The sequence below is a fragment of the Schistocerca cancellata genome, chromosome 7, assembly GCF_023864275.1.
Source record: "Schistocerca cancellata isolate TAMUIC-IGC-003103 chromosome 7, iqSchCanc2.1, whole genome shotgun sequence".
NCBI lineage: Eukaryota > Metazoa > Arthropoda > Insecta > Orthoptera > Acrididae > Schistocerca > Schistocerca cancellata.
The window spans coordinates 68,927,999-69,000,087 of record NC_064632.1 but is presented as its reverse complement, the minus strand read 5'-3'; positions in this window follow the sequence as shown (position 1 = coordinate 69,000,087).

Here is a 72,089-nt window from a genome sequence, read left to right as displayed (position 1 = left end):
AGGCAAGTATTGGAAAGCAACGCCGATTTCAACTGGCGAAAGGCGCGTTCGCATTCCGTCGACCAGACGAACGGAACACCTTTACGCCGTAAGCGATGAAGCGGAGCTGAAATGGAAGAGGCATGGCGCACATATCTGTTATAGTAATTGAGTTTTCCCAGCACACTCTGTAGCTGCTTCAAATTCTGCGGCGAAGGCAAGTCTTGTATGGCACGGAGGTGCTCTGGACTGGGATGTATGCCATGGGCATTGATTACATGTCCCAGATATGGCAAATCACGAGCAAAAAACACACATTTGTCCTTCCGCAAGCGAAGACCATTTTGTCGCAAGACCTGAAATAATGTTCTGAAGTTGGCTAAGTGTTCTTCTTCCGTCTTTCCGAAGATCACAATATCGTCCAGACAGTTTGCTGCGGTAGGGACCGACGCACAAACAGTTTGTAAATATTGCTGAAACAATGCAGGGGCGGATGCACACCCGAATGGCAGTCGTTTGAATCGGTACAGACCAAGATGCGTGTTAACGACCAATACTCGCTGGGATTCTTCGTCCACCGGTATTTGCAAGTACGCATCTGCTAGGTCCAACTTCGAAAAATATTTACCCGGTCACAGTTTGTCAAAAAGATCTTCCGGGAGGGGTAAAGGAAAAGTTGCAGTCACTAGTTGTGGATTCACTGTTGCCTTGAAGTCCACGCAAAGTCTCAATTTTCCGGAAGGTTTGTGCAAAATTACTGAGGGTGATGCCCAGAGAGAAGCCTGCACACGTTCAATTACACATTGTGATTCCAAATCGTGTAATGTTCTTGCGACCTCATCACGCAATGCGTGGGGAACATTGCGCGCTCTCAAAAATTTCGGTTGCGCGTTGACTTTCAGTTCCAAGTGTGCTTTATAGTTCTTAGCGCAACCAAGGCCCGGTGCAAAAATGTCTGCAAATTCTTCACATAGACGAGAAACACTGGCAGAAGGCACAGTCTGGTTCACTGATAGGACCTGATTTACTATAGACAAGTTAAACAACTGAAATAAATCTAAACCAAACAAGTTCACTGCAGAAGGAGAACGAAGGACGTAAAATGACACAAGTTTTGTTAGTCCCTTGTATGTTGCAAGAAGGCTGCACTGTACTAACACAGGGATAGCTTGTCCTGAATAACTATTTAACTTAACATTTGCGGCACGCAACGGAGGTTTGCCCAGCTGTTTGTACGTGTCGTGATTGAGTAGTGAAACTGCAGCTCCGGTATCAAGCTGGGATGGTATCACTTTGCCGTTAATGTCCAAGTCTACAAAAAGTTTATTGTCCTGCTGACGACAAGAGCGACTGTCTCGTGCAATGTGAACAGACACTGGTACAGAATCACTTGCGACGTGACGGGATTTCCGTCGACGTTGACACACACTTTGTGTGGGACGAACACAGTTACTATTAGAGAGAGTAGCACTGGGCGGAGTGGCATGAACTACATGAATTTCCATGGGCGAAGGTTCACAAGCCTGAGTATTCTTGGTTCGATTCCGGCGCAAAGCAAAGGGCCTGGAATGGTTGTGAGTGTCCATTCTGAGCTTTTTCTGGCAAACACTTTGAACATGGCCTTTTTTATTACAGAAAAAGCAAATAGCTTGGCGTGACGGGCAATTCTCACGCAAATGTCTAGTTGCACACCGCGGACATGATTTTAGCACTGCATTTGCTTGCTTGCGCGGCACACGTAGCGGAGATTTTGGCGGCAGCTGCGCTGACAGGCGCGAGGGCTGTTTACTGTTCCGTGCAGCTCGCCCGGCGGGCCGGTGAATGTGACACACAGGTGGCGAAGGTTCAAATGATTCCTGAGCAAAGTTAAGTGTGTCCTGCCGATCCAATATGTCGATCACTTGTTGAAGGGAGGGATTGACTAGTTTCAAAATTTGTTCCCGTATATGAACATCAGAAACGTTCTGTGGAATTGCATCACGTACCATGGTATCTGAATAAGGGAGTCCACATTCACACTCAAAAGCACAATCCCTAGTAAGGTCTTGCAAAGTTGCAACCCACTCCCGATTAGTTTGACCGGCCGTACGTTTTGTACGAAAGAAGGTATACCTTTTTGCAACTACATTGACTGATTCTTTGAAATATGCATCTAATGCAGACAAAAGTTCGTCGTAGGACAGAGTAGCGACGTCGCGTCGGGGAAACAATTTCACTATCACATGGTAGGTGGACACACCTACACAAGAAAGCAAAATAGGCTGCCGCTCAATACCTTGAATTCTGTAGGCGGCGAGATGAAATCCAAATTGGCGTGACCACTCCGTCCAGCTTTCCAGTGCCGCATCAAAAGGACGAAAAGGTGGTGCAACAGCATGTTGTGGCTGCGGTAGCGGTGGAGCGGCGGCCGCCGCATCGTTTTGCAGTGCACGTTGACCCTGGACGAGCCGTCCAAGGGCATCCAATAAGGCCTGCGTCTGCTGATTCTGCAAGCGATAAAATTCGGACAATACATCTGGAGATTGTGGCGAAGCCATGACACAAGTAAATTAGTGCATCAGTTGGTACAAACGCGATTTAGCTCGTCGCCAATGTTGTGAATTGGCAGGTGCCAATTCACGGAGTTTGGAGAAAGCCGAAAGGCACGCGTTTAAGCTCACGCAGGCTGGCGTGAGGTCTGGAAAATGACAAGGAATTATAGTAGCCAAAAATAGTACATAGCTTCTGGAATACTTAACTTTAATCCATAATTGGTGTACATCGCTCTTGACGGTACATGTTTTACAATCTCAATATAAACTGGTAATGGCGCCTTGCCAGGTCGTAGCAAATGACGTAGCTGAAGGCTATGCTAACTATCGTCTCGGCAAATGAGAGCGTATTTGTCAGTGAACCATTGCTCGCTAAGTCGGCTGTACAACTGGGGCGAGTGCTAGGACGTCTCTCTAGACCTGCCGTGTGGCGGCGCTCGGTCTGCAATCACTGACAGTGGCGACACGCGGGTCCGACGTATACTAACGGACCGCGGCCGATTTAAAGGCTACCACCTAGCAAGTGTGGTGTCTGGCGGTGACACCACATGGAGTATGTCGCTCTTCTTTTCAAACATTCACATTCCCACTTCTTCTTTCCTTATTGTCTTTTGGGCATGCGGTTTTAGTAATTAAAGTAGGCAGAAATGCAGTGATAAAAAGAAATGATTAGCGCACATTCACATTCTCTTTACATCGTTCCTTTCTTGTTTCTCCCATGCCGATGGACTGTTTCTATCGCGATGAGTAAGCGTGAAAGGAAGCTACCGTACAGACAGAGGGATCTATAGTTATACCTGGCGGAACTAATTACATACTGACATAATCATCGGTATTCCTTTCGTTTCCCAAAAGATATAAATATTTCGATTTAGAAAAAGAATCTCTGTATTTCGCCAAGATATCGAAGAAGAAGGTTCCTTACGTACTGGTTGCATCGAGTAAGATGTGGAGACAGCTGTTCGAAAGCGGACAGCAGAAGTATGAGGAAAGGCGTCCCTTACCTGAGGGATCGCTACTCAAGCTACCTGACGAAGGGGCAAGCGTGGCAAATGTCCGGCGTGGCAGATGTCCGGCATTCGAGCCGCTACGCTCATACTTCTCACTCTGCAGAGGTATCTGCGGGCTCACTGCACATTCCGTGGCGGAGGGAAAACTGTTCGTTGCAGGGATACATCTAGAGGACGTCTCAGGATATGACAGGTTCGATGATTCTAAGCAAAAAATTCGAATAAACGTGGGCACTAAAATGCGTACCGTAACACCGATGACCTCTTGTTCAGTCGAATAGGTGTGTTTCACATGAACAAGTGCTCACAGCTCTTAACGCAGTAGTCGTCAAGCTGCTGCCCGCGGTTTGCAGGCGCCCCGAATTAAGTATTCCTGCAGCCTCCAAAAATGGTTCAAATGGCTCTGAGCACTATGGGACTTAACATCTGAGGTCATCAGTCCTCTAGAACTTAGAACTACTTAAAACTACCTAACCTAAGGACATCACACACATCCATGTCCGAGGCAGAATTCGAGCCTGCGAGCGTAGCGGTCGCGCGGTTCCAGACTGAAGCGCCTACAACCGCTTGGCCACACAGGCCGGCCCTGCAGCCTCCGGTTCTGAGTTGTGTTTTATTATAACAAGCAGTCGAATCCAAAAACGTCAACTATCGTTACGAACTTCTGAAGAGTATGGCTTTTTTTCCTTAGTAGCAAACAGAAATACTTACAGAGACACTATGATTTTATGTTCTGCTTAATTTTAATCGACAGTGAATTCGGTAGTGAGCTGAATCTGACCGCTTTGTTCGTACCGACCAGCTGCTACGGTATAAATTTTGACATGGAAGTAACATGGATTCATGAATGCGCATTACGGAGTTGCTCCTCGTAAAATGCTGTACATATTTGTAACTAGGAGAATGAGATTAAGACACTGAGGAATATCAAAAACGTCGTCGTTATAAGTCCTTCTTCAGTTTAGATTATAGGCTACCGGTTTCGGCGATATAACTCGCCATCATCAGGCTGAATTTTCCAAAGACAAAATATATTTATATGAAAAATAACCAGTCTCAGGACCAGCTTTTGTACGCACGACTTAATCACACGTCGATAGCTAGCACAATGAGTTGAGCTCTAGCTGTTGAAATGTGCTTAAATCGTGCGTACATAGACTGCCGCGAAGACTGGTTTTCATAAATGACGTACATACATTTTTTCATGGAAAAATCCAGCCACTATCTAGAATAGAGGGCCTGACAGTGGCGTATTATATCGCCGAAACCGGTAGGCTATAAAATAAATTTTAGATGAACTTAAAGCTGATAGCTTTTTTTTATTTGTATTACGTACAAGTCGATTGCTCTCCGACCATCTAACATAGCAAGAATGAAAGCACCTAAGTGAAATTAAGGTTGTTCTAACATAACGCGATGATTAGAAGAAAAGCGACGTACAAAATGGTTCAAATGGCTCTGAGCACTATGGGAGTTAACATCTGAGGTCATCAGTCCCTTAGAACTTAAAACTACTTAAACCTAACTAACCTAAGGACATCACACACATCCATGCCTGAGGCAGGATTCGAAACTGCGACCGTAGAGGTCGCGCAGTTCCAGACTGACGCGCCTAGAACCGCTCGGCCACACCGGCCGGCTAATGACGTACAAAACATCTATTAAACTTTTATGATTGTGTTTCGTATTGCATAATGCATTTAAGTACTATTATTGTTATTAATCGGTTAATCATCCGCTCACAAAGACAACACAACAACACTCCGTCAGGCAGTCGACTCGAAGTGTTCCGAATTGTGCCGATTTTTAACAATCAGAACTGGGGGGACCGGTGGGTAATTTATCGCGCCCTTACTGTAGATGGATTACCGGGGCTCACATATTAACGTATGTGGGCTACCAATCAATAAGATCGGTATGCATGAGGACCGACGTGCTTTTCGACAATGTCACTATTAGTTTGAGGACCATTGTCGTAAGGTACGTACTTTAGAGCCCATATTTACTGGATATTTTTCTTGTTTTGGTCCGTACTACCAACTTCCAAAACATGGAAAGCAACGAGCTTGCAGTAGAAGAGATTTGTTTCACAGTATCGAAGATGAAGAATTTCGAACAGCTCATAAGCTATGGAGTTTAGAACCCTTTGTTTACCAGACTTTTTTGCTTCAAATGATCGTTTCTGTCATATGCCTGACTACTGACCATTCTTCCTGCGACACCCTGTCCATCAGAACTATGCGAATCATTCAGAAGTTGAGATGATGTATTTTCACTCCACCACATCTCGTCACTGATATGAGTAACGAAAGAGGCCAAGAGCCATTTATTTGTCAATGTACAATATTTAACTACGCATTGTAGTGATGTATTTTGACGATTTGCAAGGAGAAATAAATCCAGCGCCACTGACGCGCCTAAGAAACTATAGACTAATTCAACGCGCATGTAAAAACATCGATATTAAAGACAGATCTTGAAGACGTTTGAATATTACAAAAAACAAGCACACAACACATCGTCCACTGCCGGACGATATTACTCTCTTTTTATCTCCTGTATAATGCGGACGCACCATTACATAGGCGTCATTATTGGACTTGTAATTTGTTAAACTCTACAGATAAAGATTGTCATTTTGTTGCATGTGAGACTATTCTGTGCGAAAAACACAGAGTGGTTAATGAATGCACATTTCTACGTGATTTATAAACTTTTATGGACATAACAAACCACTCAGGCTCTGTCATTGTTGTTCACGTAAGTGTTAACATGTTACATGTGTTTCAAATCCAAGCTCGTAATTGTTGTTGTTGTTGTGGTCTTCAGAATCTGCTTAGTGTATTCATCTCTTGGTCTCCCTCCACGATTTTTACCCTCCACGATGCCCTCCAATATTAAATTGGTGATCCCTTGATGAATCAGAAAATGTCTTACCAACCGATCCCTTCTTATAGTCAAGTTGTGCCACAAACTTCTCTTCTCCCCAATCCTATTCAATACCTCCTCATTAGTTATGTGATTTACCCATCTAATCTTCAGCATTCTTATGTAGCACCACATTTCGAAAGCTTCTATTCTCTTCTTGTCTAAACTGTTCATCGTCCATGTTTCACTTCCATACATGGCTACCCTCCATACAAATACTTTCAGAAACGACTTCCTAACACTTAAATCTATACTCGATGTTAACAAATTTCTCTTCTTCAGAAACGCTTTCCTTGCCATTGCCAGTCTACATTTTATATCCTCTCTACTTCGACCATCATCAGTTATTTTGCTCCCCAAATAGCAAAACTCCTTTATTACTTTAAGTGTCTCATTTCCTAATCTAATTCCCTCAGCATCACCCAACTTAATTCGACTATATTCCATTATCCTAGTTTTGCTTTTGTTGATGTTCATCTTATACCCTCCTTTCAAGACACTGTCCATTCCGTTCAACTGCTCTTCCAAGTCCTTTGCTGTCTCTGACAGAATTACAATGCCATCGGCGAACCTCAAAGTTTTCATTTCTTCTCCGTGGATTTTAATGCCTACTCCGAACTTTTCTTTTGTTTCCTATATTGCTTGCTCAATATACAGATTGAATAACATCGGGGAGAGTCTACAACCCTGTCTCACTCCCTTCCCAACCACTGCTTCCCTTTCATGTCCCTCGACTCTTATAACTGCCATCTGCTTTCTGTACAAATTGTAAATAGCCTTTCGCTCCCTGTATTTTACCCCTACCACCTTCAGAATTTGAAAGAGAGTATTCCAATCAACATTGTCAAAAGCTTTTCTAAGTCTACAAATGCTAGAAACGTAGGTTTGCTTTTCCTTAATCTTTCTTCTAAGATAATTCGTAGGGTCAGTATTGTCTCACGTGTTCCAATATTTCTATGGAATCCAAACTGATGTTCCCCGAGGTCGGCTTCTATCAGTTTTTCCATTCGTCTCTAAGAATTCGCGTTAGTATTTTGCAGCTGTGACTTATTAAACTGCTAGTTCGGTAATTTTCACATCTGTCAAGACCTGCTTTCTTTGGAATTGCAATTATTATATTCTTCTTGAAGTCTGAGGGTATTTCGCCTGTCTCATACATCTTGCTCACCAGATGGTAGAGTTTTGTCAGGACTGCCTCTCCCAAGGCTGTCAGTAGTTCTAATGGAATGTTGTCTACTCCGGGGGCCTTGTTTCGACTTAGGTCTGTCAGTGCTCTGTCAAACTCTTCACGCAGTATCGTATCTCCCATTTCATCTTCATCTACATCCTCTTCCATTTCCATAATATTGTCCTCGAGTACATCGCCCTTATATAGACCCTCTACATACTCCTTCCACCTTTCTGCTTTCCCTTCTTTGCTTAGAACTGGGTTTCCATCAAAGCTCTTGATATTCATGCAAGTGGTTCGCCTTTCTCCAAAGGTCTCTTTAATTTTCCTATACGCAGTATCTATCTTACCCCTAGTGAGATAAGCCTCTACATCCTTACATTTGTCCTCTAGCCATCCCTGCTTAGCCATTTTGCACTTCCTGTCGATCTCATTTTTGAGACGTTTGTATTCCTTTTTGCCTGTTTCATTTACTGCATTTTTATATTTTCTCCTTACATCAATTAAATTCAATATTTCATCTGTTATCCAAGGGGTTCTAGTAGCTCTCGTCTTTTTACCTATTTGATCCTCTGCTGCCTTCACTATTTCATCCCTCAAAGTTACCCATTCTTCTTCTACTGTATTTCTTTCCCCCATTCCTGTCAGTTGTTCCGTTATGCTCTCCCTGAACTCTGTGCAACCTCTAGTTGTTTTAGTTTATCCAGGTCCCATCTCCTTAAATTCCCACGTTTTTGCAGTTTCTTCAGTTTTAATCTACAGTTCATAACCAATAGATTGTGGTCAGAGTCAACATCTTTCCCTGGAAATGTCTTACAATTTAAAACCTGGTTCCTAAATCTCTATCTTACAATTATATTATCTATCTGAAACCTTTTAGTATCTCCAGGGTTCTTCCATGTGTACAACCTTCTTTCATTATTCTTAATTATAGTGTCAGTTACTCTAAATTTGTGTTTGCTTTAGTTGTTGGACAACTTTAATCATTTACTTTTTATGTGCCAAGGTTTTTCACAGAGCCAACCGTGTCCGACGTGTCATTGTGTGGACAGAACAGTCGAGGCTGACGTTAACATACTACTTTTATTTCCCCCCTTGTAATATTCTTCAAACTCTGTTGTAAACTGGCCCTTGGGTGCATTTTCAGTGCGAGTGACGTCTGGGAATTTCTTAGCAAACTTTACTTCTCCAACCGCACATCGCTCGCACAAAGCCTCACTGTTCCACAATGTTACGCGGCACTTTCTAAACGGGAAAGGGAGCCCTCTCAATCTGATGCTTAATACTAATAATAATAATATTACCTTACATCAGAAATTGCTTGGCAGAGGGCACTTCGTATGGTACCATTCCATTAGTCTGCGAATCGCTGTGACGAGCGTGGTAGATGGTACTTCATACCGTACCATGCTAAGGAAATCGCTAACATCGAATACAAATTTAAGTGTTAGGAAGTCTTTTCTGAAGGTATTTATTTGCAATGCAGCAGGGTACGGGGGTGAAACGTTGACAGAAAACGATTCAGACGAGAAGGTACTAAAAGCTGTTGAAATGTGGAGCTACGGAAGAATATTGAAGATAATATGGGCAGACCTAACAAATAATAAGGATGTACTCAACCTAACTGGGGATAAAAGAAACTTATGGTACTACCCGACTAAAAGAAGGAATCGATTGATAGAACACATCTCGAAACATCAAGAAATCATCAATTTTGTACACAGATGAAGAGGTTGCATCAAAAGAGTCTTTGGAATGAAGACCACAACAACAGTTGCAACCAGAACTATCACGGAAGAAGGGGTGCAAGTGTGACTAATCATTATAAACCACTATGCGAGCTGCTATTTGCCTAATTTTAGTGTGATACTAAACTCTGAATCAACCACATACAATTACCAATGAAGCAGCCGCAAGATGACAACTTACTTCTCGAAACACGTCAATCCATTTGTAATTTGTTAGTAATTACATAACAGCAAACCTCGCAGCACCGGAAGAAGACGTCTGGGTCGGTCGGGGAAATATTGTGCATAACATGGAAACAACAACTCGAGAGAATATCGGGAAGCACACTATGAAATGTACGTGATTGTAGCAAAGTTTGCGACGAGTAGATGCAAAGTTTTAATTATTACGGCGCCACAGTATCGTAGCATTCTACTAGAGGATTCAAAATAAAATGGGTAGCCACTTCATTTAATGGAGATGCGATTCTCCGTTTTATGATTGGCTACGGTACTGTGTACACCTCCTTTTATAATGGAAAAAATCTGAATTGCCTATTTTTATCTACGGATACGTAGTACGATGCTGAAAATGTAGCTTCTCTCAAAGAAGCTCCTTAAAACATTCTAAAAAGGTTGTCCCTACATGGGCCGCGTCTTCCTTCTACTGTTGAGATTTTCCGAAATGGATATTAGACTACCCTTCGTGGCGAGTCAGACGATCATGTGACCATTCGCGACGCTCTTCTCCGTGTGCGCTCGAAAAAATGGTTCAAATGACTCTGAGCACTATGGGACTTAACTTCTGAAGTCATCAGTCCCCTAGAACTACTTAAACCTAACTAACCTAAGGACATCACATACATCCAAGCCCGAGGCAGGATTCGAACCTGAGACCGTAGCGGTCGCGCGGTTCCAGACTGTAGCGTCTAGAACCGCTAGACCACTCCAGCCAGCTCTGCGCTCGATGTTCCCTCTTAATTTGTCCTGTCATGTGTGAACCTTCCCCTTAGAAAAATTAATGAATTACTGTGCTTAAACTGACATACAATATTTTTAGCGCAACGCAATCTGACTTTCAATAATCCCTACAAAAGAATGGCCCTGACTAACATTAACCTATACCTTTCACAAATAACTTACCTCACAAAAATCTTCGTTACTCGAACTACTGCGCCGGCCGCGGTGGCCGTGCGGTTCTGGCGCTGCAGTCCGAACCGCGGGGCTGCTACGGTCGCAGGTTCGAATCCTGCCTCGGGCATGGGTGTGTGTGATGTCCTTAGGTTAGTTAGGTTTAAGTAGTTCTAAGTTCTAGGGGCCTTATGACCTAAGATGTTGAGTCCCATAGTGCTCAGAGCCATTTTCTTTAACTACTGTAATACAGCGAGCGCCACTACTGCCAGCTAAATAAAAGATTCAAACTACTGAAGGCACTAACTACAATAGGCATGGTTAGCAAATGAAAGATTTTGATAGAGAACAAACAATGTATTTACCTTAATAGTGTTCAAAAGTTATAATATATACACTCCTGGAAATGGAAAAAAGAACACATTGACACCGGTGTGTCAGACCCACCATACTTCCTCCGGACACTGCGAGAGGGCTGTACAAGCAATGATCACACGCACGGCACAGCGGACACACCAGGAACCGCGGTGTTGGCCGTCGAATGGCGTTAGCTGCGCAGCATTTGTGCACCGCCGCCGTCAGTGTCAGCCAGTTTGCCGTGGCATACGGAGCTCCATCGCAGTCTTTAACACTGGTAGCATGCTGCGACAGCGTGGACGTGAACCGTATGTGCAGTTGACGGACTTTGAGCGAGGGCGTATAGTGGGCATGCGGGAGGCCGGGTGGACGTACCGCCGAATTGCTCAACACGTGGGGCGTGAGGTCTCCACAGTACATCGATGTTGTCGCCAGTGGTCGGCGGAAGGTGCACGTGCCCGTCGACCTGCGACCGGACCGCAGCGACGCACGGATGCACGCCAAGACCGTAGGATCCTACGCAGTGCCGTAGGGGACCGCACCGCCACTTCCCAGCAAATTAGGGACACTGTTGCTCCTGGGGTATCGGCGAGGACCATTCGCAACCGTCTCCATGAAGCTGGGCTACGGTCCCGCACACCGTTAGGCCGTCTTCCGCTCACGCCCCAACATCGTGCAGCCCGCCTCCAGTGGTGTCGCGACAGGCGTGAATGGAGGGACGAATGGAGACGTGTCGTCTTCAGCGATGAGAGTCGCTTCTGCCTTGGTGCCAATGATGGTCGTATGCGTGTTTGGCGCCGTGCAGGTGAGCGCCACAATCAGGACTGCATACGACCGAGGCACACAGAGCCAACACCCGGCATCATGGTGTGGGGAGCGATCTCCTACACTGGCCGTACACCACTGGTGATCGTCGAGGGGACACTGAATAGTGCACGGTACATCCAAACCGTCATCGAACCCATCGTTCTACCATTCCTAGACCGGCAAGGGAACTTGCTGTTCCAACAGGACAATACACGTCCGCATGTATCCCGTGCCACCCAACGTGCTCTAGAAGGTATAAGTCAACTACCCTGGCCAGCAAGATCTCCGGATCTGTCCCCCATTGAGCATGTTTGGGACTGGATAAAGCGTCGTCTCACGCGGTCTGCACGTCCAGCACGAACGCTGGTCCAACTGAGGCGCCAGGTGGAAATGGCATGGCAAGCCGTTCCACAGGACTACATCCAGCATCTCTACGATCGTCTCCGTGGGAGAATAGCAGCCTGCATTGCTGCGAAAGGTGGATATACACTGTACTAGTGCCGACATTGTGCATGCTCTGTTGCCTGTGTCTATGTGCCTGTGGTTCTGTCAGTGTGATCATGTGATGTATCTGACCCCAGGAATGTGTCAATAAAGTTTCCCCTTCCTGGGACAATGAATTCACGGTGTTCTTATTTCAATTTCCAGGAGTGTGTATATCAGTTCATGACATCCAGTCCAACAAATTTACTGTCTCTGATGGACACAAGTCCAGATCATCCGCTATCAAAACTGCGCCATTTCTCTCCCCACATCCACCACTGCTGGCGGCTCACCTCCAACTGCGCAACGTTACGCGCTGTTAACAGCCAACTGCCCAACACTACAATAGCAATACTGCAACAACGCAGACCAGCCTCCGACTGCACACAGTACAGTCAGTGATTTTCATACAGAGCGCTACGTGGCGTTACCAATATAAAAACATAAACAGCCTACTAACATGCGTACCGTACACCTCTGCACTGTACAAGAATGACCCGTACAAATGTTTTGTATACAGAGTCTCTCCTAGTCTAACTGCATCTTCCCGGTATTCTACCGCTGAATAGTCCATGCGCCCGTTCCGACTCTTCATGTTGTTACTCCCACATATTTATGCGACGTGTCCGACTCATGAATCGTGTAGTTAAAAGATGCTACGCTTTTAATTGTCTTAAAATGTACAGAGTTCTGTACATTAAAGGCTATTTGCCAGCCTTTGCACGGGAAAGGAAGTCGGCCGTGCGCTTTCAAAGGAACCATCCCGGCATTTGCCTGGAGCGATTTAGGGAAATCACGGAAAACCTAAATCAGGATGGCCGGACGCGGGATTGAACCGTCGTCCTCCCGCATGCGAGTCCAGTGTCCTAACCACTGCACCATCTCGCTCGGTGACATTTTACAGAGTTCTAACTGAGTTAATGTACCAACAATGCACTTGAACAAGCCTCGTGGGACGACCGCCCCGAACAAATACAACGAACATTAACAAACAAAATGAAATCAACCATAAGTAAAGAATGCTGTGCAAAGGGGCCCGGGTTCGATTCTCGGCTGGGTCGGAGATTTCCTCCGCTCAGGGACTGGGTGTTGTGTTGTCTTCATCATCATCTCATCCTCATCGACAAGGAAGTCGCCGAAGTGGATTCACCTAAAAAGACTTGCACCAGGCGACCGGTATACCCGACGGGAGGCCCTAGCCACACGACATTTCATTTTTTTTCATTTTTAACATAGAACTTTCTCTCCTTAGGTATCGAGGTATCGTACCGAGCGAGGTGGCGCAGTGGTTAGCACACTGGACTCGCATTCGGGAGGACGACGGTTCAATCCCGTCTCCGGCCATCCTGATTTAGGTTTTCCGTGATTTCCCTAACTCGCTTCAGGCAAATGCCGGGATGGTTCCTTTGAAAGGGCACGGCCGATTTCCTCCCCATCCTTCCCTCACCCGAGCTTGCGCTCCGTCTCTAATGACCTCGTTGTCGACGGGACGTTAAACACTAATCTCCTCCTCCTCCTCCTCCTCCTCGAGGTATCGTCAGACAGGTAACGGGCGGAAGTGTGGGGCATTAAATTTTAGAGGAATAGCGAGAGTCGACTGCAGCAATCGGATTCGAATGATTGTAGGTTGTAGTAGTCATGCGTAGATGTAGAGACTAGCACAGGCTAAACTGATGTGAGGACCGGCATCTAACTGGTCTTGCGACTGAGGACTACAGCATAACATAAGAGATTCTCGAAGGCAGCAACGTCATCTTCGAGAAACTGGAATTGTAACTAATACTACCAGCTAAATAATTACTGCATAAAATGAACAGCAGCGGTCGTACTACACTCCCTCTGGGGCACGCCAGACATTACTTCATTGCCTGTAGACAACTCACCACTCAGGATAACATGCATATTCCTTGTCAGAAGAATTTTTGACGTTAATAAAGCTATTAATATTGTCACATAGGCGAAGGTGTAACTAGATGAATGACGAACACTAACTTCACGTAACAAAGGTTTATTTAGCACTTGCACATAGAAGAGCGGGGAGCGAACTGCGTCCGGCCAGAACATATACTGTATATTGAGAGGCACCCACATGCCTTGCTCATACTGTGGCATCAAGCAGTCAGGCCTGCAAGATGAGTGGTCTGCCAAGCGAGTGGATTCATTCTTAGTTATCGAGTAATATTAGCTCTAGTACTCTCACTTAAGTTACAAGTTATCCTCCTATATGATTACTACGCAACGAAAACGCATATCTGACTATCAGTGATTTACAGAACTCTGACTGTACACTACGCACTGGCAGTACCACATTTTCTTTTTTGTCTTTTATTTGACGGCTTTTATTAACACGTGGCCATCCCACTGAATATGAATGGCGCACACATTATAAATTCGGGACATTATGACAACATACAATTTGAAGGAATAGTCTACCAATCTCTTTCTTTTCACTATCTGATTTATTCCGATAAATTCCCTAACCTAAACACACAAATTCTATAACCTACAACAATAACATATGAGAAATTCCGCCCAGTGGGCATGGCTTTACATTAGTGAATCTCTATATTATGGTCTCGTAATTTATTTAACGCTACAGTGCACTTTCTGGATAGGTTGGTGGATCTTTTATTATACCTCACACTTCGACTCTCACAATCATCATCACGAAACTTTCCTCCAGACCGAGCGGTACAGAAGGAACAAGCATAACCCACTAATCTTTTGAAACTACTTCGCTACACACCCATGGAAACCACACATACCCAAATTACATGACATACACCATACAACAATATGAAATACTACACAGAGAATGGTTACAACATTATCACTTTCAGCTTTCCCACTTCAATTAATATTGATCCCAGTTTCACACGACACTGCCCCACTTTGTAATTCTACTTTCCTACTGTGAACTCTGGAGGTAAATGCACGTCTTCCTGTGCAATGCAAGCCATGTGGCGTTGCTGGATAGACGGCCGACTCACCTTGCTCCTCTCTCAGAGTTTGAATCTAGCGTCACACGCATAGTAATATTAATGTATTCATCACACACGCGAGTCCTCAACTGATGCCATGGACGAGTACTTCTCTTTATCCTTTGTCTCATACACAGATTGAGACTCACACAGTACTCACCACGTGGAAGTACTCGTCTCTTATTTCAAGTCCTGCACACGCCATTTCTTAAATATTTCAACTTATGGTACACACGCTATTTCTTAAATATTTCAACTTATTGTACACACGCTAGTAATTCAACTTAACTTAAGCACACGGAAGTATTTCAACTTATTGCTACACGTGGTTTCTTTGTGACCGTTGGTCACTTCCGAAGATTACTACAATCCCATTAATATTACCTGCCTGACCTTTAATTCTCCCCACAAAAGTTCCTGAAATAGAGAAATTATTATTTCAAACTACTCTTAAATATTCCACATGCATACCATGCCTCCACTCTTTCGTCATTACGGAGCACATCTAAAACAGGTGTTAACAGCACAGGATCCAGCGGCAGAGTGCTGAAACATGGCCGTTTTCGAGGTCCTCTCCACCCCTGCTGAAGTGGGGGAGCACCTTACTACCCTATTGGCCAGCTACATTTCAGGCGCTCAAAGCTCTGGTAAATTTCATCTCTTTGGTTCCACCAAAGGTGGCCAAAGGATCGACTCAAAGATGATCATATATTCACATTCACTATCTGCGGTTAGCAGACGACCATACATTCATTCATTTCAAAAGATCTCACCAAACTGGATGTAGGGACTTATTTTGTGGGAGTGCACATATGATAAATTAAATAAATAAATTGTCATTCATTCCTACACTGGTATCCGGCTTCGCTGTATTAATTGAAATTGAGTTATTTTACAAAAAAAATGTGTTGTTTTGACAAAAATAATGAAGTATGTTGTACCTATATTCAATGTCGGGCGGTACTGTACCCTTTCAATATATACAGCTACAGTACATCCCAGTAAAATGAAACTTAACATTTGTGGATACTTCTAGAATGTACTCGAACCAAATATAGAAATTAAAGTTGTACACTGTAAGTGAGTCTCGAACTCACGACACTTCATGCCACAGTTTAGAATCATAGCCACTACACCACAGAGCTACTCAGCGTCTGGTATTACGATATATTTTCTCACATTTTACTCCTATTTGATCAGCCCTTTGGGCAGATAAAGTAGGCAATGAATACGTTGTATTCAGGGTAGCTAACAATTGTGTATTCTTCTAATTATATCACAAGTTGAACAATATACGAAAATAATAACAAACAATATACAAAACAGAGAAAGAAGAGAAAACAGTTAAAAGAAGTTTTATGGCCATATCGGATAACAGCTGCCAAAATTTGGCCAATATTGCGCTGTGTGATCTTAGAATGTAGGCTGCATCAATTCCCACCAGCTTAAATACATATCTATCAACAATCTTCTGTAATATTAGCCTAACAAGTACTACCTACCTAAAGAACCATGCCACACGACATACGCAACTCATGAGTGCAACTTTCAGCTCATGTATTGGGTAAGTATCACTGATTCAATGGGATTTATATCAGTATTCATTGTAAAAACTCAGACATCCAGGTGTGCTCCATTAACTGTATTGTGGAGGTTCCCAAGCTGTGGAGGAGCAATGGTCATCATTCAAGAAATATATTAACTAGTAAATAATAGCTTTCAGCTATCAGTCGTCCTTTTTAAATTTTATTGGCAGATTTAGATTTCAATACAGTTAAACAAATGATGAATACACTAGCCTTTGATTTTTTTATGGTGGAAGGCTATTAAAAGGAAAGCTAAGCAATGACATTAATCATCGAAATTTGAATGAGTATTATCGCATGATTAAAATTTAATATTTCGAGTAATCGTAGTATTTGCAGCAGTTTTGAAATTTTGTATTAAATGAGAAACTGGATCTAAGAGTATTTTAAGGCAATAAAATATTTTAATATTGCGTTTATTAAATTTTAAAAGTAAAATCCCTCCAGAAATCCTTGATATAAAGTTATCTTGTCTTTTGGTAATCGTCTCAAATAATGGGTTGCCGGCCATATTTAAGGGGTGGTGACGATGTGATTGGGCCATGGTTCTTATACCGACCCCCGTCACACGAAGGTGTCTGTGGCCATTACTGTGGTTCGGTGGTCCCGCACATCGTCTTCCAAGCTGGTGGTCCCGCAGCAGCCAAGACAGAATCTCCACTGTAGTCTTCAAGATTACTGAACCTACTGCAAATGAAAGTTTCAATAAATGATATTCAGCTCAACCTCGTCAGTTAATAAAACCCAGCTCTCCACTCCCAACCACGAAAAACTCGGTTCACGTTTAGTGAATCGTCTACCACATTCTCCATAAGCAGCAGCAGCATGTTTATTTCAAAGCCTGTACAGAAACACTATGTCGACGTACTCAGAATTTGCAAATACATATGGCATGATTAAGCGATACAACAGAACAGGCCAACGTATCACAATCTTGGTCGAAAAATTCAGTTATGTAAACTCAAGCACAATCGGCATTTCTCATGTTTTCCGTCGTTCCTCAATTGCTTCTATATTGTTGGTATGAGGTTCGTCTAATCGACCTAACCTAAAAACTGTTTTCCTTGCCCCACACTCGTTTCACTACATTTCATGTGTGAAGCATCTTCAGTGGCCTGTGATATAGTATGTTTTTGTATAAAATATTTATGTTTCATAATAATTAAATATTTATGACTACATTACAGTTTTTGGTTATTCTTCTGATATCCAGTGAGGAACAACTTTTTGTAGCACAAGTTTCACAAAGTAAAATTAATATTTGTTTCTACTTACGCTTCATGACGTTATTAGTTAGTGCATATGCGCTGTCCTAGAGCTGTGCTTACATAGTTTGTGTGTCCAGGATGTCCGATTTCCGGATTTTTAGGTAAACATTTTGTCTACACCTCACTTATATTAATCACTGTGTTTTGGTTTGGTTCCTTTACTGTGTGTAATGTTGCCAATTGTCACTGTGAGTTGTTTCTCGTCCGTCTTTTGTTGTGTTGTGGTTCCTGTGTGTGGCTTAATACTCTTTTGTGTGTGTGTGTGTGTGTGTGTGTGTGTGTGTGTGGATGGATGGATGGATGAATTACTTTGTCTGGATATCATATGTTATGCACTTCAGTTTATTGTTGTTTAGTGCCTTCATGATCAGTGAGTTGTTGGTTATATTGATTTGGTTGTTTATTACTTTCTTACTCTTTACAAGGGCTTATTGTAAGTGAAAGTTCTCTTCCAATGTTAGGAGGTTTCTGTTGTGATTGTTCATACTAACAATTTTCAAGTCCTATTCCACAAAGGCTTTATAAGGTGCTCAGGAGAGATAGAATGGCTATTTTCATATTTCCAGCTTCTTATGTCTTCTTTGTATCTAGTTTTGAAATTTATGCACCTCGTTCCCATATATACCGATCTGTAGTCTTTACATTTTACGTGGTATTCTCCAGCTCCTTGATATTTGTCTTGTTTTCCTATTGGTATTCATAAATGTGACTTGAGTGTGTTTCTTGTTGTAAGTGCCAGGTGCAATCCTTGTTTATTCAGTATATTTGCTACTCTGTGTTTATTTGTGTTTGTATGTTGAAGTAACCCTTTTGTTTTGTTTGTTGCGTCATGGGTGGTCTTGTTCTGAGTGTTTGTAAGTAGTGTAGCGTCAGAGTTATTTCTGGAATTTTATGGTGTTTCTGTTCTATTTTATTTTCATTTCCGTTTCGTTTTCTTTTAATTTTGCAGTTTAATTTTTGGATTATGTCTGTGTTATATCCACTGTTTTTTCGCTGTAAGTTGTATTGTTTCTAGCCTTTTTCATAGTTTTCTCTACTGAGTGAGATTTTATTCAAGCTGCGTATTCAGAATGAGATTTTCACTCTGCAGCGGAGTGTGCGATGATATGAAGCTCCCTGGCAGATTAAAACTGTGTGCCGGACCGAGACTCGAACTCGGGACCTTTGCCTTTCGCGGGCAAGTGCTATACCAACTGAGCTACCCAAGCACGACTCACGCCCCGTCCTCACAGTTTTACTGGTGGAAGTAAAATGATTGAGACTAGACCATGAATCAATAACGACGTGTCGCCTGTTCGAATGAATCACGTTTCTTGTTACATCAAGTCTATGGACGTATCTGGATGTGCTGCCATCTAGATGAGCGGCTGCTCGAAATATGCCATGCAGTAAGGACGCAGGCTGGCGGGAGCAGCATTATGCTATGGGGGACCTTCACCTTGGCTTCCAGGGTGCCTGTGGTAGTAATCGAAGCCACAATAACAGCTATAGACTTGGTGAATATCACTGAGGAATTTACGCTTGTATCGTGCTTGGTATCGTCCATGACGACGTTGGCATCTTCCAGCTGGATAAGGGTCCACCTCACAAGGCCTGAAACGCATACAGTGGTATGATGAGCGTGATAGTGAACTCAGATCAATATCTTAGCTGCCACATTCGCATGAGGTGAAATATCGTGAAACTCATCTGAGAAGCTACCGGGTGTCAGCTCCTCTCCTACAAACGAAAGGGAACTGCGTAACCTGTGTGTAAGCGTCTGGTGGCACGTAATTCTGGAAACCTATCAAGAGCTTGTCGAACCCATTCCACGCTGAGCCACTGTATATTCCGTTCCAAATGTGGACCAACACACAATTACAGGGAATAAGTGACGTCTCCATGGCATAATTCGGCCAGCTAAGTAAAGTACTAAGCGGTCTACGGAAAACTCCTGCTGATGACGACGTAGGAAGTCATCGAAAGTCTAAGAGTAACTACAAATATTACTTGTCAAGAACTCCATAAAGCATTTATTCTAGAGAGTCACTGTGGAAAACTACCTATTCATATATTAACCCAAGTTGTGTATGCCTATAAAATCTTCCACGTATTGTACATCTACGCCTACATGGCTGCTCTGCAAATCACACTTAATTGTCTGGCAGAGGATTCAGCAAACCGCCTTCATACTAATTCTCTATCATTCCACTCTCGAACAGCGTGCGGAAAAAACGAACACCGATAACATACCGTGCGAGCTCTGATTTCAGTTACACTACTGGCCATTAAAATTGCTACACCACGAAGATGACGTGCTACAGACGCGAAATATAACCGACAGGAAGAAGATGCTGTGATATGCAAATGATTGGCTTTTCAGAGCATTCACACAAGGTTGGCGCCGGTGACGACACCTACAACGTGCTGACCTAAGGAACGTTTTCAAAAGGTTTCTCATACACAAACAGCAGTTGACCGGCTTTGCCTGGTGAAACGTTGTTGTGATGCCTCGTGAAAGGAGGAGAAATGCGTACCATCATGTTTCCGACTTTGATAAAGTTCGGATTGTAACCTATTGCAGCTCGCGTTGGTCAATATCCAATGACTGATAGCAGAATATGGAATTGGTCGGTTCAGGAGGGTAATACGAAACACCGTGCTGGATCCCAACCGCATCGCATCACTAACAGTCGAGATGACAGGCATCTTATCCGCACGGCTCTAACGGATCGTGCAGCCACGTCTCGATCCCTGAGTCAACAGGTGGGGACGTTTGTAAGACAACAACCATCTGCACGAACAGTTCTACGACGCTTGCAGCAGCAGCATGGACTATCAGCTCGGAGACCATGGCTCCGGTTACCCTTGACGCTGCATCACAGACAGCAGCGCGTGCAATGGTGTACTCAACGACGAACCTGGGTGCACGAATGGCAAAACGACATTTTTCCGGATGAATCCAGGTTCTGTTTACAGAATCATGATGGTCGCATCCGTGTTTGGCGACAACGCGGTGAACTCACATTGGAAACGTGTATTCGTCATCGCCATACTGGCGTATCAGTAGGCGTGATGGTATGGGGTGCCATTGGTTACATGTCTCGGTCATCTCTTGTTCGCATTGACGGCACTTTCAACAGTGGACGTTACATTTCAGATGTGTTACGACCCGTGGCTCCAACCCTCATTCGATCCCTAAATTTCAGCAGGATAATGCACGACCGGATGTTCCAGGTCCTGTACAGGCCTTTCTGGGTACAGAAAATGTTCGACTGCTGCCCTGGCCAGCACATTCTCCAGGTCTCTCACCGATTGAAAACGTCTGCTCAATGGTGGCCGAGCAACTGGCTCGTCACAATACGCCGCTCACTACCTGTGATGAACTGTGGTATCGTGTTGAAGCTGCATGGGCAGCTGTACCTGTATACGCCATCCAAGCTCTGTTTGACTCAATGCCCAGGCGTATCAAGGCCGTTATTACGGCCAGAGTTGGTTGTTCTGGGTACTGATTTCTCAGGATCTATGTACCCAAATTGCATGAAAATGTAATCACATGTCAGTTCTAGTATAATATATTTGTCAATGAATACCCGTTTATCATCTGCATTTCTTCTTGGTGTAGCAATTTTAATGACCAGTAGTGTATTTCAATCTGATGAATGTTTCTCTCTATGTATGTCGGAGTCAACAAAATATTTTCGCATTCAGAGGAGAAAGTTTGTTATTGAAATTTCGTGAGAAGATCCCGCCGCAACGAAAAGCGCCTTTGTATTTATGATTTCCATCCCACATCCTGTATTATACCCGTGACACTCTCTCGCCTATTTCTCGATAATACAAAATGTGCTGCCTTTCTTTGAACTTTCTCAGTGTACTCCGTTAATCCTCTCTGATAAGGACCTCACACCGTGCAGCACTACTCCAAAACATGACGGGCAGGCGTAACGTGGGCAGTCTCTTCAGTAGATCTGTTGCATCTTCTAAGTGTTCTGCCAATAAAACGCAGTGCTAGCTTCACCTTCCCCAAAATATATTCTATGTGGTGTTTCCAATTTAAGTTGTTCGTAACTGTAATTTCTAGGTATGTAGTTGAATTTAAGGCCTTTAGATTTGACTGATTTATCGTGTAACCGAGGTTTAACGGATTCCTTTTAGCACTCATGTGGATGGTGACACTTTTTCATTATTTAGGGTCAATTGCCAATTTTCGCACCATTTTCTAGATCTTTTGCAATTGGTTTTAATCTTCCGATGACTCTACACATTGTCTGCTAAGTCGTTTGTGTACATAAATAAGGAACAGCAAAGGATCTGTAACACTACCTTGTGGATCACCAGAAACACTTTTGTTTTACTCGATAACTTTGCGTCAGTTATTACGAACTATGAACTATTTGACAAGAAATTACAAATCTAGTCCCATAACTGAGATGATATTCCATAAGCACGCAATTTTACCACAAGCCGCTTGTGAGGTACGGTGTCAAAATCCTTCTGGAAATCTCTAAATATGAACTTATTTTGAAATTCCTTGTCGACAGCACTCAGAGCTTCGTGTGGGTAAAGGGCTAGCTGCGTTATACAGGAACAATGTTTTCTAAATCCGTGTTGACTCTGTCTCAATAGACCGTTCTCTTCGAGGTAATTCATAATATCTGAGCACAATATCTGTTCCAAAGACCTGGTGCAAATCGACGTTAATGATTTGAGCCTGTAGTATAGTGGATTATTCCTATTGCCTTTCTCGAATATTGGTGTGAATATTGGTTCGTAATATCCGAACACAATATCTGTTGCAAAGTCCTGCTGCATATCGACGTTAATGATATGAACCTGTAGTTTATTGGATTATTCCTATTGCCTTTCCCGAATGTCGGTGTGACCTGTGCAACTTTCCAGTCTCTGGATACGACTCTTTCGTCCAGCAAGCGGATGTATGTGATCGTTAGGTATGGAGCTGTTACATCAGCACAATCTAAAGAAACTAATTGGTGTACAGTCTGCACCGGAAGACTTGCTTTTATTAAACGATTTAAGTTACTTCACCACTTCGAGGCCGGCCGGTGTGGCCGAGCGGTTCTAGGCGCTTCAGTCTGGAACCACGCGACAGGTTCGAATCCTATAAATATTAGCATTTGTGCCATTACCTGTTTAACAAAGGGATGCCGTGGCCGTGTTATTTAAAACTGAAATAATGACAGAATAATTGGAAGGAATCGGACTTTGGATGGTTCAAATGGCTCTGAGCACTATGGGACTTAACATCTGAGGTCATCAGTCCCCTAGAACTTAGAACTACTTAAACCTAACTAACCTAAGGACATCACACACACCCATGCCCGAGGCAGGATTCGAACCTGCGACCGTAGTGGTCGCGCGGTTCCAGACTGAAGCGCCTAGAACCGCTCGGCCACCACTGCCGGCCGGACTTTGGAATCACCGAACTAGACGTTAGGGAAGACTAGGTTCTTAGAAATTTTAACCGTGCAATTTGCACCAACAGCATTGACACCTTCTGCTGGCCAAATTCATTTCTTTGTTACCGGCATATGGCGACACTCCCACAAACAATCTAAAGCTGTAATTAGAAACATGGATAATTATTTAATAGTGGTGATAAAGGCTAATTACATTAGTGGAACAACTAATTAAAGTAACTTAAATGTCTTTTACTATATTTACGTAAGTGTTACAACTTAAATGTCTTTTACTATATTTACGTAAATGTTACACATTACAAAACAATTACAACACCTGTAACGGAAAAGGCGTCTGGTCGTAACTAGAGGTAAAACCGAAGCGTGTCTCCTTCGCGGCAGCGAGGGAGACGTGAAACAAGCATTCATTTATTTAAACAAAATGCATCACAGAGTGTAGTTAAAGGTTCTTAAACGCAGTTCATCGCTGCTTTATCGATATGGGGTTATTAGATGTTTTTTGTTTCTGCAACAGTATTCTGACCGGTTCTGTGTACCTTGGCGGAATGGCTCCATCGTTTGTTAATGTATTTGATTTAAATATCTCGATTCCTGTCGATACTACTTCTTTGAATTTAAACCACATCTGGTCTTTTCATACACTCTTAATTTGGAATAAGTGTAGATTGTCTCTCAGCAAGGCGTCAAGCGAATTTTTATCTGCATTTTTGAATAGATATATTTTTCCTTTATTTTTGGTGGATTTGGGAGTTACGGTATTCAGTCTCGCTACAACAAGCCTGTGTTCACAAGTTCCTGCATCCGTTTTGATGCTCGTTATTAGCTCAGGACTATTTGTTGCTAAAAGGCAAGTGTGTTTCGACAACTGTTAATTGTTTGGGCATTACCTAACAGCTCGAAATAATTTTCAGAGAATGAGTAGGTTGACAGTGACAATCATTTACTAGAGAAATAACCTGAATGTAGAATATTTGATAAAAAAAATTGGACTCTTAGATATTGAATGCATTTTATTTCACCTCTGTCACGTACTCTTTCAGTCAGTGTTAGCAGTAATGCGTCCAAAATTCGAGACAAAGAAAAAACTGTGATGTATGCTTTTCAATTATGACCGTTGAAAAGTGATCCAGATGTGAAGATTTTATTTACTCTTTAATTAGATGAAGATGCTATTCATTTAATGAAACAGACATATTACACAAACATTTTGATGTGTTCTCAGTTACCCACAAATCCATCCATTCATTATTTCCACCCCCTTGGCACAACTTAGCATTGTGTTGAGGGCAGTACGACTTGCTGCATTCACTGCATACCAATGGTGTTTCCCTGCCCTTTGAATACAGCCATATGAAATACGTATTGCGCCGTCGAGTCACAACGTGTAAGGATCTGAGAGTTTCCTCATCCAGAGTCCTTCATCGCTCTCTGAAGATTCGGCAGACCGATTGTAACGTCCTCTTAGAAAAATTATGAATGACAGTGCTGATAAACCTCTTACGTTACTTGATTTTCAAACAGCTGAGCAAAACTGAACATGCTCAGACATTTCTCTCTTTACCTATTCTGATCATCAATAAACTGACACACAATATTTTTAGCGCAACGCAATCTGACTTTCAATAATCACTACGAAAGAACGGCCCTGACTAACAATAACCTATACCTTTCATGAATCACTTACCTCACAAAAATCTTCGTTACTCGAACTACTACAATACAGCGAGAGCCAATACTGCCAGCTAAATAAAAGATTCTAACTACGGAAGGCACTAACTACTGATAGGCATAGTGAGCAAATGAAAGATTTTGATAGAGTACAAACAATGTATTTACCTTAATAATGTTTAGAAGTCATAATACATATCTCAGTTCATGACATCCTGTCTTTCAAATTTCCTTTTTCTGGCGGACACACGTCCAGATAGCCCGCTCTCAAAATTCTGCCATCTCTCTCGCCACATCCACCACTGCTGGCGGCTCACCTCCAACTGCGCAACGCTATGCGCCGTTCACATCCAACTGCCCAACACTCCAATAGCAAAATTCCAACAATGTCAACCAGCCACAGATTGCACACATCACAGTCAGTGATTTTCATACAGAGCACTACGAGGCGTTACCAACATGAAAACCTAAACAGCCTACTTACACGATCAGTTTCGGCATTGCCCATAACTGCTGCAGGAGCATTAGCTTCAGAATGGTTTTCATCAGGAAAGTCACTTACATCACATCCACAGTTTAGTTCTTTTAACAATGCTTCCCATATAGCATCTTCAATATGTAAAATGCCGTTTCTATCTGCCATTTTCAAGTAAATGTACTTCACACTCAGCGACAGAACTGTTACCAATATATACTACAAAGTCACAGTGACACTTCAAAAAATATTTTTTTTTTAAATTGATTAACAATGTCTTACAATTTCGAAGGTCCTCCCTCTAGTAGGCTTTACTCAATGCTGAATTTACATTGCTGGCAACGCGCTGTGTATATGCGGTGGAGATTGCGCAGTAGCCAACAAAAAACGTAACAAAGGCAAGTTTTCCGGTCCAGATGATATACCATTCAGGTTCCTCTCAGAGTATACAGACACAATAGCGCCTTTCTTAGCAATCATATACAACCGCTCACTTGACCAAAGGTCTGTTTCTAAAGACTGGAAAGTAGCACATGTCACACCAGTATTCAAGAAAAGAAATAGGAGTAACCCATTGAATTACAGACCCATATCACTGACCTCAATTTGCAGTAGGATTTTGGTGCATAAACTGTACTCGAACATTATGAATCACCTTGAAGGAAATGACTTATTGATACATAACCAACACGGATTCAGAAAGTATCGTTCTTGTGCAACACAGCTAGCTCTTTATTCCGATGAAGTAATGACTGCTGTCGACAAGGGATCTCAGATCGATTCCATATTCCTAGATTTCCAGAAGGCTTTTGATACCGTTCCTCACAAGCGACTATTAATCAAATTGCGTGCATATGGAGTATCGTCTCAGTTGTGTGACTGGATTCGTGATTTCCTCTCAGAGAGGTCACAGTTCGTAGTGACAGACGGTAAATCGTCGAGTAGAACAGAAGTGATATCTGGCGTTACGCAAGGGAGTGTCATAGTCCCTCTGCTGTTCCTGATTTATATAAATGATCTAGGTGATAATCTGAAAAGCCCCCTTAAATTGTGTGCAGATGACGCTGTAATTTACCGTCTAGTAAAATAACCAGACGATCAATTACAATTACAAAATGATCTAGAGGGAATTCCTATATGGTGCGAAAAGTGGAAATTAGCACGAAACAAAGAAAAGTGCGAGGTCAGCCGCATGGGTACCAAAGAAAATCCGATAAATTTTGGGTATACGATAAATCGCACAAATCTAAGGGCTGTCAGTTCGACTAAATACCTAGGAATTACAATTACGAGCAACTTAAATTCGAAAGATCACATTGATAATATTGTGGGGAAGGCGAAATAAAGACTGCGCTTTGTTGGGAGAACACTTACAAGATGCGACAAACCCACTAAAGAGACAGCCTACATTACACTGCTTGAATATTGTTGCGCGGTATGGGACCCTTACCAGGTAGGATTGATGGAGGACATCGAAAAAGTGCAAAGAAGGTTCAAATGGTTCAAATGGCTCTGAGCACTATGCGACTTAACTTCTGAGGTCATCAGTCGCCTGTAACTTAGAACTAATTAAACTTAACTAACCTAAGGACATCACACACATCCATGCCCGAGCCAGGATTCGAACTTGCGAGCGTAGCGGTCGCTCGGTTCCAGACTATAGCGTCTAGAACCGCACGGCCACTCCGGCCGGCGTGGAAAGAAGTGCAGCTCGTTTCGTGTTATCGGGCAATAGGGATGAGAATGTCACTGATATGATACGCGAGTTGGGGTGGCAGTCACTGAAACAAAGGCGGTTTTCTTGGCGGCAAGATCTATTTACGAAATTTCAATGGCCAACTTTCTCTTCCGAATGCTTAATTATTTTGTTGACGCCCATCTACGTAGGGAGAAATGATCATCATAATAAAATAAGAGAAACCAGAGCTGGAACGGAAAGATTTAGGTGTTTCTTTGTCCCACGCACCATTCGAGAGTGGAATAGTAGAGAAGTAGTATAAAATGGTTCGATGAACTCTCTGCCAGGCACTTACAGGGTGTTTCAAAAATGACCGGTATATTTGAAACGGCAATAAAAACTAAACGAGCAGCGATAGAAATGCACCGTTTGTTGCAATATGCTTGGGACAACAGTACATTTTCAGGCAGACAAACTTTCGAAATTACAGTAGTTACAATTTTCAACAACAGCTGGCGCTGCGGTCTGGGAAACTCTATAGTACGATATTTTCCACATATCCACCACGCGTAGCAATAATATGGCGTAGTCTCTGAATGAAATTACCCGAAACCTTTGACAACGTCTCTGGCGGAATGGCTTCACATGCAGATGAGATGTACTGCTTCAGCTGTTCAATTGTTTGTGGATTCTGGCGGTACACCTGGTCTTTCAAGTGTCCCCACAGAAAGAAGTCACAGGGGTTCATGTCTGGCGAATAGGGAGGCCAATCCACGCCGCCTCCTGTATGTTTCGGATAGCCCAAAGCAATCACACGATCATCGAAATATTCATTCAGGAAATTAAAGACGTCGGCCGTGCGATGTGGCCGGGCACCATCTTGCATAAACCACGAGGTGTTCGCAGTGTCGTCTAAGGCAGTTTGTACCGCCACAAATTCACGAAGAATGTCCACATAGCGTGATGCAGTAATCGTTTCGGATCTGAAAAATGGGCCAATGATTCCTTTGGAAGAAATGTCGGCCCAGACCAGTACTTTGAGGATGCAGGGACGATGGGACTGCAACATGGGGCTTTTCGGTTCCCCATATGCGCCAGTTCTGTTTATTGACGAAGCCGTCCAGGTAAAAATAAGCTTCGTCAGTAAACCAAATGCTGCCCACGTGCATATCGTCGTCATCAATCCTGTGCACTATATCGTTAGCGAATGTCTCTCGTGCAGCAATGGTAGCGGCGCTGAGGGGTTGCCGCGTTTGAATTTTGTATGGATAGAGGTGTAAACTCTGGCGCATGAGACGATACGTGGACGTTGGCGTCATTTGGACCGCAGCTGCAACACGGCGAACGGAAACCCGAGGCCACTGTCGGATCACCTGCTGCACTAGCTGCGCGTTGCCCTGTGTGGTTGCCGTACGTGGTCGCCCTACCTTTCCAGCACGTTCATCCGTCACGTTCCCAGTCCGTTGAAATTTTTCAAACAGATCCTTTATTGTATCGCTTTTCGGTCCTTTGGTTACATTAAACCTCCGTTGAAAACTTCGTCTTGTTGCAACAACACTGTGTTCTAGGCGGTGGAATTCCAACACCAGAAAAATCCTCTGTTCTAAGGAATAAACCATGTTGTCTACAGCACACTTGCACGTTGTGAACAGCACACGCTTACAGCAGAAAGACGACGTACAGAATGGCGCATCCACAGACTACGTTGTCTTCTATATCTTTCACATCACTTGCAGCGCCATCTGTTGTTGAAAATTGTAACTACTGTAATTTCGAAAGTTTGTCCGCCTGAAAATGTACTGTTGTCCCAAGCATATTGCAACAAACGGTGTATTTCTATCGCTGCTCGTTTAGTTTTTATTGGCGTTTCAAATATACCGGTCATTTTTGAAACACCCTGTAAGTGTGAATTTCGGAGTAACCATGTAGATGTAGATGTTGATATATGGTCAGACTGACCCTGGTGTGCACATGTAGGGTTAAGCGAGTGCTCATAATGTCTTGGCGCTTTAGTGTATATTGTGTGTCTACGTGTCCGTTCGTGCGAAGCACTTTTACTGATTCAACAACGTGGTCTAAAACGAGATACAGGTACCCAGAAGGTGAGAGCTAGAGTAAGATTGTAATATTGTAAGGTCCTTCAGGTTGCAGAGGGTGACGCGTAATCTCCCTGGAGAGGCAAGAGTGCTGACGCAGATGTCGGCGTCCTTCGAGTAGCGAGCAGACGTGAGCTGACGATCAGCGATCCGGGGCAGCCGCCGAGCGCTGCCGGACTCTGTGTAGCCCCTAAAAGCAAAAGTGTGTCGCGGCCGACTCCTAATGCGTCTGGGCACAGCGTTACGCAGGCCACGCACGGCGAGACGCATCTCAGGTGAGTGTTCTCTCCTCTCCCCTTCCCGGTTGGGCGCCGTCGTCCGTGAAGGCTCCGCCGTTGTTCTCGCTGATAGCCCTACTGACTCACCTCTTTGCTGGACTGCACTGCCTGACGGATCGCACCCGAACCTAACGCAAGTGTCGTTGAGGTACATAAAGATACGGCGGTTAAGTCTTTGAACGCTATTCTTTATTTTTCATTTATACGGTTTCGGGCTAGCTGCCCATCTTCAGATCTGTTAGACAAAGTTAAAAATATAATTAGCAAGAGAGATACAGTTAGTGATAGAAATATCTTAGTTTACAAAAAGAAATTTTGGAACGTATTAAATGCCAAAATACCATATATTGCAGTTACAGAGTAACTTGTCAGTACAGAACAATCGGTTCGCTGTCATAACTAAAGTAAATTTTAATCTGTTAAAACCTTATATCGCAGTTTTAGAGAAGCCTGATTGGTAACAGTAAAAAGTGCCCTCTACCTATAACAATTGTCTCTGAAGGAAATAAAAAAATCCTTACTCCATCAAGACGGTTACCTAAACCAAATGGATCGATGTATTGGTCATCAATAATACCGCACCACGCGCAAGTCAAGTGCCTATTGAAAGACATCACACAGCCCAATCACGCTTTGGTTGTATTCGCATGATGTGAGTTATGGTGAAGGAGGATGTGCGACTGACGCCCATGATTTCGAACAGCTGTGAGTAGTATACGGTTAAGGAATGAGCATTTGTTGCACTTTAAGTTTTTTTGTTCAGAACCTTATATCGCAGTTTTAGAGAAGTCTGATTGGTAACAGCAAAAAGTGCCCTCTACCTATAACAATTGTGCATCTGTTATTATTTCACCGTACATATTAATGGCGAATATTCTTTTGAATAAAACACTTTTTTAAAGTAATAACATATGAATAATCTTTTTTTTTTTTTGAGTGGACCATGAAACGAAAAATTTACACTAATTTAAAATCTCTTTATAAAAAAACATAAAATATAATTAAAATGTAGATATTCTTTCGGAAATGTGTGTTTCCTCTTCTTTGTTTTGATTGGTGGTGGAGAGGATTTCCCTACGTCAGAATGTATACAACGCCACGCCGAGTCCTCTTCCGCCGCACCCAATTCACCTCGCCGCCAGTACGCTGAGGGCCGTTCCGCTGCAGCTGGTTCTTACTGGGGTGCACTGTTGCATTCAAGAGTAAGCCTAAAACAGGTGCATAATATCGCTTTGCTCATTAAGTAGTAGGCCTGCGGTTTTTCTTTGATGAGCGTATATTTCAATCTCTTCGAGCACGTTGAGATAGAGACTTCTTGGAGCTTTATGTAGCACCTCCATTTGTTCATTTATATTATTCACTTCATGTTTACTATGTTTTACATGTGCTCCAAATGCTGTCCGATTGCTATGACTGCAATGTTCCCTGTATCGAATTTCAAAATTCCGTCCTGTTTGTCCTATATAACAACTGTCACATTCAGCACATTTGATCTTATATACTCCGGAATTGTTGTATTTCATTTGTTTTCTCGTTGCTGGTTTATGTTTAAGTCTATGTGCCATTTGCCCCTCACTCTGGAATGCCACTGCGATGTTTTTTGGAAAGCATTGAGCAATTCTTTCCGACACACGCCCTTTGTATGTCAGGGTGACAGACTTCTTCTTAACTTTAATTTTCCTAGAATCGTTACTGATACCCGCGGATTTGTTTTTAATCTTGTTAAACATACGTGTAACATCTTGTGTCCTGTATCCATTAGCTGCTGCTACTTGATTAATAATACCTAGTTCTTTCTGCAACTCATCTTCCTTTAGTGGCAATCTCAGGGCTCTGTTGCACATTGCATGAAAGTACGCTTTTATTACTTTAAAAAAGTGTTTTATTAAAAAGATTATTCGCCATTAATATGTATGGTGAAATAATACCAGATGCACAAATGTTATAGGTGGAGGGCACTTTTTACTTTTACCAATGAGGCTTCTCTAAAACTGCGATATAAGGTTTTAACAGATTAAAATTGATTTTAGTTATGACAGCGAACCGATTGTTCTCTAACAGATTTGAAGATGGGCAGCTAGCCCGTAACCGGTAATTGAAAATAATGAATAGCGATCAAAGACTGAAACGCCATATCTTTATTTAATGAACGATCGCGGAATTCCCTTTAAGACAATCATGTCTAGTTTTGATTCGTTGAGGTACGTTCCCCGACTTCGGACGCAACTATCCCCACCAGGAGACATCTTCCTAATGCTATGTAACACTGCCTCAGGCCTCGGCAACGGCCTAAATATTAACATCTTGAGTGATTGGCGATCCACAGCTCGTAAATATTCGGTAAAAAATATGTTCTAAACACCTTGAACTGCAATTAAAACGTTTCTTTTCTGGAGGTGGTGTCCCAAGGCTCGTAAATATCTGAAAAATGCCGTGCTACTGCCCTGAGATGCTAATAAAATTCGTCACTTACGCTATTAGCTCTGGTCCACTGGCTATCATCGGGTTCATAAAAATATTCACAGCATCGTGTTAGGGGAAATATAAAATCATTAACTTCAGGTGATAGAATCATGAATTAGACACTGTCATTATGCTATTTTGTCTAAAACTGACATGGTGAGACCGTGGCTGTGTACAATTAATGTAGGTTAATTCTTACAAAGAAGTAAACAGCAACCAGCCACTATCAACACTGCTATTTATTTAGCGCCGTTACCGGTTTCGAACTGGCAAGTTCATCACCAGACGGCTGTTCACATGATTTTCAGGATAGACTTTACATTATCATCCGTTTTCGATTTTTATTCTTCCACTATGGCGAAGTATTTTTGGTGTGTTATTGCCCTACGATAGAAAACAGTGTTAGAAGCGCCCTTTGTGAAAGTAACTAACCTCCAAACGATGATGTCTCTTAGAGAGAACATCTCCGACACTGTTCCATTTGTAAATCTGCAATCTTTGTGATAACTTCACATGTAGCAAATTCTTTTTCGTGTGTGTGTGCGTGGTGCTTTGCACAATGTGGTGATGTACAAATTACATAAGTGCTGGATATATTTTGCAGTATTCGAAAAACAGAATCCTGCAACTTCGCAACAAAATCGCGCGGAATTTTCGACCACCATAACCACTTAACCTCAAATATTTATTTACGCTGTATTTCATCGTTTGGAGGTTAGTTGTTTTCACATAGGGCGCTTCTAACACAGTTTTCTACCGTAGGGCAACAACACACCAAAAATATTTCGCCACAGTGGAAGAATAAAATTCGAAAACGGATGATAATGTAAAGTGTATCTTGAAAATCATGTGAACAGCCGTCTGATGATGCCAGTTCGAAACCGGTAACGCCGCTATTTACCTAAATAAATAGCAGTATTAATAGTGGCTGGTTGCTGTTTTCCTCTTTATAAGAATTAACCACACTGTCATTATACTGTAATATAAATTACGTCGCCAGTTAATAAAAACTGTACTAGGTAGTGCATTCGTTCATGTTATAACTGCAGCTGACGTTAACAATATAGTTTATTTACCATACGATAACAGCACGTAATTCATGGTTATATCATCTGACATTAATCATTTTATATTTCACCTAGTATGGTGATGTGAATAGCTTTGTGAACCCAGTGATAGTCAGTCGACCGAAACAGGTTATGTAAATAAAGTATTTTATCAGCGGCCTAAGGTGGAAACACGACTATTTTCAAAAATTGTATTTACATCGATATCTACGACATGACAACTGTATACGTAACAGCAGTAATGTTGTCTACTTACATTATGTATCCCTATCACATGCATGTAAATAATTTTTGATGTTCAACTTGAAGTCCATCTAGGAGACAAAAAGACATGTGGATACCTAGTATCCAATTACATTCATCTCTACATTAATATGTTACATTACGATATATATCCTACCTCACAATACACAGATTGTCTGTAAGTTATTACGGTCATTTCTTAGGCCAACTAACTCAATGTATTGTTTGTGATAACAGAAATTTGTGTCTGTTATGCATATATTATAGAATTACATACTTTTGTCTATTCTGTTCTTACATACTAATAGTTCAAACATTTATAAATGCATATCAAGCATGCATATAAATATGATCTAAGAAATAACAAAACACATGTAATGTAGAAACTTTGGCGTATCTGTCAGCTATATGTATACGTTATGACAGTTATCTCAAATATATCCAAGAAAAGTCACTGCCTAAGAACTGACAGCAATAACAAACACAACAACCCGTGTACTGTAAGGTAGGATAGATTCCATAGTTTAACGTAATACTCGTAACAAAGACATGGAATTTTCTCATGTTGACAACTCTGCTTTGTTGGCCAGAAACTTTTTAACACCAAGTTCACACAACTGGTTTCGACAGATTTAACATTCTCTTCTGGCCTTCAAAAAAGTTTTGTTACTAAAGGTGCGTCGTCCAAGGTGCGACGGCGGATGCAGCAGCGGCAGACGCGCCGTGACGAAACGGGCTGCTAGCCCGCTCAGACACAGGGCAGCGCGGCAGAGTATCGTCCGCTGTCGCCGCTGTTTCCAAAGTCGTGGCGTAGGCGCAGTTGCGACACCAGAGATAACGGGATGGAGAGAAGCTCTGTCGAACTGAATCTGACTTTCAACTACTTAGATATTTTGCTACAAGAAGAAAATGAAACGGTATCGTTATTATGTCACCTCGAATCGATAAACAAGAAGACAGTGAAGGTTGTTGTTGTTGACCTTCTGTCCAGAGACTGGTTTGATGCAGTTCTCCATGCTACTCTATCCTGTGCAAGCTTCTTCATCTCAAAGTATCTACTTCAACCTACATCCTTCTGGATCCGCTTAGTGTATTCATCTCTTGGTCTCCCTCTAAGATTTTTACCCTCCACGCTGCCCTCCAGTACTAAATTGGTGATCCCTTGATGCCTCAGAACATGCCCTACCAACCGATCCCTTCTTCTAGTCAAGTTGTGACACAAACTTCTCTTCTCCCCAATTCTATTCAACACCTCATCATTAGTTGTGTGGTCTACCCACCTAATTTTCAGCATTCTTCTGTAGCACCACATTTCGAAAGTTTCTATTCTCTTCTTGTCTAAACTATTTATCGTCCATGTTTCACTTCTGTAGACGGCTAAACTCCACACAAATACTTTCAGAAACAACTTCCTGACATTTAAATCTATACTCGATGTTAACAAATTTCTCTTCTTCAGAAACGCTTTCCTTGCCATTGCCAGTCTACATTTTATATCCTCTCTACTCCGACCATCATCAGTTATTTTGCTCCCCAAATATCAAACCGCTTATACTACTTTAAGTGTCTCATTTCCTAATCTAATTCCCTCAGTATCACCTGTTTTAATTCGACTACATTCCATCTGGCCGCTGTGGCCAAGCGGTTCTAGGCGCTTCAGTCCGGAACCGCGCTGCTGCTATGGTCGCAGATTCGAGTCATGCCTCGGGCATGGATGTGTGTGATGTCCTTAGGTTAGTTAGATTAAGTAGTTCTAAGTCTAGGGGACTGATGACCTCAGATGTAACGTCCCATAGTGCTTAGAGCCATTTGAACCATTTCGAGTACATTCCAATATCCTCGTTTTGCTTTTGTTGATGTTCATCTTATATCCTTCTTTCAAGACACTGACCATTCCGTTCAAATGCTCTTCCAGGTCCTTTGCTGTCTCTGACAGAATTTCTGCTATTGTGAATACAGTGCAAATCAAATGGCTCTGAGCACTTGGGACTTAACATCTGAAGACATCAGTCCCCTTGAACTTAGAACTACTTAAACCTAACTAACCTAAGGACATCACATACACCCATGCCCGAGGCAAGATTCGAACCTGCGACCGTATCGGTCGCGCAGTTTCATACTGAAGCTCCTAGAACCGCTCGGTCACAGCGGCCAGCTTGAATACAGTTTTCATGTTGTTGATACTAATGTACATAGATCTGTTTGTCCTCTGTAGCAGATGCCTCTGATGATGGATTATACACCCAAACGGCAGCTTGCCTAATAAACATTTTAAGTGCAGCTCATAGTGTATTGAAGGTGTCATTATCAAATGGCTTAAATGGAGCAAACGAAGTGGGACCGCAAGTTTCATCAGGTATACCATATCCAACTGAAGCGACTGATTAGGGGTTAGAACCCACAGAGCAACGCAACTCTAAAGATATGGATTGCGTTATTTCACTCGCTGTGCCAAATAGCCCCAGAAACATTCCAAGGGATTAAGGCCGGCGATTTAACGAGCGTCTCAAGGTGCCATGGAAGCCTAAATGATAGTCAAATCGGGAAGCGCGTGCGCGCAGCAGTGTGGAAACTGCTGATGCACTTTAGAAGACGGGACATCCACAGCATAATTATAGTGAAAACTTTGAAGAAAGGCAACACTTGGTCACCGAGAACACTGAAATGAACGTAATGGTGGACTTCCCCAGTAATATGAATATGCTGATTCAAGTCATGATGAATCAGTCCCAACACACACGCTCCACACACACAGTGGATTCAACGTTTCACTGACCGCCAATGCACTCCACCCCCTGCAGCTCTATGACGCCTCGTTCTGTTCAGTTTGACTCCAAAAGTCCTTTGACCCCTTCGCATTGTTCACTGGGAAACTGGTTGAGACGGACAAGAATTTTGTTATTATTGCCCAATGGTCTTCTTATTATGTGTGACAACTTTGCAGTTTGTGATTGGCGGGACAGGGTGTCAGCATGCATGCACCTTTCCAAAACGCCGCGCATAAAGGGATTTTCCGGTGCTCACACCTCGACTTTTATAGCTGATAAAAAGGTAGCCTGGAGTGTTTTGGGTAGCCCTTGGTGTAGCGGAAATATGTATACCCAACATAAAGATCGTCTTTGTGTCACTATCCTGCAGTACAAGGCCCAAGTACGAATGTTACACACTTCCTCCGGCTTACGCAAATAGAGCAAACTGGCTGGCTCTTTTTACATTTGATGTTGTCTACAGTGGGCTTCATGGGACTTATGGAGGCGCCAATAGTTCACGAAGGCTCCTCGGAAAAGCCGCAAACGAGTTTTTAGCTAAATTTTCGCAGTCACCAGCGGACCAAAACCCAGCCGAGGGTTCCAAAATTGCTTTTCACAACAAACGGCTGAAATTTCTGCAATATTCCTAAGTTCGGGATCTCAAATAACCTTGAAAATTTTCTTGATATTTTTATCAATTCCGAAAATACAGAGGTTAAACGTTACGTTACCTCTACACGTAAAGTCCGGTAAATAATAAACAAGCGCAGCAAATTGCTCAAATTTGCCAAGAGAAACCATATCCCTGTTTTCACAAATCTTTACCCATTATCGAAATGTACCCCCAAAGCTTCTTTTTCGGGTACCAAAACCCAGCCGCGGATTCTGAGACCGCTATGCATCGTAAATGGCTGCAGTTTTTACCAACTGTTCCTAACTTCCTGGTCTCGAACAACCTTGAACACTTTCTTCATGTCTTTATCCGTTTTCGAGATACTCAGGTTCAATGTTACCCTACTTGTACATGGAAAATACGCACGCAAAATCCTGTGTGACACGAAAACGTAGTTTATAAAGAATCACAACACGGAGAAATATGCTGTGAAGTGTCTCCTTTATCATCTGGAAACGCCATTTTGTAATACTGAAGCACATGCAAAATTTTTTGCACATAAAAATCTGATCTGATGTGGAAAATTAGTTTCATGTTATTTGAGTTTCATAAGTAAACTTCTTAAAATTTATTGACCAATACATTTCTTATCATATGAGTTACATGCCATGCCGCGGAAGGGAGAAGAAGGTAACTACACTCCTGGAAATTGAAATAAGAACACTGTGAATTCATTGTCCCAGGAAGGGGAAACTTTATTGACGCATTCCTGGGGTCAGATACATCACATGATCACACTGACAGAACCACAGGCACATAGACACAGGCAACAGAGCATGCACAATGTCGGCAATAGTACAGTGTATATCCACCTTTCGCAGCAATGCAGGCTGCTATTCTCCCATGGAGACGATCGTAGAGATGCTGGATGTAGTCCTGTGGAACGGCTTGCCATGCCATTTCCACCTGGCGCCTCAGTTGGACCAGCGTTCGTGCTGGACGTGCAGACCGCGTGAGACGACGCTTCATCCAGTCCCAAACATGCCCAATGGGGGACAGATCCGGAGATCTTGCTGGCCAGGGTAGTTGACTTACACCTTCTAGAGCACGTTGGGTGGCACGGGATACATGCGGACGTGCATTGTCCTGTTGGAACAGCAAGTTCCCTTGCCGGTCTAGGAATGGTAGAACGATGGGTTCGATGACGGTTTGGATGTACCGTGCACTATTCAGTGTCCCCTCGACGATCACCAGTGGTGTACGGCCAGTGTAGGAGATCGCTCCCCACACCATGATGCCGGGTGTTGGCCCTGTGTGCCTTGGTCGTATGCAGTCCTGATTGTGGCGCTCACCTGCACGGCGCCAAACACGCATACGACCATCATTGGCACCAAGGCAGAAGCGACTCTCATCGCTGAAGACGACACGTCTCCATTCGTCCCTCCATTCACGCCTGTCGCGACACCACTGGAGGCGGGCTGCACGATGTTGGGGCGTGAGCGGAAGACGGCCTAACGGTGTGCGGGACCGTAGCTCAGCTTCATGGAGACGGTTGCGAATGGTCCTCGCCGATACCCCAGGAGCAACAGCGTCCCTAATTTGCTGGGAAGTGGCGGTGCGGTCCCCTACGGCACTGCGTAGGATCCTACGGTCTTGGCGTGCATCCGTGCGTCGCTGCGGTCCGGTCCCAGGTCGACGGGCACGTGCACCTTCCGCCGACCACTGGCGACAACATCGATGTACTGTGGAGACCTCACGCCCCACGTGTTGAGCAATTCGGCGGTACGTCCACCCGGCCTCCCGCATGCCCACTATACGCCCTCGCTCAAAGTCCGTCAACTGCACATACGGTTCACGTCCACGCTGTCGCGGCATGCTACCAGTGTCAAAGACTGCGATGGAGCTCCGTATGCCACGGCAAACTGGCTGACACTGACGGCGGCGGTGCACAAATGCTGCGCAGCTAGCGCCATTCGACGGCCAACACCGCGGTTCCTGGTGTGTCCGCTGTGCCGTGCGTGTGATCATTGCTTGTACAGCCCTCTCGCAGTGTCCGGAGCAAGTATGGTGGGTCTGACACACCGGTGTCAATGTGTTCTTTTTTCCATTTCCAGGAGTGTAGAAGAAAAATGTTCCTATCATAGCACAAAAAATGTGAATATGTTCCTGTTCATTTAAGAGATTCTTTCTGAAAAATGGGGCACCAGCTTTCTCAGAACCTTTAAAAATTTTCCCAAAATTTTTGACATGTGAATGTATTTGTGTTTCTTCCAGCGATTTAGTAGTAAATGTGAGTGAGTTAGTCAGGGGAACTTGTGGGAGTTTGAGGTGAGTTGCTTGTTAAAAACAGTACGAATATTTTATCATGCCAAAACTTTTGGAAGAATTTTTGAAGGCGCTCAGGAAGGTAGAATGAGGCAGCCGATACCTCACTTTTCATATCTAGAATCTTTTAAAATATTCAAAAACATATGCGCATTTTTTGTGCTCTGATAGAAACAGTTTTCAGCAGGTTTTAATACGGGTATTATGTTGTCTGAATAAATTTGCAAGTGCGTATGACATCTTACCGAAAACTGAAGGCCAACAAATTTGCATACTTCTTTTACAATAATCAGTATGGAGGGTGAATTTACTCGACTAGTGTATTTATTATGGAAAAATTGTGTTCACTATTTTGGGCTTCATATTTAACAATATCTATTTTTTCACGAATCTGTTTGACTGATGCAATGTAGATAATACGGTGTACAGTTCTGAAGAATGTTGTTTTGGTTGGCATGATGTCTCATTCATGGTGACATCAGAAGTGGTAGATTTTCTTTTTGTTTGGAAAGTGCTTATTGTTGCTAATGGAGACAGAGCGCTCAAGGAAGTTAATCCTTTTTGTTGTGTGACTCGCACTGTCAATTTAATCCCTCGGTTTGGAGAGGCTACCTGCAGAGAGGGATAACCACCGCTCCGTTTTTTCTACATAAGACCGGACAGGAAAGTGAGAGGTGAGTTGTCGATTTCGCTTGGTGCAATAAATACCTCACTCCGAACCCAGCTATTAATGAGAACCCCTTCTGCGTACAGTTCACCTGAGAGTCATAAATAAATACGTAAGACTCTCTGTTTACTGTCACCCACACCGACGCTGCTGTGTCACGAAATGTCAGATCAAGAAGGAGATTAAACAAAAAAAGTAAAAACGACCTTTTCTTAATTTACCGTCGACAGTGAAGACTTCATTTCACTTCTTGTGTGATAGGTGCAGACCATAGCTTTGATTACTCTTGAATTTTGCTTCGAATAGCCGTTGGCGCTATTAAATGTTAATAGAAATACCGGTGTGTCAAATTTTGTTATTAAACCAGATCTAAGGCATCTGTTGATACGAAATTTAAATAAGCAAATGAATCACTATACTGATATAGAGTCTTCACTCTATAGTGCATTTATTCGAATATCAACGGGTACTCTCCATCTATTCTTAAAATTATTTATTTGGAATGTCGACGATGTAAATTTGATCCTTTAACTATTTTAACTGGTACACTACGAAAATTTCATGCTTCAGCGTATGTCTAAATTTAAAAAAATATCGTGCAATGTATACTTGTCATCACAAGGTCCACCTCCACTAGCCGTGCATTTAATGTTCTTGGTATCCTTTCAAAAAATAACAAAATACTTCAAATACTCGCTGTTTGACAGCAACTGACGCTGCTGCTGCATATTCAAAGTCAGGTCGCTTGCTATCAAACAGCGAGTGTGTGCAGTAGTTTGTTGTTACTTGCGTAAAGAATACCAAGAACGTTGTACACACATCCATTGGAGATAGACCGCGCGTTGACATGTACGAGTATACATTTCTCACGTTTATAAATTTGGGACTTGGGCTAAAGCACGAAATTTTCCCAATGTTCACTGGAAAATAGCTGAAACTCGAAACTGCTATCATGGACTTTACAAACAAATAAATTTACCTCGAAGGTGACATGGAAGTGTATCATAAACTTTAATACGATTTTGACTCTCACCTGGGAAAAATTGATAAACAAGGTAGTCGCAAAAGATACAAAAAATACAGGGTTATTACAAATGATTGAAGCGATTTCACAGCTCTACAATAACTTCATTATTTGAGATATTTTCACAATGCTTTGCACACACATACAAAAACTCAAAAAGTTTTTTTAGGCATTCACAAATGTTCGATATGTGCCCCTTTAGTGATTCGGCAGACATCAAGCCGATAATCAAGTTCCTCCCACACTCGGCGCAGCATGTCCCCATCAATGAGTTCGAAAGCATCGTTGATGCTAGCTGGCACGTTTCTTGGTAGAGGAGGTTTAAACACTGAATCTTTCACATAACCCCACAGAAAGAAATCGCATGGGGTTAAGTCGGGAGAGCGTGGAGGCCATGACATGAATTGCTGATCATGATCTCCACCACGACCATCGGTTTTCCAATCTCCTGTTTAAGAAATACCGAACATCATGATGGAAGTGCGGTGGAACACCATCCTGTTGAAAGATGAAGTCGGCGCTGTCAGTCTCCAGTTGCGGCATGAGCCAATATTCCGCGGGCTACGCGTTAAACTTGCCCACACGCGTTCAACCGTTTCTTCGCTCACTGCAGGCCGACCCGTTGATTTCCCCTTACAGAGGCATCCAGAAGCTTTAAACTGCGCATACCATCGCCGAATGGAGTTAGCAGTTGGTGGATCTTTGTTGAACTTCGTCCTGAAGTGTCGATGCACTGTTATGACTGACTGATGTGAGTGCATTTCAAGCACGACATACGCTTTCTCGGCTCCTGTCGCCATTTTGTCTCACTGCGCTCTCGAGCGCTCTGACTGCAGAAACCTGAAGTGCGCCTTCAGCCGAACAAAACTTCGTGAGTTTTCCTACGTATCTGTAGTGTGTCGTGACCATATGTCAATGAATGGAGCTACAGTGAATTTATGAAATCGCTTCAATCATTTGTAATAGCCCTGTACAATATCCATATACCCGGCAGTAAAATGCAGCCAAACTAGTCCGATAGCCGGAAAGTATGCAGATTAGACCACGGGTGTCCGTGGGCCGTGTGCGACAGGATTGGTTTCAAGTGCGGCACGCGCAATAAAATCGCAAAGTTACTTCTGATTGATTGTCATTTGAAGCTGTCTGTCTCATTACCGTATTTTGGTTTTCTAGTCTTTCTCGGATTAACATTAGTAAATAATTCTTGTCCGTTATGAAAGTATTAGAACACTACAACTGTTGAAACTGAAGGTAATTTGTAATGAATCAGCTGCAACGTATATATAATATATACCCAACGGCGTTGCAGATTGTGGAACAGAGGTTTTTGAAACAGCTATTGTAAACACCGTACATAGAAAACGATGTTCACGATGTGTAAAAAAAATATGAACATGTGAAGTTGGGATGAACATAAAATGAATCTCTCTAAAAATCGCTAATCTTGAGGCACAGTTTACTGATGTATTCGTATCAGTTCACAATCCCAAAAGCGTTAACGTCACGGACGCTGTAGTTATGACTTTATCCGCTAGGAGCGCCGCAGTCGCGTCACGTGCCCCAACCTTACTTTTCTTATCCTCTCGGTCCCTAAGCAACGTATATACAAGGGCAGTGGTAGATAGAAAAATTTTGCGCCCCTGGGCACAGTATATTATATGCCTCCCGAAAAAAACATGTTTTAAATAATAACTATTACCCGATCACTTCACAATTGCCGTTTTGGGTGGGAGCGCTGTGAGCGGTTTCCGTACTCTGCTATTCGTTGTTCTGAAGTACGCGTCAGCGGTCTAGTCGTGCATAGGCACGGTAAGATATCTCATTTCAAGAAGAGATGTTCTCTTGATGTCTGCATAGTGTCTTCACCAACGTCTAACAATGAAAACGTTACACAAAGGAAAGTTGTGCAGTCATTTTCATCAGTTCCACAACCTCGATGGAACTTTCAACCTGTTGACCGGGACTACCTTTAGAAGGGAGCTGATGAAACCGTCCAGAGGACCTCTCCATCTAAGCCTATCAAGAGAGATTTGTGCCTGCTCTCAAATTCAATGTCAGACTTTCATACCACGTGGATTTCTACGTCTGTACACGCCTGGATAGACGCTAGAATGTGACGCATTCTGCACTGAACATCAGCAGTCACACAGTAACACAGCAACTGAAGATCTATTGAAGGCTCTCAATCAAAACAGAAGAGATAAAGGGCCACAGCTGGACTGAATTTAGGCGTACCAGTCATAAAGCCTGGAACCTTATAAGGAAACTCTGTACAAATCCACACGTGCAAAGAAGAAATGCATACGTAAATGCTAATGTAGTTGCTGCCATACTAATAAAAGCTTAAAAAACTAAACTGGATAAGATATACACATAAACTGTGAAAAGAGAAGTATATACAGAGATATCATCCACAGTATGCACGTAACTTCGACATACACGAACTCTCCTTAGCCCTGGGCTCTCTGAAAGGATCTAATCGTATAGCTACTAGATTAGATGGGTGTGTTTGAAGTTCCTTAAAACTATAGGCCTTTGGATGTAACAATGACTCCAAGAATTCTTCACAGAAAAATTGCGAAATGGAAAACTACCGAAGCTGTTTAAGATATGTAAAGTATCGCAGTTCTTAAACCTGGTAAGGAAGGAACTAACCTGGCTAACTATATGCCTATTTGTTTACTCAGCATAACATATAATTTACTGTAAAGGTGGCCCGCCCGGTTAGCCGAGCCGTCTAAGGCACGGCTTTCTGGAGTGGGAAGGACCGCCTGGTCTCCGGCACGAATCCGCCCGGCGGACTCGTGTCGAGGTCCGGTGAGCCGGACAGTCTGTGGGTGGTTTTTAGGCGGTTTTCCATCTGCCTCGGGGAATGCGGGCTGGTTCCCCTTATTCCGCCTCAGCTGCACTATGTTGGCGATAGCTGCGCAAACAAGTTCTCCACGTACGCGTACACCACAAGTACTCTACCACGCAAACATAGGGGTTACACTCGTCTGGTGTGAGACGTTCCCAGGAGGGTCCACCGGGGGCCGAACCACACAATAACCCTGGGTTCGGTGTGGGGCGGCGGAGGGGTGAAGTGGACTGCGGTAGTCGTCGTGGCGTTGCGGACCACCGCGGCTGCGGCGGGGACGGAGCCTCTCCGTCGTTTCTAGGCCCCCGGTTAAAATACAATACAATACAATACAATACAATAGAATACTGTAAAGGTTAATTATCAACCGCATCCAAGAAATTATCGATAAAATAATGCCAGTAGAGTAGGTTGGCTTTAAAAACATCGAAGTTACTGTAAAAACTGCTAACCCTCACGTTGGTTGAATATGGATTTCAGCGAAGTCTCAAACTGGCTGCAGCTTTATCACTTCATTGTCACTACACAGAGGTTGGGCAAAAATGTGGGAACACCGCGAGAAATTCATGTTTGAACATAAATGCCGATGCTAGCCCAGCCTGCAGTTTGCGTTGTTGTATCTGAGCACGAACTGCACCTGTGGTAAATCCTCAATACGTTGTAACTGTCAGTTTTAGTCAGAATAGTGTTCTGTGAACAAAAGTGGTTCAAATGGCTCTGAGCACTATGGGACTTAACTTCTGAGGTCATCAGTCCCCTAGAACTTAGAACTACTTAAACCTATCTAACCTATGGACATCACACACATCCATGCCCGAGGCAGGATTTGAACCTGCGACCGTAGCGTTCGCGCGGTTCCAGACTGTAGCGCCTAGAACCGCTCGGCCACAGCGGCCGGCTTACTGTGAACATATAAGTGCATTAAGTTGGAGTGCAGTGACTTCGAATGTAGCAAAATTGCTGATGCTCGCTTGGTAGGCAGTTCTGTAATCAAGGGAGGCGAAGTGTTTGGTGTTTCAAAGAGGTGATATATAGAAGACTTATACCGCATATAGGGAAAGCGGAAAAACATCATCCGCTAAGCCACAACGCGGACGAAATTGGCTTTTGAGTGATCGTGAGAGACGGTCTTTGATGAGGACGACAGCTGCAAAAAGTCACGGCAGAACTGAATGTCGCACACGTGAACCGTGTCAGCAGCAAAACACCACGAAGGGAGCCTCGTAACCAGGGCGACCTGGAATTCATAAACCTCTCATTAGTGACGCAGGTGCCCATAACGGGAAAACATAGTGCCTGTGATATAAAACCTGGACAATAGAAGAAAGTCGTGTGGTCAGATGAGTCTTGTTTCCAACTTCTGGCCGCGTTTACGCCCAACAATGAAACATGGAGGAGGTTCGGTAATGATTTGGCCAACTATATCGTAGTACTGCGTGGGCCCCATGGTTACTCTTCAAGGTCGCATTACAGCCAAAAATTGTGACCGTTTTGGCTGATCAGATACATCTCCATTATACAATGTTGATTCCCAAATGGTGCTGTTGTGTTCCAAGAAAATGGTTCAAATGGCTCTGAGCACTATGGGACTTAACATCTATGGTCATCAGTCCCCTAGAACTTAGAACTACTTAAACCTAACTAACCTAAGGACAGCACACAACACCCAGTCATCACGAGGCAGAGAAAATCCCTGACCCCGCCGGGAATCGAACCCGGGAACCCGGGCGTGGGAAGCGAGAACGCTACCGCACGACCACGAGCTGCGGACTGTTTCAAGAAGACAGTGCCCTTGTTGACGCAGATCGCATCATCCAGGAATGCTTTTATGAGCACACGCATCAAGGATTAATTGTCCCATCTTCCTTGGACACCACAGTCTCAAGATCTCAATATTATTGAGCTTCCGTGGTTTATTTTGAAAAGAAAGGTGGGCGATCACTAACCACCTCCTTCATCGTTACCTGAACTTGTCACTATTTTTCAGGAAGAGTGGTATAAGAGTCTGTTGAAAACCATAAAAACCAGTATTTAAAGGGTTTGCTGAGACGTATTAGGCGTGGTAACGTATTGTGTTTATCGTATTTCCACATTTGTGTTGACTCCCAGTAAGTCAATGGTTCAAAATGGTTTGAGCACTATGGGAGTTAACTTCTGAGGTCATCAGTCCCCTAGAACTTAGAACTACTTAAACCTAACTAACCTAAGGACAGCACACACATCCGTGCCCGAGGCAGGATTCGAACCTGCGACCGTAGCGGCCGCGCGGTTCCAGACTGTTGCGTCTAGAACCGCTCGGCCACCAAGGCCGGCAGTAAGTCAATGAAGTTATTTATGTAGTTGTTGTTCCTTAAATGACATTTTACTCTATGCATTTCTGATTTTTTCATATTTTTTGCCACATACCCACACTCTGATAACGGTTATTAACCCGGCCCGCATCTCGTGGTCGTGCGGTAGCGTTCTCGCTTCCCACGCCCGGGTTCCCGGGTTCGATTCCCGGCGGGGTCAGGGATTTTCTCTGCCTCGTGATGGCTGGGTGTTGTGTGCTGCCCTTAGGTTAGTTAGGTTTAAGTAGTTCTAAGTTCTAGGGGACTTATGACCACAGCAGTTGAGTCCCATAGTGCTCAGAGCCATTTGATAACGGTTATTAACCCATACCGGTAACGATGTTAAAGTATAAGTAGACAGCTGCATATCGAGTATTTCATAAGATACTCTCAAACCCAAAAAAGATGCCCCACGAAAGAATTATCCGAATGAGATGGAAATTGGTAGATGTGGTGTGTATGTACTGACAAACAAGTGATTACAATTTCAGAAAGTTTGGATCATCTATTCAAGAGAAAGAGCTTCACAAATTGAGGCCACCTGGAGTGGCCGCAAGGTTTGAGGCGCAATGTCACGGATTGCGCGGGTCCTCCCGCCGGAGGTTCAAATTGTTCAAATGGCTGTAAGCACTATGGGACTTAACATCTGAGGTCGTCAGTCCCATAGGTATAAAACTACTTCAACCTAACTAACCTATGGATATCACACACATCCATGCCCGAGGCAGGATTCGAACCTGCGACCGTAGCAGCAGCGCGGTTCCAGACTGAAGCGCCTAGGACCGCACGGTCACAGCGGCCGGCCCCGCCGGAGGATCGGGCCTGGTTATGTGTGTATTGTTCATAGCATAAGTTAAAGTTGGTTTAAATAGTATGTAAGTCTAGGGACCGATGACATCAGCAGTTTGATTCCTTAGGGATTCACACAGATTCGAACATATTTTGAACATATTGAGCAAGTCATTAATGCGCTGGCCCTTCTCTGGCCTTTATGGAAGCAGTTATTTAGGATGTCATTAATTGCTCGGTTTCCTCCTGAGGGAACCGTCCGAAATTCCGTCAAAATTCCGTGTTAGGTCGTCAGAACCCTGATATGGTTAGAGGGCTCTGCCCATAATGCGGGGTAGCCGCGCGATCTAGGGAACCTTACCACGGCTCACGCGGATGCCCCCGTCGGATGTTCGAGACCTCCCTCGGGCATGGGTGTGCGTGTTGTCCTTAGTGTAAGTTAGTTTCAGTTAGATCAAGTAGTGTGTAAGCCTAGGGACCAAAGACCTCAGCAGTTTGGTCCCACAGGAACTTATTACAAATTTCCATAATGCTCCGAACGTTCTCAGTTGGGGATAGATCCGGCGATAGTGTTGGTGAAGGTAGGATTTGGCAAGCACGAAGACAAGAAGTAGAAGCTGTCACCGTGTGTGGGCGTGCATTATTTTGCTGAAATATAAGAGCGGGATGGCTTGCCATGAAGGGCAACAAAATGAGACGTAGAATATCGGCCGGCCGCTGTGACCGAGCGGTTCTAGGCACTTCAGTCCGGAACCGCGCTGCTGCTACGGTCGCAGGTTCGAATCATGCCTCGGGCATGGATGTGTGTGATGTCCTTAGGTTAGTTAGGTTCAAGTAGTTCTAAGTTCTAGGGGACTGTTGACCTCAGATGTTAAGCCCCATAGTGCTTAGAGCCATTTGAACCATTTAGAATATCGTTGACGTACTGCTCTGCTGTAAGGATGCTGCTGCTGATAAACAAAGGGGTCCCACTGTGAAATGAAATGACAACCGCGGTTGTCGCGGCGTCTCCAGCCGGTCATCGAGGCTCAGCTGGAAGTGGGACTCATCACTGAAGACAATTATACTCCCATAAATGAGTTTCCAGGCCGAATGTGCTCGACACCACTCTAACCTGCTTCTTTGAGCCCGACTACACGCCGTCTCTTAAATGCTGATATCTGCGTGTATTGTCGACGCGCCTGTCTGCGAGGCATGATTACTGTCCGACCGAGTACGCGGAATGAAATTCGCAAAGACTTTATGCTCTGTTATCGATTTGTCTTCTGTTTATAATATTCTTGTCAGCTGCACCGTGAAATTGCGCTGCAGCGCCACACGTTCATCCATCGGCCCCCGCAGTTTACAGTTTGTCATTTTCCGTCGATACCTGTATGAATACCAGTTCGTGACCAATATGCGTAACTCTTTCGCGGTGCATTGTTTCTTTTATCTTAGAGTTAACTTAATAGCTTCAAAAATGTTTAAGCAAACACGGCAGTAGAACAAGGATGGAAGTCCGGAATGCGTAGGGTTGTGACATGCAAGCATTAAAAATGTTTGACATACGAATATTACGAGGCCGGTTAAGGCCCCCACACACACTACTGCATGCTTGACCATCACGCTTGCGCAAGCGTGCTTGTGCAAGCTTGCTTGACCCTGTGTAGGGTTAATTAGCGCAAGCATCAGGCTTGCACAAGCAGCTTGACGCTTGACCGAATTTCGATTATGCGTGCTTGTGCAAGCCTCCAAGTGCGTCGATGCTTGCTCGTGTGTGCCTGAAGGAGGGAGGCTTGAACAAGCACACATCTGTCATTCGGACACAGACTGTGGAGAGCGCTCGTTTATTTACATTTTGTGTCGTTTCCTTCTTCGTTCTGATGTCGGACCGGGAAGTGTTGGAGGAATTTATTAGGAGCTACGAAAGACACCCATGTTTATACAATATTAAAAGTAAAAAAAAATATTCAGAAGGTGTGTGAAATCTAATGGGACTTAACTGCGAAGGTCATCAGTCCCTAAGCTTACACACTACTTAACCTAAATTATCCTAAGGACAAACACATACACCCATGCCCGAGGGAAGATTCGAACCTCCGCCATGAGCAGGCTCACAGTGCATGACTGCAGCGCCCTAGACCGCTCGGCTAATCCCGCGCGGCATTAAAAGTAAAGAATATCACGATAAAATGAAAAGAGACGCGGCATATGAGGTGCTTCTCACAAAGTACAAAGAAACAGAGCCATCAGCAACTAAAGATACTGTTATTAAGAAAATTAACACATTACGAACGAATTACAGACGAGAAAAAAGGAAACGTGACAGCACTTACAAATCTGGGGCTGCAGCAGACGAAGTTTACAAAAAAAATGGTTCAAATGGCTCTGAGCACTGTGGGACTTAACATCTATGGTCATCAGTCCCCTAGAACTACTTAAACCTAACTAACCTAAGGACATCACACACATCCATGCCCGAGGCAGGATTCGAACCTGCGACCGTAGCAGTCGCGCGGTTCCGGACTGAGCGCCTAGAACCGCTAGACCACCAAGGCCGGCTACGAAGTTTACAGACCTGTTCTGTGGTACTTTGATCTTTTCAGCTTTTTAAATGGACAGGAGACACCAAGATGCTCTTCGAGTAATTTACAAGAATAGAGGTAAGTGAGATAGGTTGGTAGTGGTATTTAGTTACAGTAGCACTGTTACAATTAAGATATATACCTATGCTTTTATTTGTTTATACTATACTGCAATACACATTGTTTTCTTTTGCATTTATCTTTACTGCTAATGCACAAAATGCCAAGCAACTTTTCCTTTATTCACAAATTAGTTAATCAATTCCTCTCTCACAAGTCCGCATCTCGTGGTCGTGCGGTAGCGTTCTCGCTTCCCACGCCCGGGTTCCCGGGTTCGATTCCCGGCGGGGTCAGGGATGTTCTCTGCCTCGTGATGGCTGGGTGTTGTGTGCTGTCCTTAGGTTAGTTAGGTTTAAGTAGTTCTAAGATCTAGGGGACTGATGACCATAGATGTTAAGTCCCATAGTGCTCAGAGCCATTTTGAACCTCTCTCACATGTTTAGCATCAAATGGAATGTTTCCTGCAGTAGACCTATGCAATGGTAGCATATTAGTGATGTGTTGGCAGAAGAGCCAACACCGTGTTACTAGGGGAGGCCGAAAGGTTTAGCTCACGCAGGCTGGCGTGAGAAGGAAAGAACTATACTGACGTGAGGTCTGGAACATGACAAGGAATTAGAATTCAGAAAGAAGACGTAATTAGTTTGATGCTTAACTTTAATCCATTAATGATGAACGTCGCTCTTGACGGTACATGATTCACAATATTCTCTGTTCAGAATTAATTCTAATTACTGAATATGGCGTCTTGCTAGGTCGTAGCAAATGACGTAGCTGAAGGCTATGCTAAAGTGTCGTCTCTGCAAATGAGAGCGTATACAGACAGTGAACCATCGCTAGCAAAGTCGGCTGTACAACTGAGGTCCACAGCTTGTGGTCGTGCGGTAGCGTTCTCGCTTCTCGCTTCTCGCTTCTCGCTTCCCGCGCCCGGGTTACCGGCTTCGATTCCCGGAGGGGTCAGGGATTTTCTCTGCCTCGTGATGACTGGGTGTTGTGTGATGTCCTTAAGTTAGTTAGGTTTAAGTAGTTCTAAGTTCTAGGGGACTGATGACCATAGATATTAAGTCCCATAGTGGTCAGAGCCATGTACAACTGGGGCGAGTGCTAGGGAGTCTCTCTAGACTAGACCTGCCGTGTGGCGGCGCTCGGTCTGCAATCACTGATAGTGGCGACACGCGGGTCCGACGTATACTAACGGACTGCAGCAGATTTAAAGACTACCACCTAGCAAGTGTGGTGTCTGGCGGTGACACCACAATTAAAATCCTCTGTTGTTAAGCCATAAGGCTTCACGGGGGACAAAAGATTCAAACACGTTTCCTCATTCATCCTGAGGTAATTATGCCAATCACGAGGATATATCTTCAATTCACTCAGTAAATTTGTATGAGAATACGATTTTCGTTTTTTACGCCAGTCTTCACTCCATGTATCACGTTTCCTCTTGTGTTTTTTCCGTAAAACAAGCAAAAAGGCTGCAAGAGCAAGCGCATCGTCGTCTGAGCTCGACATTTTCCAATGTAAAGAAACTGATGCTTGTACGTGCGTGGTTGAGTCGTATGGAGGCGCGAGGAATTTGTGCACGCTTGAGCAAGCAGGCTTGCGCAAGCGTGAGTGTCAAGCATGCAGTAGCGTGTGTGGGGACCTGTACGCCCATAAACAGACTGTTTCATTTTCTCCGCATTTCACGGAGACAGTATGGTGACTATTTACATCAAACTAAACACCCACAAGGCTGAAACCTCCTGACAGATTAAAACTGTGTGCCGGACCGAGAGTCGAAATCGGGACCTTTGCCTTTCGCGGGCAAGTGCTCTGCCATCTGAGCTACCCAAGTACGACTCACGCCCCGTCCTCACAGCTTTACTTCTGCCAGTACCTCGCCTCCTACCTTCCAAACTTTACAGAAGCTCTCCTGCGGAACTTGCACAACTAGCACTCCTGAAACAAAGGATATGGCGCAGACATGGCTTAGCCACAGCCCAGGGGTTGTTTCCAGAATGAGATTTTCACTCTGCAGCGGAGTGTGCGCTGATATGAAATTTGCCGGACCGAGACTCGAACTCGAGACCTCTGCCTTTCGCGGGCAAGTGCTCTACCATCTGAGCTATCCAAGGACTTCTCACGCCCCGTCCTCATAGCTTTCTTTCAGGAGTGCTAGTTTGCAAGGTTCGCAGGAGAGCTTCTGTAATGTATAGAAGGTAGGAGGCGAGGTACAGCAGAAGTAAAGCTATATTTTGACTAAAGTTCAGTCTTGATCACTCATGTATGTTTTAATGATATAGGTAACCGGTTTCGGTTCTTTCTACAGAACCATCATCAGACCCATGGCTCCCTTAGCATGGTAGGCGGAGCTCTCCTCGCTGCTACGCAGTCAATGATCAGTTGACTGCGTAGCAGCGAGGAGAGCTCCGCCTACCATGCTAAGGGAGCCATGGGTCTGATGATGGTTCTGTAGAAACAACCGAAACCGGTTACCTATATCATTAAAACATACATGAGTGATCAAGACTGAACTTTAGTCAAAATATAACAATTAATTGATCACTGCTTTCCAAAAATGTTTACCAAAATTGTGAGAAGTAAAGCTGTGAGGACGGGGCGTGAGTCGTGCTTCGGTAGCTCAGATGGTAGAGCACTTCCCCGCGAATGGCAAAGGTCCCGAGTTCTAGTCTTGATCCACCGAGCGAGGTGGCGCAGTGGTTAGACACTGGACTCGCATTCGGGAGGACGACGGTTCAATCCCGCGTTCGGCCATCCTGATTTAGGTTTTCCGTGATTTCCCTAATTCGCTCCAGGCAAATGCCGGGATGGTTCCTTTCAAAAGGGCACGGCCGACTTCCTTCCCCGTCCTTCCCTCATCCGATGAGACCGATGACCTCGCTGTCTGGTCTCCTTCCCCAAATCAACCAACCAACCAATCTAGTCTCGGTCCGGCACACAGTTTTAATCTGCCAGGAAGTTTCATATCAGCGCACACTCCGCTGCAGAGTGAAAATCTCGTTCTGGACCCACAAGGCTCCTGAAAACGTTCGCCCTCTTAACGCGGCCGGAGAGGAGAAAGCCTTTCGCCGGCAGTGCTGCGGTTCGCAGCGGTGGCAAAACAGCCGCCGGCGACCGCGTGTAGTCATTAGCTGCGTGCGCCCGGAAGGCGCGCCAGACCGCAAACCGCCGGCCCGGCCTGCCGTCGGCGCCCGCCTGCCCCCAGCTAACGAGCCCCGGCGCTCCGGCCGGGCTTTCGCGCCCCTGCGGTCGCCTGCACCGCGCTGTCCCGGGACAGCCGGCGCACTGCTCGCACGCAGAATACGCGGGCTCTTCTGCATCTCACCTCCATGACGAGATAATCCACACTACTGGCCATTAAAATTGCTACACCAAGAAGAAATGCAGATGACAAACGGGTATTCATTGGACAATTACAGGGTGATTCAAAAAGAATACCACAACTTTAGGAATTTAAAACTCTGCAACGACAAAAGGCAGAGCTAAGTAGTATCTGTCGGCGAATTAAGGGAGCTATAAAGTTTCATTTAGTTGTACATTTGTTCGCTTGAGGCGCTGTTGACTAGGCGTCAGCGTCAGTTGATGCTAAGATGGCGACCGCTCAACAGAAAGCTTTTTGTGTTATTGAGTACGGCAGAAGTGAATCGACGACAGTTGTTCAGCGTGCATTTCGAACGAAGTATGGTGTTAAACCTCCTGATAGGTGGTGTATTAAACGTTGGTACAAACAGTTTACAGAGAATGGGTGTTTGTGCAAAGGGAAAAGTTCTGGACGGCCGAGAACGAGTGATGAAAATGTAGCACGCATCCAGCAAGCATTTGTTCGCAGCCCAGGAAAATCGACTCGCAGAGCTAGCAGAGAGCTGCAAATTCCACAATCAACTGTATGGAGAGTCCTACGAAAAAGGTTAGTTATGAAACCTGAACTTCAACTACCCGAGGCGATGGATCGGCCGCCGGGCAGCCCGTGACAGGCCTCCAAGAAGCCCTGATCTTACCCCTTGCGATTTTTTCTTATGGGGGTATGTTAAGGATATGGTTTTTCGGCCACCTCTCCCAGCCACCATTGATGATTTGAAACGAGAAATAACAGCAGCTATCCAAACTGTTACGCCTGATATGCTACAGAGAGTGTGGAACGAGTTGGAGTATCGGGTTGATATTGCTCGAGTGTCTGGAGGGGCCCATATTGAACATCTCTGAACTTGTTTTTGAGAGAAAAAAAACCTTTTTAAATACTCTTTGTAATGATGTATAACAGAAGGTTATATTATGTTTCTTTCATTAAATACACATTTTTAAAGTTGTGGTATTCTTTTTGAATCACCCTGTATATTATACTAGAACTGACATGTGATTACATTTTCATGCAGTTTGGGTGCATACATCCTGAGAAATCAGTACCCAGAACAACCACTTCTGGCCTTAATAACGGCCTTGATACGACTGGACATTGAGTCAATCTTGGATGGCGTGTACAGGTACAGCTGCCCATGCAGCTTCAACACGATACCACAGTTCAAGAGTAGTGACTGGCGTATTGTCACGAACCAGTTGCTCTGCCACCATTGACTAGACGTTTTCAATTGGTGAGAGATCTGTAGAATGTGCTGGACAGGGCAGCAGTCAACAATTTCTGTATCCAGAAAGGCCCGTGCAGGACGTGCAACATACGGTCGTGCATTATCCTGCTGATGTAGGGTTTCACAGAGATCGAATGAAGGATAGAGTCACGGGTCGTAACACATCTGAAATGTAACGCCCAACTTTCAGAGTGCCGTCAGTGCGAACAAGAGGTGACCGAGACGTGTAACCAATGGCACCCCGTACCATCACGCCGGTTGATACGCCAGTATGGGGATGACGAATACACGCTTCGAATGTGCGTTCACCGCGATGTCGCCAAACACGGATGCGACCATCATGATGCTGTAAACAGAACTTGGATTCCTTAGAAAAAATGACGTTTTGCCATTTGTGCACCCAGGTTCGTCGTTGAGTACACCATCGCAGGCGCTCCTGTCTGTGATGCAGCGTCAAGAGTAACCGCAACCATGGTCTCCGAGCTGATAGTCCATGCTGCAGCAAACGTCGTCGAACTGTTCGTGTAGATGGTTGTTGTCTTGCAAACGTCCCCATCTGTTGACTCGGGGATCGAGACGTGGCTGCACGATCCGTTACAGCCATTCGGATAAGATGCCTGTCATCTCGATTGCTAGTGATACGAGGCCGTTGGGATCCAGCACGGCGTTCCGTATTACCCTCCTGAACCCACCAATTCCATATCCTGCTAACAGTCATTGGATCTCGACCAACGCAAGCAGCAATGTCGCGATGCGATAAACCACAATCGCGATAGGTTACAATCCCACCCTTATCAAAGTCGGAAACGTGATGGTACGCATTTCTCCTGCTTACACGAGGCATCACAACAACGTTTCACCAGGCAACACCGGTCAACTGCTGTTTGTGTATGAGAAATCTGTTGGAAACTTTCCTCATATCAGCACGTTATAGGTGTCGCCACCGGCGCCAACCTTGTGTGAATGCTCTGAAAAGCTAATCATTTGCATATCACAGGATCTTCTTCCTGTCGGTTAAATTTCGCGTCTGTAGCACGTCATCTTCGTGGTGTAGCAATTTTAATGGCCAGTATTGTATCTACTCAAAAGCACCCCCAAATCGGGCAACCTTCAGCTGTAGAATGGGATGACTACAGGTACATTAAAAATATGTTCCGAACCGGGACTGGCGCCCGGATTTCCCGCCTGTCGTCAGCGTTCTCCTTAACCGTTTCGGCTGTCGGTGCACGTTTCGCTCCCACATCCAAAACTTCCACACGTCGTCGGAGACGTTTTTAATAGAAAGTCGCTAGCCTCGTATCGGTGGATAAATACAATATTCGGACATGCACGCATGTCCTCAGGAACATTGCATCGTCTAAGGCTTACAAACACAGCCACTGCTATACCGAGCATAAAAGGAGGCTGGGAGTAGACAGTACAGAAGCAGAAAGAGCACAATGTGTCGGTCAGTTGACCTCAGTGAGTAGTCACTGTATGACACCTATGTAACATATGCTTCAACCTTTCTAAAGCTGCGCAACTCGACTATTGGTGATGTGAACTGGAAACGTGAATAGACAAGCACAAGTAAACCGGAGCCACTCAGACCTCATGCACCGATGGACATCGACTATCGCGCATCGCGGAGGCTCGTTGTAAAAAATCGCTTGAAATCATTGGAAAGAGTCACTCGTAAGTTCCAAAGTGTCACCAGCAATCCAACCAGCAATATTAGTGTACGTGCAAACTTAAAAAGTATGACGTACAACGGTGGAGCAGCTTCTCATAAACCAGCCACATCTGTAGTCACTGGTAAATGGAGCTTGAAGTGATGTAACGAGGGACACCACTGCACACTGAGTGACCTGAAACGAGTGATATGGAGTGATGAACCACTCTATGCCACGTGGTAATCGGATGGAAGGGTTTGCGTTTGGCAAATGAGCCTGGAGAACGTTGCCGGATCTCATATGCAGTAATAATATTGAAGTGCCGAGGAGGTGGTGTTACGGCATGGCAGTCCTTTTTGTAGTTAGGGTGTGGTTCTATATGATGCTTAAGGAAACGTTAAGTGCGGAATCATATCAACACACTTTACAGCGTTCTGTTCTGTGTACAGAAGGCGAATAAGAAACTTTCTGCCAAATTAAAACTGTGTGCCGGACCGAGACTCGAACTCGGGACCTTTGCCTCTCGCGGGCAAGTGCTCTGCCGACTGAGCTGAGCTGCCGAAGCACGATGCGTACGAACTGAAAGAGAATGAGGTACAACGGTGGAGCAGCCTCTCATAAGCCACCCACTTAACTCCAAACATCAACGGAGCCTGTTGCGCATGATCTGTCAATATAGGGACGATTAATGCTGTCTGTGAATGACGCTAGAGTTGTATCCGATATGTACTCGATTGGAGACAGATCTGGTGATCGAGCAGGCCAAGACAACATGTAGACACTCTGTAGGGCAAGTTTGGTTACAACAGCGGTATGTGGGCGAGCGTTATCCTGTTGAAAAGCACTCCATGGATTGCTGTTCACGAATGACAGCACAAACGTTCAAACTTGCAGTCAGGTTGCGTAGGATAACCACGAGGACGCTCCTGAATTCGCACCCAATATTACAACCCCATGTGTAGATCCAGTGTGTCCAGACCGCAGACAGGTTTGTTAAAAGTACTCTCCAGGCCCCCCTCCTTACCGACACGCGGCCGTCACTGGCACCGAGGCAGAACCAACTTTCATCAGAAAATACAAAAGCCTTCCACCCTGCTATCCAGTGAGGCCTCACTTGACCGCACTAAAGTCGCAAATGGCGGTGGTTTGGGATCAGTGGAATGCACGCTACAGTGGTCTGACCTCTACATCTACATCTACATCTACATCCATACTCCGCAAGCCACCTGACGGTGTGTGGCGGAGGGTACCTTCAGTACCTCTATCGGTTCTCCCTTCTATTCCAGTCTGGTATTGTTCGTCGAAAGAAGGATAGTCGGTATGCCTCTGTGTGGGCTCTAATCTCTCTGATTTTATCCTCATGGTCTCTTCGCGAGATATACGTAGGAGGGAGCAATATACTGCTTGACTCTTCGGTGAAGGTATGTTCTCGAAACTTTGACAAAAGCCCGTACCGAGCTACTGAGCGTCTCTCCTGCAGAGTCTTCCACTGGAGTTTATCTATCATCTCCGTAACGCTTTCGCGATTACTAAATGATCCTGTAACGAAGCGCGCTGCTCTCCGTTGGATCTTCTCTATGTCTTGTATCAACCCTATCTGGTACGGATCCCACACTGCTGAGCAGTATTCAAGCAGTGGGCGAACAAGCGTACTGTAACCTACTTCCTTTGTTTTCGGATTGCAGTTCCTTACGATTCTTCCAATGAATCTCAGTCTGGCATCTGCTTTACCGACGATCAACATTATATGATCATTCCATTTTAAATCACTCCTAATGCGTACGCCCAGATAATTTATGGTATTAACTGCTTCCAGTTGCTGACCTGCTATTTTGTAGCTAAATGATAAAGGATCTATCTTTCTGTGTATTCGCAGCACATTACACTTGTCTACATTGAGATTCAATTGCCATTCCCTGCACCATGCGTCAATTCGCTGCAGATCCTCCTGCATTTCAGTACAATTTTCCATTGTTACAACCTCTCGATACACCACAGCATCATCTGCAAAAAGCCTCAGTGAACTTCCGATGTCATCCACCAGGTCATTTATGTATATTGTGAATAGCAACGGTCCTATGACACTCCCCTGCGGCACACCTGAAATCACTCTTACTTCGGAAGACTTCTCTCCATTGAGAATAACATGCTGCGTCCTGTTATCTAGGAACTCCTCAATCCAATCACACAATTGGTCTGATAACCTGGAACTGCCATCAAAGTAACCGATTTGCAACAGTTCGTTGTGACACAGTGGTGCCAACTGCTGCTCAAATGGCTGCTGCAGGTGCAGTACGGTGCGCCAGAGCCATCCGCCGAGCACGATTGTCTTCCCTCTCCGTAGTGGCACGAGGCAGTCAGCAGATCGGTCATCTTGCGACCGTACTTTCTAGTGTGAATGCCGCTGCCAGTAATTATGTACAGTGGCTACAATCGTGCCATCCTTCCGCTTTCCTAAAACCTTCTTGTCAACTTGGGTTACAGCACCGCCTTGGCTCCGTCCCCGGATCTGCCTGCTCCGTGACCTTTGTCGATTTCCCAAGGATGGTACCCCTTCACTTGTTTATCGTCGGGCATTTGCTGCTCTATGTGCACAAATGACAGAAGCCACATTTATTTACACCGATGGCTCGAAAACATCGTTAGGTGTAGGGAGTGCTTATCTTGTTGGCGACACCCCAAATCACTTTCGGCTTCCCGACCAGTGTTCGGTCTATACTGCGGAGCTTTACGCTGTTCTCCGGGCTGTCCACTACATCCGCCGCCATCAGCGGATACAGTACGTTATCTGCTCCGATTCTCTCAGCTCTCTCCTCAGTCTCCAAGCTCTTTACCCTGTGCACCCTCTGGTCCACCGGATTCAGGACTGTCTGCGCTTGCTCCACCTGGGGGGCGTCTCGGTGGCGTTCCTCTGGCTCCCGGGACACGTTGGTACCTGCGGAAATGAGGCGGCCGATATTGCAGCCAAGGCTGCAGTCTCTCTTCTTCGGCCAGCTATTCCATCGATTCCCGTCGCCGATCTACGGAGCGTTTTATGTCGTCGTGTTGTTTATTTATGGCACGCGCACTGGTCGACACTTCCCCAAAATAAATTGCGGGACGTGAAAACTCTTCCTTGTGCTTGGACCTCTTCCTCACGAACGTGTCGTCGGGAGGAGGTAATTTTAACTAGACTCCGGATAGGGCACTGTCTTTTTAGCCATAGACATCTTTTAAGCGGCGATCCTCCCCCACTCTGTCCCCACTGCTCTCAGTTGTGGACGGTAAAACACCTTTTAATTGAGTGCCCCTATTTTACTCCGTTACGCGCCCGTCTACAGCTGTCGCCTGATATATCGTCAATTTTATCAGATGACACGCGATCGGCCGATCGCGTTCTAGAGTTCATTCGTGCCAGTGAAATGTCGTCAGTCATTTGAAGTTTTTTTTTGGGACAACCAACCCCCTTCTGTAGTGAATTTTTAAGCCTTCCTTCTGCTTTTAGTTTCTCCAATTTTATGACTTTCGTTCCCATTGCTGCTAGTTTCCGTTTTCGTTTTTTTACTGTTTCCTAAGTCACAGACCGGGCGCTAATGACCATAGCAGTTTTGCGCCCTAAAACCAAAACAAAAAAAAAAAAAAACAATCGTGCCAAACTCTTTCTGCAGTATGACAGGAGGAACATCCAGCTTCGAGTACTCCTGTTACGAGACCTCGTCCAGACTCAGCGAGGTGCTGATAATGGCGTCTCTGTCGCCTGAAAGCCATTCTAACATCAGCTCACCACGTCCAGTCTCAAAGGTATCTAACACTATCGACCGTTACAGGGTGTTTTTAAAGCAAACCTGATTTTCATCCTCAACTCCGAGGTTTTGCTGCGTCGCTAACGGACTAGTCGTCGACGGAGTCTCATACCCAGTAGAACGATTCAGTTTTTGGTTCAACGGTGGTCATTCGTGGTCATTCGTCCTCCCGTTGTGTGAACTCTGAGAGCAGTTGTCCTGGGAGGCGGCTGAACGAAACCCGGAGGCAATCTGATCGCCGGAAGTCATCTATCAGCGGTCTTGTTTCCCGGCGACCGCAGAATCCCGTGTAGCGCAAGATCCGCTGCTCACGGCGCCTGACCTTGTCTAGTTCGGTCGCCGTGATCTCTACAAACTGACTATTTTCAACCAGCAACCGCGTAAGTAACGAGCAGCCCTTAGTGGCTCGCCATCACAGTTTTTTATCTTAAAATGTCTTTGTGACTAATGCCCTTTTGGCATATTTATTATTTTATAAATGACATAAAAGTACTGTCAGTCTTTCACGATTATTCTGTACTTATACCCTGTATCATACGTTTTTAGTCATAATTCTGTGACCATGTTATAGACTATTCATTGACTTAAATTCTGAGGAAGACACTCTTAGCAGTGTTGAAACCCAGTTAATTCGTTAAAAACAGTGACCGAGGGCTGTTTTCTTTCAGTTGCAACTATTCACGGTCTCTGAATGTGCAGCCATGTACAAAATTTTACCTATGAATACGTGCGACGCACTGGTTTTCGGCGAAAAGAAACTCAGTGACAGCTTTCTGATTGGAACGCACCTCCATTAAAAATGCCATTTTTTAGACTACGTATAGCGCTCCCACCTATCGGAACTCCATGAACCTATGCGGGCTGAACCAGGAATATTCCACTATGTCCCACGTCAAATTCCACATTGGACGAGAAAACAATGTGTTTCAATATTTACTGAACGCCCCTCGTACATACACGAGTGGACTTGAAAAAATAAGTTACCTTTTACTCTAGGTGCTCGAATAACTTTTATTGAGTTCTGCAATGCATTTAAGAGTCACTCGTACACAGAGATTGGACAAAAATATGTAAACACCGCGATGAGTGCATGCCTGAACAAATGCAGTCGTTAGCCAAGATTGCAGGTTGACTACGATCTGCAGCTTGTAATGGTCGCCTGGTCGTAGATATTGCTAATTGCTATAATCGCACTATTTCACTCCCATTTACGGAGCTTGTTAGCACTTGATGTTAGGTTGGCGCCATTAAAATGCATTGTAGTAATCACTGCTGCTTGCTGGATCGCTGCTGTGTCTCGATGTTGATGCTGGCTCTAAATCTGGTTGTCTAGGGTTAAAAAACATGAGGTCCCGAGTTTTGTTTTATGTGCTTTTGATGATAAAGGATGAACGAAACCAACAAATATGTAAACTTCAAATATTTATTTCTCTGGTGGCCATCTTAATTCCACTGTCCACCAAAGACTATGACACAACACAACTTCCTTTACATGTTCTTTGCATTGTTTATCCACCTCAAACAATAACACACTAACACACTGTACCAAAGTGACATTCCGACTGCCTCTCGACCCTTCTTGCTGCTCGTATTTATAACATTGTCAAAGAACTACTAAAAAGAGATATAGTTTACAAGTCACATGTACATCTGTTATCATAATTTGTGCAGAAAAGTTATTAATTTGCATCGAGTGACATAATTTAACATGTTATTAAAATGACAGACAGATTTGTTGACTTGACAGAATAATTCTTTGTTACAAAAAATCCGTTTTCTAGAAGTTTGTCAATTGACTTCTCTAATTTGCATAAATAAGTAATTAACATGAATTATTAAGAAATACATTGGTTTTCGTCTAAAACAGGATTGATTTCGTGAATGCTAAGTGAAACCGCTCCTAGTGAAGAAATAGGTTTCACTGGGTGATTTTTATTTAAGGAGATCCAAAATACCTAAGTTGTACACTATTTTTCGTACTTCATATTAATTATTTAAGATGAATTCAGTGTTTTTACATGATGACATTTGCTGTATCAGTGATCAAGTGATATTAACTTCGTGTGGGTTAGTTATTCAGTATAATTTAATGGGTTGACTGTTTATGGAGACATGTTATGCAATCATTGTTAACAAACACAATAACTTTTCTATAATCATAAATACTTGTTAAACTGGTTGAATTTGGAGGGTATCGCATACTTCGGTACAGTAAAGCCTTTAATACGTTCCGTTACAAGCTTTGCACTGCCCTCAGTACGCTGCAATGCGAGTAGCGGTCAGAACCGTGTTCTGGGTAGTTGTGAGTGCATTATGTTGGAGATAAGTAAATTCGAACGAGGGTAAATCGTTGGTGCTTCCGTGACCGAAGTAGTCGAAATGTTTGGGGTTTCAAGAAGCACAATATCGAAAATTTATACAGCATACAGGAAAATCAGGAAAACATCATCCGGTAAGTCACAAAGAGGACAAAACGTGTGTTGACTGATGGCAGTAGACGGTAGCTGAAAAGGGCTGCCACAAGAAACAAGAGAACGACACCTGTAAAGGTCACTGCAGAACTGAAACTCACACTCGCGAACGCTGTCGCCACCAAAGCAACTCGAAGACAGCCACATAAGCAGGGAATTGCAGAGTAAGCTGCAATCCTGAAACCATGCGCCAGTGATTCAAACGCCCGTAACAGAAAAACGTGGTGCCGAAGACATGATACCTGGTGTTGAATCCTGCCTCGTCGTCGGATATTGGGCGTCTAGGAAACCTGCTTTCTCGGATCGCTAGACAACAATTCAAACAAATCGTGTTAATGAGTTTTATTACGAAAAGTACACTACTGGCCATTAAAATTGCTACACCACGAAGATGACGTGATACAGACGCGAAATTTAACCGACAGAAAGAAGATGCCGTGATGTGCAAATGATTAGCTTTTCAGAGGATTCACACAAGGTTGGCGCCGGTGGCGACACCTACAACGTGCTGACATGAGGAAAGTTTCAAACAGATTTCTCACACACACAAACAGCAGTTGACCGGCGTTGCCTGGTGAAACGTTGTTGTGATGCCTCGTGTAAGCAGGAGAAATGCGTACCATCACGTTTCCGACTTTGATAAAGGTCGTATCGTAGCCTATCGCGATTACGGTTTATCGTATCGCGACATTTCTGCTCGTGTTCGTCGAGATCCAATGACTGTTAGCAGAATATGGAATCGGTGAGTTCAGGAGGGTAATACGGAACGCCGTGCTGGATCCCAACGGCCTCGTATCACTAGCAGTCGAGATGTCAGGCATCTTATCCGCGTGGCTGTAACGGATCGTGCAGCCACGTCTCGATCCCTGAGTGAACAGATGGGACGTTTGCAAGACAACAACCATCTGCACGAACAGTTCGACGACGTTTGCAGCAGCATGGACTATCAGCTCGGAGACCATGGCTGCGGTTACTCTTGACGCTGCATCACAGACAGGAGCGCCTGCGATGGTGTACTCAACGACGAACCTGGGTGCACGAATGACAAAACGTCATTTTTTCGAAAGAATCCAAGTTCTGTTTACAGCATCATGATGGTCGCATCCGTGTTTGGCGACATCGCAGTGAACGCACATTGGAAGCGTGTATTCGTCATCCCCATACTGGCGTATCACCCGGCGTGATGGTACGGGGTGCCGTTGGTTACACGTCTCGGTCACCTCTTGTTCGCATTGACGGCACTCTGAAAGTTGGGCGTTACATTTCAGATGTGTTACGACCCGTGGCTCTAGCCTCCATTCGATCCCTGCGAAACCCTACATTTCAGCAGGATAATGCACGACCGCATGTTGCAGGTCCTGTACGGGCCTTTCTGGATACAGAAAATATTCGACTGCTGCCCTGGCTAGCACATTCTCCAGATCTGTCACCAACTGAAAACGTCTGGTCAATGGTGGCCGAGCAACTGGCTCGTCACAATACGTCAGTCACTATTATTGATGAACTGTGGTATCGTGTTGAAGCAGCATGGGCAGCTGTACCTGTACACGCCATTCAAACTCTGTTTGACTCAATGCCCAGGCGTATCAAGGCCGTTATTACGGCCAGAGTTGGTTGTTCTGGGTACTGATTTCTCAGGATCTATGCACCCAAATTGCATGAAAATCTAATCATATGTCAATTCTAGTGTAATATATTTGTGTAATGAATACCCGTTTATCATCTGCATTTCTTCTTGGTGTAGCAATTTTAATGGTCAGTACTCTATATGTCAGCACTTAACTTTGTGTTAAACAGATGTGTCGCAAGGAAAGGGCGACAGACACAATAAGAAATCTCTTCAGTAGAGTAATGTCCGCCCTCGGTAGCTGAGCGGTCAGCGCGACAGAATCAATCCGAAGGGCCCGGGTTCGATTCGCTGCTGAATCGGAGATTTTCTCCGCTCAGGGAGTGGGTGTTGTGTTGTCCTAATCATCATCATTTCATCCCCATTGACTCGCAAGTCGCCGAAGTGTCGTCAAATCGAAAGACTTGCACCCGGCGAACCGTCTACCAGACGGGAGGCCCTAGTCACATGACATTTGTTTAGTAGAGCAATTCCGAGTTTGAGCTACAAAGAATGTAGAAGGAAAATAACGAGGGTACTCTCCTAGTTGAGGGTCTTGACGCTGCTACAGAACTCGCCATGACCAATCAGGTGCTGCGCTTATGTGCTGGAGAGGTTTTGTTCAGAGTGCAATTGGCTGACGTCTTCTACACCGCCCTCTCTGCTCTCTTGTTCCCGACTGCCGTGTCGCCGCTTGACTTTACACTGCAACATTCCCCCCGCGCCCTCCTCTCAAAGTGACGGAACATCGTCGTATGAGGAGCATGACAACGGGAGGGGAAGCAGGAGCGAGGATGCTGCGATGGACTGGAAGCTGTGGCTGCAGGGGACGCCAGGCTTCCAGTCGTACCCTGCCATCTGGCCTGCACTCTGGTGGAAACGCTTCCCAGAAAACACCCAGAACGGTGCGCGTCCACCTCCTGAGGCCCATAAGAACATGTCGGAGGCGTCGGCTGCTGCGGTGTGGGCGGGTCCAGCTCCATCGGTACGACAAGAGGAGCTGGAGGAGGCGAAGGCTGCGTCTCCGTGGGCTCGATCCACGGTTTCGTGATGACACCGCCTGGCGGCTGCTGTGGCCGCGCTGTTCTCGGGATCCGTGAATCTGGGGAAGATATACAGAAGGATCACCGTGCCCATGACAGCGACGAATTTGATTCTGATGTCGGCGCTGCAAACCGTCTGGGCCTGAAATGAGACACATGCATGCGCCAAGAAGACGAGGGACCTCGCCTCGTGCCCACCGCCTGCTGCCGCTAAAATCCCCGAAAAATAATATATATAGGGTGGTCCATTGATCGTGGCCAAACTGTTACTTCAAGAACAGCTCCGAGCAAGAGACCCCGTAGCGTGCACTTGTAACATTATGTGATTGCCTTATCATTTTAAATCATTCACTAATCGAGCAGTCGCTCGGCAACAGCTACAGTTAACAAATAATGTTGCGAGAATGTAAAAGGTGAACGACCTGTGACTTAACTTGTTTATTGTCGAAGCGCCGTCAGAGATGCAGTGAGTTATTGACTTTGAAAACCGCGGCGCGAAAAACGGACAGAAGAAGAACACTTTTACACTTTTTTTTTTTTTTTTTTTTTTTTTTTTGAGGTACGAGATATTCTCGATGAACAGTTACTCATTCTTCTCTTGTCTCCAGTAACTTGTGTCGGATGCGCATGTCTTGCCGCCGTATTATTATTGTTAATTATTGTGCGACGTGTATGTGAAAACGTCAAAGGAATTGTTTTCATTAAGAGAAGTGCCAGTCAAAACGACGTCCATGTTAAATCCTTCATTGCAGTGTAAGTTCGTCTATTAATTGCCATAAATTCAGAGTTAAATGGAACTGGTGTATGGACTATTCATTTACTATAGAATCTATGTCTCACTTCTTCATCAAATTATTTAATTTTCTATATGTTTCTGCCAAATAGTCACGAATTCTTTCGTCGAGTTCGGACGGAAGTTGCATGCGGCGAAATATTTACTCCGCGCCATATTCTACTGGTAAATGTATGATAAACTACGGTCCCTTAGGAAATTCATGTTGAGCTATCCAAAATAATTATATTTTGAATAGGCATTTACTCTCCTCTGCACTGCAACTTCCGACTGATCAGACGATCCAACAAGAAACAGCCGCACACAGTCGGCGTTCGCAAATATGTTTCCACCGCTGATTATAGCTATATGTTACAGCACAAAAGTAATATATTGTTATAATTAGCGACTACGAACGGGGACATTTATAACTGTATGTTTATGTATACACATTACGTAAACATATCGTTATACACTCCACTGACCCCAAGCCACTGCCGTCTGCGACGTCAGTAGAGTCGAGAGAGAGCTCACTGTAGAGTGGAGTGCACTTTCGTTCTTCTGATGAAAGCCGGTGCCAGCTATGACCAGGTGTTTGTTAGGAGTAGTGGGGTGAGCGCCAGCAATGCAACCTGTCTATGGCCAGACACACTCGACCTACACCTGGGCCTTAAATCTGGGGTGCGATTTCACATGACAACAGGAGCGCTCTTGTCGTTATTCGGCACACACTGGCTTCAAATCTGTACGTCAGTCGAGTGATTCGACCTCTTGTGCTGCCATTCAGCCGGCCACTGTGGCCGGACGGTTCTAGGCGCTTCAGTCTGGAACCACGCGACCGCTACGGTCGCAGGTTAGAATCCTGCCTCGTTAATGGATGTGTGTGATGTCCTTAGGTTAGTTAGATTTAAATAGTTCTATGTTCTAGGGGACTGATGACCTCAGATGTTAAGTCCCATAGTGCATTTGAACCATTTTGCTGCCATTCATGAATAGCATTCCAAGAGGTGTTTTCCAATAGGATCACACTCGACCTCCTATCACTGTTGTAGACCAGCATGCTCTAGAGAATGTCCACTTGTTGCCTTGGCCTGCTCGGTCACCAGATTTATCTCCAATCGAGTAGGTATGGGACATCATGGGACAGCAACTGCAGCGTCATCTACAGCCACCATTATCTGTTCCTGTAATGATCGACAAAGTGCAACATGGATGTAACTCTGTCCCACAAAGTGACGTCAGACACTGTAAAGTATGTACGTAGAACTGTTAATGGATCCTAGCCAAAGCTCGACATACGTTACGTAGCAAGAATAATGGAGATGTAACCCTTGTGCGCAATTTCTAGTTCAGCCACCTCACAAGGACAATTATAAATTTAAAAATTACAAGGTCGCCACCAGCCCATGCCCTTCCTAACAATTAAGAAAAGACCGAACTGGAAATTATCAGTATAATTAAATTAAGAATTTAATTATAAGAATGCAATTTTTTTAAAGAATCTAACAAGGTGAACAGCATTGTATGTCGTATATCAAAAAAGTCAGACAATAGAAAATTAATTTGAAACCTGGCATCAATGTGAAAGATAAAGGACGCAGAGTTTATCTTTTACGTAGCACATTTATTTCATTACTGAATTTGATGCACATCCTATGAATACACATAATTGGTGCCTGAATAAAAAAGTTTAGCAAAATAATTCGCAAAAAATTTGTAGAATCGCGCAATTAAAAAGGAAAAACACACAAAATGGAAGTGGAACACAGTAATTCAATGATTCCACCTACATACCTACGATGTCCGAAATGAACAAAGCAACTTCCACACTTTTAATTTCAACCACCATCATCGCCGATTTTTAACAAAATAATTATGCCACATTCCGAAAATACATAGCTACACACGCTTCAGTTAAGCTGAAGTAATTAAATATGCCATGAATTTAACATAGGGAAGTTCTAATTCGACCTACTTCCTATCAGCAGAAACCCTCTCTAGGAGCTACGAACTGTACTCACCAACCACTAGGTGCAGTGTGTCCTTTCTGCACCGAGCTTCGCCCAACTACCGGTGCAACGGAAGCTAACAGAGGGGTACGCTTCCGCCACCAACCTGACAGACAAACCAACCTCAGACTAAAAGGGGTAAACCTCTCTGTCCAGATACTGGGATCCTAAGTTGGTGATCCTGTGCTACCCTCCAAACGAGAAGCAAACATCACCTGCTCCTAGCAGGCGACAACCAACTCAGCGTTCCCCACAAAGCAAACTCGATAACACTCGTAGAAACACTCATTCAGTGACATTCTCGCACATATAGGGTAGGATGAAGGGAAAAACGTAATAAATACAAGTCATGATTTCCTATGGAACACAAAAAAAACATACATAATATCATTTAATAAGCTTTAGTTTGGTTGCTCAGTCTTTCTGGGAGAGTTAATAAATTAAACCGCAATCAGGCGGTGGACAGAATAGTATGCACAGAATCCAGTGAGACAAGCGTCTATGAAACTACTCCACAGAGACGTTTCAACACCTGTACGACCAATGCATGCACGTTTGCATGCATGCATTCTACACTCTGCCTGTCACACTGGTTATTAATGTACCAGCATTTCACATTTGCAATGGCTTATCTTGCACCTACATTAATCTATGAACTTGCAACGTTTTATACACTCTCTACTTCGGCCAACGTGCTCAAATAGCAGAACTCATCTACTTTTTGTGTCATTTCCTAATCTAAACCCCTCACATAGCCTGGTTTAATTCGACAACTGTCAATTACCTTTTACTTTTGTTGGTGCTCAGCTCGTAATCTCTTTTTGATACTATTCATCCCGTTCAACTGCTCTCATTTACTCACCTGATTCACTCAACATTGGTTGATTTAATTCCACTAAATTACGTTACTCTTGACCTACTTGTATTGATTTCCATGCGACCTGTACAAACGCAGTTTTGTTTTTATTGAAGACTATATTGTGCTGAGCAGTCCCCCTCCAGATGTTTTAGGGGGTACCATTTTGCCTCCGCAATATTTTGTGTGGCATTCCATCATCATTAAGACATATAGCAGAACTGTATGCCGTTAGGGAAAAATAACGGTTGTAGTTTTCCTTCTGAGCCGTGCGGGACTCGTGTTCATTCCGTTTATTGTTTGTCATCTTCTCTTACCGTACTGCCGCCTCGTTTTCTTATTCCATTCACTGGCGTTACTAACTTCCTGCCTTACCTGCCCGTGAGTGTCAGCAGCAGCGCTTATCAATTGGCTCTGAGCACTATGGGACTTAACTGCTGTGGTCATCAGTCCCCTAGAACTTAGAACTACTGAAAACTAATTAACATAAGGACATCACACACATCCATGCCCGAGGCAGCATTCGAACCTGCGACCGTAGCGGTCACGCGGTTCCAGACTGTAGCGCCTAGAACCGCACGGCCACTCCGGCCGGCAGCAGCGCTTATCGATAAGTGCTCTGTCGTACTATCTCTGGAGCAACCGATAGCATTTCCAGGTCGTCGTGTGTCTGGAAGTCAGTTGGGCACGGAGTAGCGGTCGGGGGAACGAAGCAGTCGGCGACGGAGAGCCAATGAGGCGCAGACAGCCATTACTTGCCGACCGCTCGCCACAGACGTGAACTGTCCGACGGAAGGAGATTATAGCAGGGACGACAGCCGGTTGGTCGTTCAGTTGGTCGTCTCATTGGGCGACGTGTATTTGGTCTTTTGACCGTTTCTGGGCCTCGTCAGCTGGTCATCTTGCCGGACGTGGGTCGGTTCCTTCCTCGTGCAGAGATGTCGTCGCCGATGGGCAAGAGTTACCTCTGCATGGGTGGGTCCGAGCGAGTGTGCCCGGGTCGCCGTGATAATGATGTTTGGTTTGTGGGGCGCTCAACTGCGTGGTTATCAGCGCCCGTACAATTACCCAATCTTTGCTCAGTCCAATTTCGCCACTTTCCTGGATGATGATGAAATGATGAGGACAACACAAACACCCAGTCATCTCGAGGCGGGTGAAAATCCCTGACCCCGCCGGGAATCGAACCCGGGACCCCGTGCTCGGGAAGCGAGAACGCTACCGCGAGACCACGAGCGGCGAACACCCCCCCCCCCCCCCCCCCCCCCGGGTCGCCGTGTCACCGAATTCCGAATGGACATCGAGTTGAGTCGGGTTGGAGCTGCAGTGAGCTCCGGACAGCCAAGACTCGCCCGACCGTTGCCGACATTCATAACCCGAGTGGAGACGACCTCGGTTGGTCGTTCGGTCGGTCGTCTTTTCGGACGACGTGTATTTGATCGCCGACCGCTTATGGAAACTGTGTGTGTGTGTGACTTGTCATTTCTCCTTGTTGTTCCACGGTGGTTGGTTTTACGATTGTCGGAGTTCTTGGTGGAAGTGTTTATGTGAAACTGTGTGTAGCTTTTGTGATTTCCGCTCAGCAGATGAATGCCGTCTGCGTACTGCAGTAGCCAGTCGGTAGGTTGCGACAGAGCAGGTTATTGTGCTTGACTGTGCTTAGATGCCAATTATCAAGACGTAGTGCTGCTGCGATCTTCGTCCACGCTGATTGCTTTCGGTTGTCGTGCCGTTGGTTGGGTGGAAGGGAATTGATTGGGTTGTTGGTTGGTTCTTCAGCAGTCCCTAGGTCGTGTTGCCACCTTATTATTTAGTGTTACGCTTGGATCCCTGTCTCACCTAAACTACTGTTAGTTTCCTCCCCAGGCCGACCCTTGGGACACTTCTGAGCACCACTGTTTGTTGTTTGTGATTGTCATTTTATTTGGTCGCAGGTGCTGTGCCAGGCCTTCAGCCGTATATTAATATTGTCTGCTTTATGTTTAGTATACGGCCTTCAGCCGACTTTGTGACAACTATTTTAAGATCAGGCCTTCAGCCGTGTTTTATTTAAAATTCTTGTTGCTCTGTATTTAGACCTTCAGGCGTGTTTGTTTCAGAATCTGTGGCTTTGATATGTAAATCTTTGTCTGTAAGGTTTCACTTTAATTACTTTGAATTCTTGAAATGGCCTTCAGCCGTGTTCTGTAAATGTTTATCTTAAGGTGGTTTTTAATTATTCTTGAGTAATTGTTTTGGCCTTCAGCCGACAAGATACTTCAAGTTTTCTTAAGATGTTTTCGTTGTACTATGTAAAAGCTTATCTTTAAAGCCTCTCTTTCATTATGTAAAGAAATTTTTATTGGGCTTTCAGCCAAAGAATTTATTTGAATTTTCCTTAATATGGCCTTAAGCCAAAAATTCTAAATTCTTGTCTTCTAAAGAATTCCCTCAGCTGATCTGAAATATTATTTCGGCCTTTAGCTGAGAAGATATTGCAAATTTACTTAAGTTATTCTAAATCCTGGTGTTTTAAAAGGAAACATTTAAACTTATTCTGGAGAAGTTACTTGGGCCCCCAGCCGTGAATTGATCTTTGTTGTTTTAAAGAGAAAACTGTGCATTGGTTTGAGGAACAAAGTTGTGTGTGTGCTTGTATAACTAACAGAGATTGACCTTGGCCCGTTTCCACAACCTGATCCACTCCATCCAGCGACAAAAGGATTTCACCTTCATTTCAGCGTTTCGCAGTATCAACATAACACGGCCATGATGGCAAAATGTTACAAGGCCAGATCCAGCAATCATACATATTGCTGCCCCCGCAAGTAATGAAAACGCTGCTGCCTCTCTTCTGGAACGATAGGACTGTCTGACCTCTCCACAGATATGTTGTGACTGCACGTACATTTCTGCTATCGGCTATCCTTGAGGCAGTCAAGGTACCTCGCCTTTCGGAGATCCATGGTTCATGTGGGGTCTATATGTATCATACGAAGAGACACGGAGGAAAAATTTGATTTGAGCTCACGTGGAGGCTTCCCAGTAGATGTTTACCCACGAACCAGTCGCGATAGTAAAAGGGAAGCGGGAGGTGATAATGGTACACGAATTACCCTGCGCCATAAACAGTAAAATTGAAAAAATAAAAGAATGAAGCATCCAGAAGACATGATCGGATGTCAAATACAACTTCGTAAAAGTGCACGCCGTCAGAGGGGTGGGGGGTTAGAGCAGCAGTTCTCTGTGGCATGTAGAGTCACCACCAGAATGCATTAGTGTTGTTCGTCTTTGGCGTTGTTTCCAGTCCTGGTGGGGTACATAAGGAGCATGAAGAGCGTGAGATGATGAATGATCACTATGAAGGACATGCAGATGCCACGTACGCGTTTCAGCGTCTGACAGTGTTTGAATGGGGTCTCATTGTGGATCTCCGACTGACCAGATGGTCGAACCACGAACCATGTACTACCCATATTTATGCGGAATTGGGATGTGACAGTGGGCAGGTATTGGAATGCAAGGGAACGAGATAGTAGGCATATCCGTTCCCATGGCTTTGGTCGACCATACCTGGTCACCATATATGAGGATCACCGTGCTGTGCACCAAAGCCCACCGCGAAGCCTCCCATCCGAGAACAAGTGAAGGACTCCCTGCGGGATTCTGTGTCATTGGTCGAAGACTAGCAGCAACTGAACAGTGGTGCTACTCCTGACGCCACGGTGTGGGAAGTCATCAGGTTCGACTTCTGGATGCAGTTGGTACCGATTGAAGAACCTCTGATGATACAATGGCACGTCACGCAGATCCTGCGTTCTCTTGTGTTACGTCTCATGCGATACCATCTTCGTGCCATTTTTCAGCAGGGCAATTCTCGTCCTACATGGGAGTATCTGCTGAGATACTCCCATGACCAGCAAGATAACAAATCTTGCACGTGTAGGACCAGCCTGGACGTAGACTTCCTTTATAACAGTAGCGAGGCAGCTCGCTTCATTACAGGCTAC